At 49.9% G+C, this 69,816-nt stretch overlaps 4 protein-coding genes across 5 annotated transcripts in view; 2 read left to right on the forward strand and 2 right to left on the reverse strand.

The window, feature by feature from the left end:
* PMF1 (polyamine modulated factor 1) overlaps positions 1–2,006 on the forward strand; it is a 5,557-nt gene extending 3,551 nt beyond the window's left edge. The window contains exons 4-5 of the mRNA XM_024203435.2: positions 54–249; positions 1,231–2,006. Of these exons, the coding sequence (XP_024059203.1) occupies positions 54–249; positions 1,231–1,284 (250 nt within the window). The 3' untranslated portion in view covers positions 1,285–2,006. The remainder of the gene's footprint in view (positions 1–53; positions 250–1,230) is intronic.
* A 4,011-nt stretch (positions 2,007–6,017) lies between these two features.
* Positions 6,018–9,033, forward strand: BGLAP (bone gamma-carboxyglutamate protein). Its single transcript, XM_024203436.2, has 4 exons — positions 6,018–6,591; positions 7,128–7,172; positions 7,535–7,601; positions 8,593–9,033. Exons 1-4 carry the CDS (start codon positions 6,384–6,386, stop codon positions 8,720–8,722), a joined length of 450 nt encoding a protein of 149 aa, XP_024059204.1. The 5' UTR covers positions 6,018–6,383; the 3' UTR covers positions 8,723–9,033.
* Positions 9,034–16,917: 7,884 nt separating this feature from the next.
* On the reverse strand, positions 16,918–36,722 carry PAQR6 (progestin and adipoQ receptor family member 6). The gene is made up of 8 exons (XM_026656278.2): positions 36,637–36,722; positions 29,865–30,064; positions 27,846–27,973; positions 25,505–25,710; positions 23,599–23,725; positions 20,010–20,106; positions 17,924–18,068; positions 16,918–17,248 (listed from the first exon to the last, which is right to left on the reverse strand). The coding sequence occupies exons 2-8, from the start codon at positions 29,913–29,915 to the stop codon at positions 16,977–16,979; spliced, it is 1,026 nt and encodes a 341-aa protein (XP_026512063.1). The 5' UTR covers positions 29,916–30,064; positions 36,637–36,722; the 3' UTR covers positions 16,918–16,976.
* Positions 36,723–42,795: 6,073 nt separating this feature from the next.
* The window catches only part of SMG5 (SMG5 nonsense mediated mRNA decay factor), a 42,792-nt gene continuing 15,771 nt past the window's right edge, over positions 42,796–69,816 (reverse strand). Inside the window, exons 10-22 of one of the 2 annotated variants that reach the window (XM_024203451.3) lie at positions 68,662–68,870; positions 67,572–67,709; positions 64,001–64,711; positions 57,875–58,044; positions 57,055–57,130; positions 56,406–56,581; positions 55,093–55,251; positions 53,942–54,001; positions 52,826–52,985; positions 51,382–51,472; positions 50,259–50,333; positions 49,541–49,679; positions 42,796–47,989 (exon numbers count right to left, since the gene is read on the reverse strand). In XM_024203451.3, coding sequence (XP_024059219.1) covers positions 47,906–47,989; positions 49,541–49,679; positions 50,259–50,333; positions 51,382–51,472; positions 52,826–52,985; positions 53,942–54,001; positions 55,093–55,251; positions 56,406–56,581; positions 57,055–57,130; positions 57,875–58,044; positions 64,001–64,711; positions 67,572–67,709; positions 68,662–68,870 — 2,248 coding nt within the window. In that variant the 3' untranslated portion in view covers positions 42,796–47,905. Of the gene's footprint in view, positions 47,990–49,540; positions 49,680–50,258; positions 50,334–51,381; positions 51,473–52,825; positions 52,986–53,941; positions 54,002–55,092; positions 55,252–56,405; positions 56,582–57,054; positions 57,131–57,874; positions 58,045–64,000; positions 64,712–67,571; positions 67,710–68,661; positions 68,871–69,816 lie in introns of those variants that run through there. The other variant, XM_024203452.1, reaches the window with a different exon arrangement.

Genomic DNA, 69,816 nt, shown 5'->3' on the forward strand with positions numbered 1-69,816 from the left:
CATGCAAAGGCGGTGCATCCTAGTCCTCACAACAACATCCCTGTCACTTCCAGGCGTCCCAGTGGAATCCCGGAGGAAGATCTTCATAGCGCCATGGTGCCGTACCTCCTGAAGCACCAGACGTACCTGCGTAGAGCCCTGAAAGAAAAGGAAGAGGAGAACAGGAAGCTGGCAGAGGCTGTATTGGCCGGACGGGAGAGAATCTCAGAGATGCAGCAGCAGATACAAAATCGCAAGCAAGCATGGCAGGTAAAATCTCCATTCCAGCCAGCCCCCGAATCAAGGAAACTGAGCGAGAGTGTCCCAGTCTCCCCAGTTAGAAGAGACAGTGGCTGCACCGGGATGGAAAGTTCCAAGAATGCAAGTTCCAAACTGCAACCGAACGGCACTCAACTGCAGAATTTGCTTATGTGCACAAATCCCGAGGCCCCAATCTAGCTTCATTGTGTTGCATCGGTTGCTGCTCTGATTAATTGCATATCAGCTAATTGCATAATGCTGTTAATTGCCTACATCCCACAGTGAAGTCCCAATGTATAATCACGCCTCTTCCATGGAGAGTCAGGAAACCCATGAGATTTTGCTTATTCATGTAACTTTTTTCACAGCTGCTAGGACCTGCAGAAAGAGGGGAAGATGAGGCTGTCCCTGTAATGGCAAGAAGAACGTGGAAAACATCGTCTAGTGTCACATCCAGCTGTTCAGACCCCTAAGGCCCGACTTTTCACCAGGGCTGCCTTTGCACCTGCTCTTAGAACCACATTTTCCAAAGAGCTGCTCCAATGGATGTTGAGCTCTTTGGAAATCTGGCCCTTCGTGTCTTAGTGGAAGCAGCTGGAGGCTGAGCATTTAAAACAAATTTGGCCCTTATCTAGATACCTAAATGGATGCTGAACTCTCTGGAAAAGTCGGCCCTGAATGCATAACTTTGCTCGTGTGCCTTTGCGGTGGGGTGGGGGTTAGTCCTGCATCTGTGCTCATAAGCAGAGTGTTTTGCCTCGGGCGGTGTTCGTATATGTGCAGTTCCTTCCCTTATGGGGCCTTGTTCCTAGATCAATGCGTCTGAACAATGCATGAGCTGTATTCTGCACGTGCTGTCAACGGTGTTGCACTGTCCTGTCTCCAAGTGTGGAAATGATGCTCCTTTTTGCGTCAGTGCTGCATTTATTTCCTGAACAGTGGGGTTTGTGGAGGAGAAAGACTTCACCATTTTTTTTTTCTTCTATCCAGGCAATTAGTAAAGAACAGAGAGAACTAATCCTGACGTTCCAGGAGCCTGAATGAGGAGGCCGGGGAAGATTTTGCAGAAGTTTCATGTATGGGGTTTATGTTCATCGGTGAAGCCCTGCAGATCTTTTCAGAAGTGGGATTCTCTGTGCATTTACATAAATATCCACTCAAATTGCGCTGAAAACTTGACTTGTCAAGAGCTTTTGTGTTCATTTGTCAGACAACTGTTTACAACACCTTGTGAAGATCGCACATTCTGAAACAGTCATGGGACATAATTGATCAAAATTTGTTGAAATGAGCGACTGCACCAGGGTTTTAGGAAAATCACCAGTAACCCCCGATTCCCAACTAAGCTCAGCAGGAAGGAAGATCTCACACAGGTTTTGAAAGCTATAGCAGATCTGTGCATTCATGCTGCGTTCTTTTAAAAGCTTTACCAAACTTACATTTCCAAATTTAAATGAATGTCGAATTTTTAATACTGATCACTCTTATAACCACTCGTGGGATTTCAGGAGTGTAATAGAGCCAATCATAGGTACCTTATGCAGCAAGTAACACACAGCTACATTTGAAGGAAAGAAACAAATACCAAAACTTCAGCTCATGGGATTTCTGCCAGCGGAACAGTCTGTAGATATCAAGGCAAGTGACCATCTAAAGCAGTGAGAGAGATGTTGCACCCCCACAGTGTATGAATAACTTGTACATAGTTACTTGGAATGGTGTTTTGACATAATAAAACTTGTTTTTATAATCTTAGCACTTACTTTTTTTTTTTAAACAGGTGCCTTCTAGCAAGAAAAATAAACACGTACTTAGTAATAGCTGCTCCAACCCATTATTATGTGGTTCATTTCTATCTGTTGTCTTCTTTACAGAAATTTAACAGGAATGTTTTGCCAAAACAAACACTCAAGGTACGCTGGGAGTTTTGTCTTCCAAGAGCCTAGATGCAAAAGGCCTGATTCGCTGTTGCGCTGTAGTCATTTATACCTGTGCCGTTGGGTGGGAAATGCACCATTCTGACTTAGTGCAGGGTGGGCGTAAAACACGAAGCCTTATGAACATGCATCTGATGAAGTGGGTTTTAGCCCCCGAAAGCTAATGCCCAATTAAATTTTAGTCTCTACGGTGCCACAAGGACTCCTCGTTCTTTTTGCCCCCCATTAGCTAGGGAAACAGCAGCACATCAGTAAAAGGGGACTTGCCCCAGATTGCACAGGGTTAGCAGAGTGTGAGTAAAATCCAGCTGTGCTGGTGCCCAGTGCCTGCTTGAACCATGGTACTCAAGCTAACAATGAGGTTTAAAACACAGGACTGGGATTCAGGAGATCTGAACTCAGGTTGGGGCTTTGCTACATAGCTCCTGTGTGACTGGGGGCAAGTCACTAAGATGCTTTTTTAAATGTTACCCTGTGTCTAACTCCCATTGGTTTCTGTGGGCGTTAGGAGCCTAAATACCTTTCAGGATCTGGACTCTGCCCTAATTCTCCGTCCATAAAATGGGGAGAATGATCTGCCTTCTCTCTTTAGACTGGGAGCTCTTCGGGGCAGGGCTTGTCTCCCTGTGTGACTGTACAGTGGGATCCAGATGCTGGTTGGGACCCCTACAGGCGAATAACGTTCAGAGTAGGTTTGTGACTGATTTCCTAGGCGAGTTCCGGCAGACGTCAGGCCTGCTAGTATCTGTGGGTTACAGCCCGACCTAGCAAAGCCTTTTCCTTCCTGATGTTTCTGGGGACTTGAGAATTGACACTTCTAACTAAAAGCCACTATTGAAATGATATGCACAAAGGGCAGCTGATCCCTGTGCAGCACCCAACTATTAATGCTGAAAACAGAGGCAATGGATTTACTGTCCCCAAATGTCAGTTCCTGGAGAGGCGAGTCACAGCCTTGGAGACTGACCAAAGGAGGTATATTTTTCTTCTCCTGTAAACAAAGCTTGCCTTGCTGCATTATAATCTAAATAAACTGGGCCTGCAAACCCCTCGTTCTTGGCTTGGACTTTGCGCACTTGGCCCAAGTGATCTGTGGTTTATGGCTTTGTTTGACAGCCTCTGGCTGCCTTAAGCTGCCCACAGCATCTTTCTCCTACCCCAAATTCTAGGGTCCTCTTCCAGCCAAAGTGAGGTTTGGCAGTGGTTCGGATCTGGAAGTGGAACGTTGGCCCGAGGGGTGCTGGCGATTCAAAACAAACTGCTTTCTATTCCAAACCAGCCATGAACTCAAAGCCCGCTCGCTGCAAACGTGCACAGGCTGAGGGGGTGGGTACTTGGGTTTAAACAGCCCTGCACGTTAACTCCAGAGGGGATCAATTAGGAGGCTGATCAGCAAAGCGTTCCTGCTTACTGCAGAACATCACTCTGATTAAGGTCTAAAACGTGCCCAGCCATCTCGCTCCATGCCAGGCCCATCAACAAAAAGCTTAAAAGTAGAACACGTCAGCTAAGCCCTGTGTCCTAACATGGCCCTGAGAACATCATCCCAGCCTGCCCTTCTCTGCAGGGATATGTCCCCCACTGCGGGCCTGGGAGGTTGCAGGCTACTGCTTCTCCCATAATCCTTTGTGCCCCTTTCCACCCCACGCCTTCCCCTTCCTTGTCCACATGTCCCAAGCACATTCCACGTGTCTTCCGTGCTGCTCACTAGAAACCCGCCTTCCCCCCAAACACCCCCCCCCCCGGAGTGAGAAGAGATCAGCTAAATGCAGGGGGGTTGAATTCAAAGGGGGCAGAGATGGGGGAGGGCAAAAGATACAAGGAGAGCAAGACAGAAGTGGACACTGACTGGATGCTCCCCCCCGCACACACATTTTGAGACAATGTTCAGGGAGCTGGTGGGTGCTGGCACCCTGGGCCTCTGCCTGGTGCGTCATGAGTGAGAGTGAGGCACGCAGCCCCATGGCCCCGGAGCGCCTCTTGATCACCTTCTCCGGGGTCTAGAACAGGCCCTGCTGGCCATTGACAGGCAGTGGGCACTGGAGCGAAAGGTGCTGGGTTAGTGGCTGTGGGAACCAGAGTGCTCCGTCTGCAGAAGAAGTGCAGCAGGGCAAGCTCCCCCCAGACCCACGTGCTCCAACCTTGCCTACCTGGGCTAAGCAGGTCTCCCTGGGGCCTCCAGTCCTGGGCCTGGCCACCGAGGCCAGTCTGTGCCAATTGCAACTCTAGTGCAGGGGGCTAGTTCCGTCCCTTGCGGCTGATCCTCAGCCTCGCTGCTAGGGGCACCATGGCCCCTGCCTGGTGAACGTGGCATACAGCAGCTTGCCCGCTTTTGCGTAGCTTCCTTGAAAGGGCTCGACCAGTGTCTGGGGTGAGCGAGGGTTGATCGGCACCGCGCTGTTTCCTCTCCAGGGTTTGGAGGCCATCCCGGGGCTGGAGCTCAGGAAATGAGCTTAAATGACAGGATGCACCGGGGAAGGAATGGGCACCAAATTGCAAGGCAAAAAAATTACATCTTAAGAGCCCTGGACACGCACGAAGAGGAAACCCCCGATGGGCCGTGGCAGAAAACATCCGCAGCTCAGCAGCAATTACAGGCCGCAAGCGCGTCACCTAGCGGGTCTCTGCTGCCAAGCCTGCCCCAATCGCTCCAGGTCAGCGCTGCCTCGCGTTCAGTGGGGATGCGCCCGATTCTCACCTGTGAACGAGGGAGAGGGGACACAGACGCGTTTGCCTAAGGTCAGCTGCTGTACGGAAATGGAGCTGCTAAGCCGGGGCTACGTGTGCGTCTGGACTCAGTCCCTCTCCGGCCGTACAAGCAGCTGACGGAAACCAGGCTATTTAGAGAAAATGCTGCGGCTCGCGTCTGGCTCCCCATTGAGCCAGGCCCTGCTTCCAGAGCAGTGGGCGAGGGAGCGGCAGAGGTGGGGAAACTGAGGCAGGGGAACATGCTATGGCCAATGTCACCTGAACAAGCCAGACCCCAGTTCGCTGGTATCCCAGCCCAATATTTTCTCTCTCTCGCTCTCACGACAGAAATCCTGAGACTGGCTTAAAAACGAATCTACTTGAGGTCCTTTTCTTTTTTGCCTTCAACGTTTTGAAGGCAGCACTCATGGGCACAGCAAGAGTTAGTATCACGGTGCCAAGAAACTGCTTGTATGGCAGGCTGTGCTTGGCACGTAACTAGGTGACGCCAGGCGCTGGCCCTTTAAGACAACTCCAAATAGCGTGAGCTTGGTGATAAAAACATCTCAGCAATTGGCAGCACTGCATTACCTTCGTTATAGCTGCATGGGCTGCGCTCAGGCCCCTGGATGAAGAGCCCGAGCGAGGGGACAGTTGTTTGCTCCCAATAATCTGTGCCAGTGCTTGGGTTTCCTGGCGGCGAGGCCTCTGTGCAGCCCGCTGTCCGGATGCTCGGTGAGCAGTGACACAGCAGTGCAAGCCCTGGCATCTCTGCAAAGAGAGCTTTTCGCCGAGCTGTTGGTTGGACCACTCAGTTAAGTAGTTGTTAATAGAAGACACAGGCCTCACGCTTCAGCTGCAGTGAGCAGAGAGCGTGCGGGGTGGGAAAGGTGGCACCAAACCATCTCCCTCCTCCCCAGCTCTTGGCTTGGAGCTGAACAAATCCCCCCGTGTAGCTTAGAGCGCCCTCGGGGCTGCTCCAAGTCATGGGTGCTCAGTGAGGGGGGCTCACAAAGAGCAAGCAACTGGGCCTGGTCCCCCTGCTGGGGTCTCAAGGTGGAAATGGTTGAGAACCAATCACACCAGCTGGGGACTGTGGCGTTCTGCCCCTCATGAACCTCCCCCGACCCCGCCATCCTGCCTCTGATGCAGCCCCTATGCTGGGGTGACCAGAGGGAGGGCGAAGAATCTCATCATTATGACAGGATCCTAATGCCCCCCCCCCAGCTCCAAACACCCTTGAGCTTTAGGCCGGTTGGGAGCTAGCTCCGAGCATCACAGCTCCAGCCCATCTCTGCCTTTGACAATGCTCCCGAGCCCCTCCCTGGTTCTTCCCCTGCAGCCCACACGGGCCCCCGTTGGCCCTGAGAACGCAGGGTTGTTTTCCACCCCAGGGGTGCCTGAAACCACAATTGCCATCTGGGTTTGGCAGCCTCGCGCCCAGACGGATGGGCTCCAAATAGATCTGGCAGCAGGGCCAGGCCCCTCCCCGCCTGTGGTCGAAGCCGGAGGGGCGGGATGAGGGGGGATGTGGCCCTTTACCCAGACAGACCAGGGCTAGCAGCAGGGTATAAATGGCGGCCTGTGAGCCACGGGCTACAACAGGCATCAGCGGAGCATCCTACAAGAGCTAGACAAGAGCGACCAGAGAAACCAGCTGCCGCCATGAAGACCCTCACCCTGGTGACTTTGCTGGCACTGGCGACCCTGTGCCTGTGCCGTGGAGGTAAGACGGGGACCGGAGGCTGCTAGATGCATTAACCAGGCGCTTTCTACCCACAGGCTGCTACGCTGCTGCTTCCCCCTGTGACTGATGTTATTGGAGCTGCTTAAAATCTCAGCCCTCCCATTCCCTGGCACAGGAGCACACGTAGGATATTGGGGCTGGGGGCATGCTAGCATCTCATTCGCTGTGTAACGACAGAGCAAATCACTTTGCTGCCCTCTGCCTCAGTTTCCCCATTTGTGCCAGGGGAATAACTAGGCTGCTCTAGCAGGCTGGGGGGCATTCATGTCTGTCAGGGACTTGGCGAGATTTGCTTCCAGGTGCAATAGATTCGCAAAGCGTCATGCATGGGGTCACTAGCAAGAGGCCCACTCCAGACCCGGCAGCTGTTTGGCATTTCCTCGCCACTGAGCTCTGTTACCTTTAGACCACCCCGCGGTAGCCGCCCAGCTCTACACAGCCCCAGCAGGAGACGGGCAGCTCACGGGTGAAGGGGGCGTCTCGTTTCTGACCCCGTCTCTCTTGGTGCCTTGCAGGCTCGGATCATTCCAACAGCGCTAATGACTCGCCCAGCTCTGAAGGTGAGGCCCGGCCCTGGGTGCGATCCAGCTTTGCTGCCTGGCGTTCGGGGAGCCTTCACGGACGCCCTGGCCCCTGTTCTAAACGCAAGATCCCTGCTCTAGTCAGTGTGCACATGGTTTAGAGCAGGGGGCTGGGAGTCAGGACTCCTGGGTTCCTTTCCCAGCTCAGGGAGGGGAGCGGGGTCCAGTGGTTAGAGTGGGGGGGGAGAGAGTGCTATTTCTGGCCCTAGGATAGCCAGGATGGAAGATTTGCCCCGTTCCACCTAAGCCGTGCAGGGCAGCTACAGGGCAGTCCCGTTACGGCACCGCTGGGCCTTCCGGAGCAATTCTCCTCACGCCTCCTTTATTTCCTGCCCTTGCAGCATTCGTCTCCAAACAGGACAGCGCCGAGGTGGTGAGGAGACACAAACGGAACTACGTCTACAGCAGGTAAAGCCCACGGGCGTGTGCTCAACCCCCAGCCCGCTGCTGGCGCTGGGGTCCCCTTCCCAAGGCAGCAGGAGGGCAGGGGGGTGTTGACAGGCTCAGCCTAGCTGCAGTTCTCACCAGGCCCCTGTTACCATAGGAACCCTACAGTCGTTCACTGATTCATCCTCCCTGGTGCACCCGGCCCCTCCTGTTTTCGGTGTCGGCCCCTACGGCTGAAATACGTCGCTCGAATCTGCGGGGCTGGCTGGGAGGGGTGGCCTGTGAGACTCCCAACACCCCTGGATCCATCCCCAGCCTCAAAGGGCTCAAGGCATCTCACTCCCTACTCAGGAGCTGGGCCTAAGTGACTTGCCCATGGTCACGCGGGGAGTCTGTAGCAGAGCAGAGACCTGAACCCCTCTCTCCTAAGGGCCAGGCTCGCGCGCTAACCACTGGGCCAGCCTTCCTGTACCTGGGGCTTGACTGTTATCAGCCAAAGCCCCTCTGGAGGCGACAGCAGCCCACCCAGCGCTCTGGGGCACAGATCTACTGTCACCACGGGCTCCTGGTGTATAGTTAATACAATAAATCAGACGACAGCCCTGGCCGCTTTTTGGACATAAAAAATTCCAGGCTGTTTTTCTGGCAGGGCCCAGGAGCCCTGCCCGCATCCTGGTAACACCCAGGCATCGCCCATGAGAACGGGATCAGTGAATTCCTCACTCCCTGCCCTAAAGTGTGGCCTAGCGTTGCTGCTGCTTCCACCCCAGAGGTGGCTGCATGTCAGCCCCGGAGAACTCAATCCCGTGCACCATTCCCGAGGGCTCTTTGGGCTGTTTAACAGCCCCCAGCAACGGCGCCCAGGATTAAAAGCGGCCACGTTCCACCCCAGAGGTGGGTGCAGTCCCAAGGCAGGCGCACTGATCCTTGCATGTAGGCGGATTATACGCCGGCCCCCTAAAGCACTTGGAGAACGTTCTATCACTCATCAACCCACCTTGTTCACACGCAGGTTCTACGATCTCATCCACGACCCTCTCGAGGGCAAGCGGGAGATCTGTGAGCTCAACCCCGACTGCGACGAGTTGGCTGACCACATTGGCTTCCAGGAGGCTTACAGAAGATACTATGGGCCGATTTAGAGCTTCCTGGCCCAGAGATCCACCCAAGTCCATCACAGCCCCAGGGAGAGAGAAAGAGGAATTGATGCCCAAGAAGCACAGCAGGGAGCAGAAGGATCGTCTGCCCCAGGCTGATTTTTGTAACCGTGTGTTAAACGTACAAGCTTTATGTTCCCTAAGCTGCCAGGCCAGCCCTGCTCCTTGTACTGAGCCCGGAGCGCTTGCGCTTGTATCTATAATGCCGTCCTGGCTGTTTCCAGCGTGTTGTGCTGTTTTTATGCTATGGAATGTTTCTTTAATGAGGTCTGAGAAAATAAACGTGAGGAACGGTGCCGCTGTCTCATTTATTGGGCTGAACGAAGAGAAGAGGGACGGCACATTGGGGTGCTAGGGTGGGACTTGGGAGCCAGGCGTTCAATTGCCAGCTCTGTGCGACCCCTTCGTGCCTCAGTTTCCCCATCTTTAAAATGAGGACCACAATACTGCTCTACCTCACAGTGCTAAAACTGCTCGAGTGAGGTACTCATGCTCTGGGAAGGGAGCCAATCTGTACCTTAGCTAGCTTTCCTTTTTAACCTACGCGGTAGTGCCTGGGACCCTGATCGGTACAAGGCCCTGGCTGAACACCCAACAAAAAGACCATCCCGGCCCTGAACCCGTTAGAAGCTAAGCGCGATCTCCAAAGCAGAAACGGGGACCTGCCTCTGGGCTAGGGTGACCAGACAGCAAGTGTGAAAAATCGGGACCAGGGTGGGGGGTAAGAGGAGCCTATATAAGAAAAAGACCCAAAAATCAGGACTGTCCCTATAAAATCGGGACATCTGGTCACCCTACTCTGGGCTCAGAGACCTCAGCTAGAGCAGCCGGGCTAATGGGAAAACAGCCCTAGCAAGGCAGTGGCCGTGGCCGGCTATTCCATAGATAAGAAGTTGAAGCTTAACTTCACAGAGTTGCTGGCTCGTGTCCCCTCCTGCTCCTTACTCTCCCCCCCACACCTTTGCTTCTTTGGTTTGGGCACAGCGGTGAGTCTAGCCCGCCGCCCCCCAGCTCCCTGCAGGGTTCTAGGTTCCAGCCTCCCAGCTTCTTCCGAGGGTGGAGCTCAGTGTGTGTCACTGACCCTGATAGGGTGACCAGACAGCACGTGTGAAAAATCGGGACGAGGGGTGGGGGGGTAATAGGAGCCTATATAAGAAAAAGACCCCAAAATCGGGACCTGTCCCTATAAAATCAGGACATCTGATCACCCTAGACCCTGATGGATTCAACCTCCTGGCTTCCCCGGAGAGTCCGGTAGGGCAAGGCTTGTCCCCTTTCAAAACCTGGGAAAGCAACCTGCAGCAGAGGTGGTCCCAGAACTCGGGGCGTCCTGATTCCCAGCCCTTCCTGCTCCGATCAGTGAACCGCGCTCCCTGGCAGAGCCAGGAATCAAACCCAGGAGGCCCAGCTTCCAGTCCCTCTTCTTGAATGCTCCAGCTTAGGTGAGAGGAATGAAAGGAATGTAATAGAAGTCACCGCTGCTTTCAAGGCACTGCTGGCTGGGGAAAGGAGACAGAAATCACAGCTTCTAAGCAAAGGTTTGTGGTATTCGAGGGAATTGGCTGGCCCTTCCTCTTTGAGGCAAGCAGCCAGGCTCCTCTCCCGAGCGCTGACCCCTCAGAGAGGGAAAATAACACAGAACAAACCAGTTTTTGTTCCAAAGTTTATTCCAGGTTTGATTTAAAGCTGTTTATGCCATACACACGCACGTTGTTAAAAACCAACCCCCCCCCACCGGAGCGGACACAGCGCAGTCGACCCAAGGGGCTGTCCCGGACGGACGGACACAGAGACAGGCAGGTTTGCTGCCTGCCCAACGGCGGTAATATTAATAATCCATCTCAGCAGCAGCTCTCAACCCACTAATTGACAAAGGAGGGCAGCGGCCAACTTCCAACGTGTCCCCTCGAGTGGGGTGGAAATTCACGCAACCATATCGCCCAGTAAGTGCACTCAAACCTCGTTGAAAGATAGAAATGGAGAAGCCGCAAATCAATCCATTCAGGCCTAGAACCGGGGGGGGGGGGGGGGGGGCCCCCCCACACTACACCCCCCCCCCGATTTCCTCGGGAGACTGTTCCACAGCGCAGAGGAATTGGGTTGGATCCCTTTAAATAGCGTGTGGGCTTTCTAATTCAGAAGCCAACAGCAGCAGCGTAGGTAGGCCTGGCATGTTTGCATAGAGACAGTGATCCTGGTTGTGTGTTCCTGGGGGTTTAAACATAACCTTATGTAGAGAACAAAGAAACAAACCGGCGTCCCAGGAAGGCCCGTGTGAGGGCTTGCAACCTATTTAAAGGGACGCCACCCTATTCCCAGACACTACACCCAGTGGTCACTGTCAAAGCTGGTCTGGATATTTACATATCTGGGTCTGATCACGTCGGCCAGCTTCTGTCCTCTGCTCCAGGCCTTTCATTCAGGGTTAGTTGCATACGTTACGCCCAGAAAGCACACGGAGTATAAATATAAGTTAAATCAATGGGAGTGCGTATTTCCTAGATGCTGGCTCAAATCTTTCCCTTCCAAAGACGGGTTTCGATTCGGGGGTCCTTCCCCAAATCAATAGGCCAGGACTAACACCCCCCACCATCGCTACCTACAATAAATAGGGAGAAAAATACAGAATGCACTGGGATCTAGTGAGTTCTCACTTTCAGCACGTTAGAAAACAGCAAGGAAGTTGCTTTAGGAAACACAGACTCAACCCTGCAAAATGCAGGAGGACGGAGAAGACGACAGCTCCGGGGTGTCTAATACCCAGCCCTTATAAAGTGCTTTCCATCCATTGGTCTCAAAGCCCTTTATAAAATAGGCTGACAGCTATTATCACCATTTTATCAATGGGGAAACTGAGGCACAAGCGGGACTGCCTTCTCTTGGGTCACGCGCCGAGCCACATAAAGAGCCCAGCTCTCCTGATTCCCCATCCACAGCGTTATCGCCTAGGCCACACTGCCAAGAGATTCTCCAGTCTGGAGTTTAAAGCAGAACCTCTGGCGAGATCCCGTCGAACGCAGAGCGACCTCAGAGAGGAGCCGTTCACTCTACTCCACAGAAAAACATCCCTCCAGCCCCGATCCCGGCTAGGGGTGAATAATCCTTAGCTACGGGGGCTTCAGAGATTCACAGGATCGGGACCTCTACACAGAGGCATAACTACACCTGGGACTAGGAGCTTCACATATCCATGCACGGCCCCGCGCTTGGGCCATTCCTTCGGTACAGGCACAGAGCAATGCAGCCTCATGCCCGCAGCGAGTCAGCAACAGCACCGTCAAGGGACTAGAACAGGAGACTCCTGACCCCAGCCCAAATCTCCTGCTCCGACCACTAGATCTCATTCTCACTGGAACGACAACCTCCTGCCGGACAGACAGACAGACCGACCGACGCACGCCCACAGTATTCCAGATCTAACCCCCAGATAACCACGTCCCTGAATTCAGGCGGGGGGGGGGGGATGACAGCCAGCTGGTCAGATTGATTCGACACCATGAAGGCTGCTCTGGTGCCGACCTGCAGGGCAGCTAAATCGAGGCCTCCTCTGTGAGAAATAACCGAGGAGCGGCAGAGCTCACGGTGCAGATCCTTGTGTGCTGCAGTTGGCAGGATTCTAGCTACAGAGAAAGACGGGGGGAAAAGCTAATCTGACAAGCAAGTGCGCGTCTTGGGATCCATTCTACACATGGCTGAATACCAGGAGCATAGCAGAATCGCAGGCAGCCCCTTGCAGCACACAATGCTGTAAATCTACCCCACTACACCGGCTTCGTGCTGCGTTCCAGGTTCTCCCGAGGAACTCAGGATAACCAGAGCGGGGCCTGGGTTCTTTAAGAGGCAAAGGTGAATTGTTACAGCAGTAGATAACGCCGGGGCGCCAAACTACAACAGGTGCCCCATTCTCAGCTGGTGTTCGTCAGCAGATGTCAATGGAGCAATGCTAGTTAACGCCAGCTGAGGACTTCGCCCAGCCTCTGGGTAAACGGAGGCCGATCTAGGACAGAAGGCACCAGGCTTCTCAAAACATAGCCTGGATCGCAGGGGTGGGGGGACGACACTCACTGCCTGTCACTGAAACAGACAATCACCCATCGCTCCTAGGAGAATACAGGCTGACAGGGCCGGCTCTGGCTTTTTTGCCGCCCCAGGCAAAAAAGCCTCCGGCCGTCCCCCCCCCTCCTCCCATGGTGGGGGGGGGGCGGCCGGAGCCCCGGGGGGAGGGAGGCGAGCCCCGCTCCGCTTTCCCCCCCGGCGGCCAGAGCGCCGGGGGCAGGGCGGCGAGCCCCGGCCAGAGCGCCAGGGGCAGGGCGGTGAGCCCCAGCGGGGGCTCGGCTCTCCCCCCGGCGGCCGGAGCGCCGCGCCGCCCCCCTCCAGGTGCCGCCCCAAGCACCAGCTTGGTTGCCTGGTGCCTGGAGCCGGCCCTGCAGGCCGAGATGCTGCAGCGAGGGGCGAACCTGATACGGGTATGAGGCCTGGGCTACAAGACCAGACAGAGGTCAGATCTAGTGAAAACGGTGTGGCAATGGGTCAGTAATTGCAGGGGAGCCTTGCGAAAATTATTAGTGTGAAAAAAGGCAACCACAACCAAGCCAAGGAGGGGAAGGAACAAGACAGTACAGACACTCTGCCACTAGGTGGGTGCCTGAGACCCAGGGTGTCTGCCTCCGTCTTCTGTACCGGGCGTCAGGGCTAAGCCATTTGGGCTGATCCGGTCCAGCAGCTGGGACACACACACACACACACACACACGCACGCACGCACACACGCACCCACACACACCCTGCTAGCTGAAGAGCCAAGATCAGTTGCTGGGCCCTTTAGAGGCAGCACGGAGGGAGGCAACGAACCAAATTCAAGACCTATTCGAAGCAGCTGAAATCGCCAGTGATTTCGGCACAAGACCCTAGTCTAGTGCAGAGAATGGGGGTGCGGGAAACACCGACAGGTGCCTCCTCAAAGGGGGGAACAGAGTCCGGGAGAGTCCCCAAAGAAGCCAAGCCCTCGGGGGTTTGTTCTCTTTGCTTAACGAGGTCTTCCCACCTGCCTTTTTAATTAGCCTTTGATATTAGCGCCTGCAAACAGAAGGACATAAGCACCATGCAAGGGTGTTAAAGCATCTTAAGATTTGATTCTATGTTGCGCCCCTCCCCCTCCTCCTGCCGTCCCTTGCACTAGTGAAAAACTGCCACCGTTCTGATCCGGGAGCGTCTCACACTCGTGCGAGGGCCGGGAGAGGTGTGGAAAATAATCAGGCCTCAAATTTGGCTACTGTATTCGCTGCCTCGACTAGCCCCTCCTCAGCACCTACTGGGAACCACTTCAAACTACTCCTCTTGCTGGCCTGGCTACGCCACCCTTCTGCCAGCCTAGGGCCGATTCCTAGCACCCTGTCAGCTCTGCACCCCTCAGGAATAACTGTCACCCCGAGCCCAGGCTGGGTCATTCACTTTTTACCAACTCAAACCTCAACATCTCCCCCCTTTACCTCTCCGGATGATTTGGCCTTGTCGCGAAGGCCCTATAAAAACACACCGTAACCCCTCCAGAGTATCTCAGCTACGTCCCTCCGGGCTGATGGCGGTTGAGGACTCTCCAGGACAAGTTCCCCCACTGCTGGGCCGGGCTTGGCAGGGTTGGCTTCATGCAGCGCTCTCGCCACAAAGCTGATGTCTCAGAGCGCACGGATTTCCCCGGGGCGGATTCTGAGTGCTGTTCGCCCCTCCAGGGGCAGGCGGGGATGGCTGCGTTGCAGGTGGAGGTGAGTCGCAGCACAGGGTAGACAGAGTCGCGCTAGCTCGGTTCCAGCTAACCTCTGTCCACCCGGGCTGCGCAATCACAGCGCCCAGCTTGCCGCGTAGACACCCTCAGGGAGGGATCTGGAGGCAGATTTTGGCCAGGGCGTAAAGCTCAGCGAAGAGTCAATGCGACAGGAGAGCGGAAATGAGAAACGTGCCGCAGCGCAAACCCTCTACCAGCATCACCTGTGAGGGGACAATGGACTTCTCCTTGGACGGGTCACTGAGCGAGATCGAGAGAGAGAGTTTATACTCAGAGCTGGAAGGAAATTTTAAAATACACCGTAAACCACGTCACACACACACACACACACACACACACACACACACACCACCCCACAAAAATACACCGTAAACAACACACACACAAATTCACTGTAACCACCCAACCAAAATACACCGTAAACCCCCCCCACACACCACAAAAATACACCGTAAACACCACACAAATACACCGTAACCATCCCACAAAAATACACCATAACCCACACATGCGCGCGCACAGACACGCAGACACACATACATCACCCCACAAAAATACACCGTAAACCACACAACCAGACACACACAAAAATACACCTGAAACCACGCACACGCACACACACAAAAATATACCGTAACCCACACACACACCACCCCACAAAAATACACCGTAAACCACACAAACACAAACACACCATAAACCACATGCACACCCCACAAAAATACACAGTAAACCACACACACACACACAAATACACCGTAAACCACACACACAAATACACTGGAAACCACAACACCCATTCTCTCAGCCAGATGCAGGTTTAACATAATCTAGATTTGAATCCAGCCTGCTCCCCCACCAAAACTAGCCCTGTTGCAAAAGACAAATCTTCGCCACATTCCCCCTGCCCCAGCCTGGTTTTCATGTCAGCCCCTCCTGACTAGGGCTGCCAACCCTCCAGGATTGCCCTGGACTCTCCAGGAATTAAAGATGAATCTTGCATTCAAGATCACGTCCTGTGAAGAACCCTCCCACCACCCCCGGACCACCCCCAGGGACACATCCCTGACAGCGCAGAAGAGCCCGAGGTCACCCGGGGTGGGAGGCACCCACCAGGCTTCTCCTGCCATCGGTTGGTAAAAAAAGGAACATGCGAGCGGACCGGATTCACCTCGGTCCATAGACCCGCCAAGCCCCTTGCCCACGGGGCCCTCTCCACGCCCGGCCCCCAGCTACGGAGCTGGGCGGTTTAGCTCAAGCGTCAGAGGCCCATGTGTGTGGCTCTGGGGGCTGGCGCCCCAGGGCATCAGCTGGCACGTTGGCATCAAGCTCTTCCCCTTGGGGATGCAGGACAGCGCAGGTGAGACATGAGCAGGCCGGCGGGACCGGCAGAGAGCTGATGCGGCTCTGTGGTTAGCAGGCGGAGCTACTGGGAGGTGGTGGTGGGCGGTTAGTGCCAGAGGCTTAGTTAGATAAACTCAGGGGAGCCCAAAACACAGGCCCAGGGCCAGTCTATGAAATTCACATCCCCAGTTGCCCCGGGAAAGAGGATGATTATCTGGACGTTGGGGTTGTAGCTGTGCCTGTCCCGCCCCAGCGACTGGTGTGAGCTTACGCAAACATCAGTGTCCTGGGCATGGGGGTTTCTAGCCGGTTAGGTGGGGCCCCTGCTTTGCCTCTCATTCGAGCATCTCCAAGGGCTTTGGGCAGGACGGACAAGTGGTATTAGCCTATTTACAGATGGGGAAACTGAGGCGCAGAGCAGGGAGTGACTTGTCCAGGGTCACACGCTGAGTCGGTGCAAGGGTTGGGAACTGACCCCGGAGTCCTGGCTGCCAAGCCTCTGCTCCATGCACTAGGACCAGGCTCCCTTCCAGACCTGGCAATAGAACCCAAGAGTCCTGCTAATGTGCCTCTCATCTTGTCTCTGGCCAGTAATGGAGTCAAGCTGCCCCATTCCAGTTTGGATTTCAAGCCATCCAGGGGCGAGAAGGGGACAGCATCAGCCCGGGGGTTCGGTTCAGGGGAAAACCCTGGATCATGCCCAGTTCCCAAAGCCAAACAGCCACAAGCGTCTCCGGAGGCCTCCTATCACCGGTGACACACCGGCGGCCCACGTCCGCGGCCTCACGGGAGGACGGCTGCAGTTACAGGGGGTCAGAGCAGGGGATCAGGAGTCAGGACGCCTGGGTTCTTCTCCCAGCTCTAGGGGAGTATGGGCTACTGGTGAGAGCTGGATCTAGGGCTGGAGGCTCAGCCCTAGGTTCGAGCACCCCCACTTCAGGGAGCGTTCGTCAGGGAACCTTGTGACAAAGGCACGGGACGGCCCCTCCCACACGGAGCCGTCCTGAGGTACGAGAGGTGGATCCCGCCAGGCACTGAGACACACGCGCTAGGGGCCCTTCTCCCTTCAGCCCCCAAGCCGCCCTCACCCGCTGTCTCTGGGGGCGGGCGGGCATCACTGCTCCTTGGGGCGGCCCGCCTCGGGCACGGTGCTCTGCAGGATGGAGGCGCCGCCCGGCCAGCGCAGCAGGGCCACAGTGAAACCCCCGATGATGAGCAGGTTCCCCAGCAGGGCCAGGCTGACGGTGCCGAAGGTGGCGGAGAAGGCGGGCGCCGGGGCCCGGGTGCTCAGCCAGGCCTGCCGCGAGCGCACGTCCGACAGGACGGCCTCCAGCTGGAAGTGGGTGCCCACCACTGCGCAGATGTGGAACAGCTGGTGGCTGTGCCCTGCCGAGAGATAAGTGTTGGGGGGAGGTTATCAGTCCCTGCTGTGGGTAACACTGGGGCAGGTGGGGTGGGGGAAGGGACCTGGCTGGTGGGAGGTGGGTGTGTGGGGGGTGCAGGAAGGGGCTGAGCTGATGGCGGGGGGTGAAAGGTTAGAAAGGGGCTGGTGGGTGGCTTGGACCTGGGCAAGGGGGGGATGGGAAGAGAGGGATGCCAAGAAAACACCCCTCCCCGCTTTCCCAGCTGGCCCCAGGCGCTAAAGGGCCTTTCTGCACCTGACCAGCCCCCACACCTCGACTCCCAGGGATTCACCCCCATAAGTGATGGGGAAGCTGATGGACAGAGTCACTCCAGATCTAGACATTGGAGCAGGAGGGTCCGGTGCTGGGCTCCTGAGCATGGCTGGGTCTGCGGCGTCCAGGGTAGCCAGGGCATGGTCAGGCACCTCACCCTCCATGTGGGGCAGGTCACAGGCCTCCTGGAATCCCCAGCGAGCAACCGGGGGCAGAACGGGGCGGGGGAGGGCGCCGAGGCCACAGGAGGGGTGAAGCCGTCACAGTGCGACACGCCCTGCTGGCCACGGTCGACTGGCCTCGCGACAGGGCGTCGAGACACACGGGCGTGGCTCCTACAAAGTGGGCTGGGGTCCAGGAGCCGGGTTCCCGCCCCCCCCCTTACCAATATAGTCAAAGCGCCCGGGCGCCAGGCGTTCCGGCAGGTGGGAGGCAAAGAGGAAGCCGGTGAGGAGGGCAAAGAATAGGTGGTAGAAGTAACCCGCGGTGGCATCGTTCCAGGTGCAGCCGTCCCCGAAGCAGAACAGAAGCTGCAGGGAAAACGGGGATGGGGTGGGAGAGAGGAGAAGTAGTTGTAGGGAAGACAAGTGAGGACTCCGGGGTTCTAACCTGGCTGTGGGAGTGTGCTCTAGTGGTTACATTGGGGGTCAGGACTCCTGGGTTCTATTCCTGGCTCCAGCCATGTGATCTAGGGCCATGCTCTAACCACTAGGACTCCTGGGTTCTATGCTCAGCTCTCCTGCTGACTCAGTTGAGCAAGTCACTTCCCTCCCCCACCTCAGTTTCCCCTTCTGTCAAAGCAGGACAGGAACACCGGCGTACCTCAGCGAGAAGCCATGAGGATGAATTAGTAATGTTTGCCTTCCTTTCTATCATTACATGTTGTCTATAGCTTGGGGCTGGCTAGAGGCCCCAGCAGCGATCGGGGCCAGGCATGGTACGTACCCACAGAAAGAGTTTGGAGTGTAATTAGTCGAGACAGGGAGGGGAAACTGAGGCACACAGAGGGGGGGAAATCAGCCAGCAGGTTTAGTAGCAGGGCTGGGAATAGAACCCAGCAATCCTGACTGCAAACCTCAAAGCTCTATCCATTAGACCACCCTGCCTACCTTACGGCACTAAGCATTTTCCCAAAGCAGGGCCTAACTCTTCAGGTTCCACTCCGGCAACTGCATTGCGCCAGGCAGAGCCCCGATCTGCCCCAGAAGCCAGCGTGGGTCAGCCTGGGAAATGCAGTACCCTGGGGTGGGTCATCAGATGTTCAGACACAACAAATCCTGAGTCTTGGCAGAGGGATTAGACTAGACCACCCTCGTGATCCCTTCTAACCCTACGGTTCTAGGATCAGCAGCAAGGATCAAACCTGGGACCTAGGGATGGAAAAGCACAAGCCTCTACCAACTGAGCTCAGAGACCCAGCCCCACTAGCCAGTGCGGTAGCAGGCCCAACACCTCAGTGGTCCAGCCCCACATTACCTACGTCTCCCCTACAAGCGCTACAGCTGTGCCCCTATAGTTTAGACATTTGCTACAGCCATAGAAGGGGTTTTCCCCCCATCATTGTAGTAAATCCACCCCCTGGAGTGGCAGTAGCTATCGACGGCAGAATTTTTCCAGCAGCCTAGCGGTGTCTGGGGTGGGGTGGGGTGGGTGCGTGTGTTCGTTCTGCCCGCTGAGCCCGCGCCCTCTGCAACACAGCCACTGCCTGCTAGCGCTGGGAGCAAATTCAAAGCCCGAGCGGTTCCTTTCTGGTAAGGTTGAGTCACATCCTGCATTGCTGAGGAAAACAAGCCAGGGAAGCGGTTATTGCTTGCATCGCCGGCCAGAACCCTGCAGGAGGCATTAAAGAGACACTCCCTTTTTAAAAACTGCTAATGTCTTCCATGGAAACGCCTTCTCCTGGGTTCCAACCACTCTCCTGAGTCCCACGCCTCGCTGGCTCTCCCACAGTCTCCCAGTGGGGACGGAGACAACATTTGCCACAGCAATTTGCAATGTGGGGGGCCCTCCCCCAACTCAAGACACCTCAAAGGGACTGAGCAGCAAACAGTGCTGAGCCCCCGCTCTCAGGAAGTCAGGACTCTTCCAGGTGTTTCACGGTGCACATCCAGAAGTCATGGTTATGGGGGGAGCGTCTAGAGGCCTCAGTTCTGGACTAGGACGCAGAACAACAAGACACCCTGCCCCCAAAGAGCAAACAAAGCAAATCTAGTCCCTTTGGGGAAAAAAATTGGCCTTAATCTCTCTGTACCTCAATTTGCCCATCTGTAAAATGGGGAGAAAAATGCTTCCTTTCTCCCACCCTTTGTCTATTTAGAGTGTCAGCTCTATGGGGTAGTGGCTTTGCAGCACCCACTGCAATGGGACCCAATCTTAGCTGAGGTCTCTAGGCACCACTGGTGTACAGTAATTTCCCTACCAAGCCTAGGGCAAGGGAGTCCCAACCCAAATGGCCCCTGAAATGGATTTACCCTATAAAACAGCGGGATATTGTCATAGACAAAGGGATACACAAAGGCCGTTGTCCGTAAAACCTTGCTCAGCCGGGGACACTCCAATTCCGGGAACCTGGGAATCACACAGGGAGAGATGTGGATTAAGAGCCGCACAGTCACTGAGGGCTGCCCACGAGCCTCACTAAATTCAGTTCTGGAATGGATGCGGAAACCAAACCAAATCTTCCCTCTTTTACCAGTGCCCCGGTTTATTAGCGCAGATTATTATAGCCATGATCACAAGTCGATTACTACAAATGAACCTTCACACACTGAAGCCAGGATTGATTTTTCAAAGGAGACGAGGGTCTTGTCTACACAGCCATTGACAATTGCAGAATAAGCTATTCTGTAACAGCTCCAATGCGGGCACTCGATTCCAGTATTCTGGAATAATTACTCTGATTTGGAAGTGCACTAATTATTCTGTAACAAAAGTGTCTCTTAGTCCATATTACTGTGTGGACACCAGATTATTCTGGAACGGCGAATACTGCCTAATAGTTTATTCTGCAATAGCTATTCTGATCAGGGTCCCAGACACCAAACTCCTTCCAACTGAGTGCCTAATTTCTTTAGAGTCACCTTTGAAAATCCAAGCCTGAATGATTAAGAGCAGAGAGCAGGATGAAATTCATGTTAGACTGAAATGTTAATTTACTGTTTGCAATTCACTGAGCTTGGAAAATGCACAGACTGGTCAGTTTAATTTTTTTTCTTCCTAGTGAATTTCACACTAAAATGCATTTGCAAGCCAGGCAAGGGAATTTTTGTTTCTAGTCAATTTCCCTTTCAAGATCTCATGCACAAGAAGGCAACTGGGGAATTTGGTTGGCGATATCTAGGGGAATATTTAACACCACTCTTCAGGTTTTGTAAAAATTTGATAGTTTTTTTTGTTTTGTTTTGTTTTGTTTTGTTTTTAAACACAAAAAAGCTAACGAAGGGAGTCCAAGACAACGTGACAGCATCCCATTCATTGTGATTAGTATGATCCCAACCAAATCCAGCATGTTGCTTGATTTCCTCTCCCCCTCCCACGCCCGGAAGTGTGTGGCGTTTGATTACAATTGAAGTCTGCACTGAGAATGCTGTGAAAATAAAAGTCACGATTGTTGCCACGTCCAGCTGCCTTCTTGCATAACAGCACTTGGACACCATTCCTGGTCATTTCTGTTTCAAGTGATGGTGGAAAATATGCTTGCAAAAAAAAAATTGCCATTCTATTTTAGAAAGTTACAATGTCAAAACTCCTCTCTCAGCAGATCTGTGGGTAGGCAGTGTTGTCTCTGCTGACTTCAGTGGCAAAAATAAACCTATGCTGATTTGTATGGCCCTGTACAGCACCATCTGGATTTCATTCCTCTTCCTGCAGCAGCAGGTTTGCTTACTAGTTCCAATCCGCTGTATAAACCCAGGGAAGACAATAGGACTGCATACGGGTTCCTGATGGCACAACATGGGCCTGAAAGATGTTTGTTCTTAGTGACAATGTATGAAACGGAGAAGCAGCAGCTAAGAACCAACTTGTTCTCACCAGCGAATAAAAAGAGATTTGATCTGGAGTAACCGAGAGGCAAGAAACCACACAGGACCATTCGTACAAAGGCACATTTCAGACTAGAACCTCCCCTTGAAATTAAAAACGGTTCCTTTCCCAGCTTCGGGACTGAGGCCCAATGACCTGGAGGGAGCAGCAGCTGTTCTCGTCAATTTCAAGAGCAGACCAGCATCAAGGAAAGATTAAGGAGAGGGCTGGAAGTGGGAGCAACCTGGGAAAGCAGGAGATCTTAGACCTACAGTAATTAACACCACTTCCCTCCAACTGCATAGAACAGGAGATACCCCGACCCGCTTGTTGCGCTGTTTTTACTTGGAAGACTGTCATGGCCCAGAAATGTAACCAAAACTGATTTATTTCCACATCCTCTGAGCTGTTTAGTTCCTGGCGGGTGGCACTTCTGGGGCCACTAGAGCTGAACGAAAGAAGAACACTTTGCATCTCTCCCTGCTGCTTTCTATCTGTGGATCTCAATGTGCTTGACACATCCTTCTCGTCAACGTTTTCAGAAGTTGCCACTGTCTGGGTGCCCGGTTGGGGCTGTATTTTCAGACAGCTCCCACGGATGCCAGCTGGGGTTTGGGCTGCCCAGAGATTCTGCAAATGAAGCCCCCTTTGGGTTTCTGAAACCAGTTGCCACTTTTTGAAAATCTTGGACATTCAATTCTCACCACACCCCCCTAGGGTATGTAGAATTATTTATCCATCCAGGGTATGTCTACACTGCATTGTGAACCCACATCGGTGAGACAGCTTCGTGGACTGTTTCCAAGCCCACGTCTGAGCGTCCACACTGCAGTGGAAACCCAGGTTTACAATTGCTGGACCAAGGTCTCACAGCCATGCTAACACGTCCACACTGCACTACGCCGACCTGCGGTTTGAGCTGCATCCACACTGCAAAAATGACAGGGCTTGGACCCGAGTCAGTGGGACTTTCTCTGATCCACCCCCAGAGCAGGGTCTGAGGACCTGAGTCCTTGCTGAGCCGAGTCAGATTGATGTGTGTGTGGATGGAAGGGGGGCTAGGGCTCAAACCTGAGTCAGCCCCCAGGCTTAGCGTGCAGTTTAGACAGACCCATGACTGGGGGATGGGGGAGGCTGAGGTATAGGGAATGGAAGTGATCACAAGGTCCAGCAGTGAGACAGTAGCTCAGTAGGGAATAGAACCCAGGAGTCCAGGCCAGACGCCCTATCCGCTGCTCTCGCCACTAGATGCCAATTCTCATGCTACCTGGGTACTGGCTCCCTTTAAGGACTGAATGGTTATTACTCTACAAAGGGATTTGTTTGATCAGCGTTTGAAATGAAGGCGCCTGCTTCCAACAGAACAGATGATACAACAGGCGATTCTACCCTCTGCCTGAAGCAACACGAGTGAAATCAGCCAGGGCCGGAGAACCAGCAACCAGTCTCAGAGTGGATGACCTGACGAAGAGCCGTGCGCAAGCTTGAAAGAGTCTCTCTCTCGCCAACAGAAGTTGGGCCAATAAAATATATTACTTGGCCCGCCCTGTCTGTCAGCGGACAGAACCAGACATTTCAGACAGGTGCAAGAATAATTATGGACTAACCTGCCCACCACAGGGGATGTTTCCCAGCCCCTTGTCAGCTAGAGGTTGGCTTATGACCTGAAAGATTGAAACCCCACGTCCACTGTTTTTATCCTATGTAATGTAACCATAGATTGTTCTCTTGGCTTCAGTGGCATCTTGTGGCAAGGAGTTCCACAGGCCAACGCGGCACTGCATTCAAAACAACTTGTGAAATTATGCACGAGTCTCACTCAATGCAGCCCCTGCTGAAATCAACAAGGGTTGTATGGGTGTTAAGCGTGGAATAATTTGCCTCACAAGCTAATAGGACAGATCTGCTGACTGGCTGGGGTGTTAGTGTATTATGCATAAAGAAACAGATGCAAGGAGGATTTGCAGAGCAGAGCAATGGAGAACGCCCTGATATTTTGCATAATATGTTCTTGGTACTGCATAGATCCTTACATACCGGGAGTAACAAGACAGACTGGTGCAGATAAATGAATTAAAAGCAGCCATTGGTACAAAGTAATGGTGTAAAGTGCTGTTAACCCAACGGTCTGGCATCGCATAGGCTCCATATGTGAAAGCACAGCCTATAACACAAACACACTACATTATGGGATGGCATTGATAAAGACTCCAGCTCACATTCCGCTAGTCCAGGGGTGGCCAACCCGGGGCTCCGGAGCCACATGCGGCTCTTCAGAAGTTAATATGCGGCTCCTTGTCTAGGCACCGACTCCGGGGCTGGAGCTACAGGCGCCAACTTTCCAATGTGCTGGGGGGTGCTCACTGCTCAACCCCTGGCTCTGCCCCCACTCCACCCCTTCCCGCCCCCTCCCCTGAGCCTGCCGTGCCCTCACTCCCCCCACCCCCAGCCTCCTGCAGGCCACGAACAGGTGATTGGGAGGTGCGGGGAAGGCGCTAATCGGTGGGGCTGCCGGTGGGTGGGAGGCGCTGGGAGCAGCGGGGGAGCTGATGGGGGGCTGCTGACGTATTACTGTGGCTCTTTGGCAATGTACATTGGTAAATTCTGGCTCCTTCTCAGGCTCAGGTTGGCCACCCCTGTGCTAGTCGCTTAGCGGCAGGGAAACCAACGAACTTTATGAAACCACCTTTGGGAGCTTAATAGAGCTGGGTGGAGATTTTCAACTGAAACATCTTTTTTTTTGGCAACCACAACAAAAAGTGGATTCAGTGACACCAAAAATGCCAGTTTGGTCACCTTGTTTCAGTTGGAACAAGATGCCAACGAACAATCAAAGTTCCATTTTGACGTTTTCGGAAACGAACCGTTTCAATTTGCTTATTTCACTTTCATTTTTAGGTGGTTGTTTTTTTAAACACATTAAAAAACATGCTCAAAAAAACAGAACAAAATGCTCCATTGAATTAAATGCTTCATTCAACCCCAAATGGAATGATTTGGATTTTCTGATTCACTGGGCGTTCCAGTTTTAATTTAATGTTTCTTCCAGAATTGCCAGTGAATCAAAAAACTGACTTCAGGGTGTTGGCAAAATCTAGTCCAGAGAGAACTCACTCCCCAAACTGAAATTGATCAATTGTTCAGGGGGAAACGAGAGAGGCTTTAGGGCAGTACAACACGGAGAAGTCGGATTTCAGAGGGGTAGCCGTGTTAGTCTGTATCAGCAAAAACAACGAGGAGTCCTTGTGCACCTTAGAAGTTAATCTAATCTGATTGATGACGTGGGTTTTAGCCCACGAAAGCTTATGCTCAAATAAATTTGTTAGTCTCTAAGGTGCCACAAGGACTCCTCGTTCTGAGAAGTCAGACTGGCTCTGGCAGATCAACCTGGGGAGCAGATTCCAGAGCCGAGGGGGCTGCATTTAAGCGCAAAGGAGCCTGGAAGGGTAGCCGGCTGGCTGGGCGTACAACCGAAGAGAGGAGAGTCTGTATTTCTCACCGTGGTGAGATTTCCTAATCAGAGACAGATCTCCCATGGGTGTAACTTGGTGTCACTTGAAGTCAACGGGGCTGTGCTGATTAGGGTGACCGGATGTCCCGATTTTAGGGTCTTTTTCTTATATAGGCTCCTATTACCCCCCACCCCCATCCCGATTTTTCACATTTGCTGTCTGGTCACCCTAGTGCTGGTTTACAGCAGCCAAGGATGTAGCCTGGGGAGCTGCCGGGCTGACCCAGAAGGAGAAGCGTACTCCCAAAGGCTGGGCTATTCAACAGAGCTGCACCTGACCCAGGACCGTGGATCCAACTGGCGAGGGCATCCGGATTCCAGAGCTGAATTCTGTGGCTCGAGCCCCTCCCTAGATACAAGCCCAGAGACCCTTTGGCCTCGTCTTTAACTCGCTGCCACTGGCCGCTTGCCACATGGCAGCTTTGGACTTACCCAGGCTGTAGAGGCTGAGGGCTCCATAGTCAAAGAAGTAGCAGATGTGGCGGGCGTGGGCGGACATGGTGCTGAAGGTGTGGGCACAGCTGGAGGTGAAGGGGTACAGGCAGACCAGCAACATGTAGACAAGGAAAGGCCAGTTGTAGGCGTCTCTGCAGAAATCCAGGGAGGAGGAGAGCCCCAGGAACCGCCACACGAAATACCTGAGAGGTCCATGGGCACAAATGGGGATGGTGCATCACAGGGACGATAGCTCCCCCCAGACCTTAATGAGCTCTGGCCAACTTCCCACACCCTCTGAGCTTAGGGAGCCGGGAACCAGACCTCTGGAGTTTCTAGATCAAGCTCCGCAGCATTGTCATGTCAGTTCCCACATGGTGAAACTGAGGCAGAAATGAAGAGAACAGAACATAACTCAGGATTCCCGACTCCCCGTACCCTCTGCTCTAGTCACTAGGCCCTTGTGCCTTTGAAGAGCTGGGAATGGAACCCAGGAGTCCTGACTCCTGCTCTACTCACTAGACATCACTCCTTCAAGGGATGTCTACACAGCACCTAAACACCCACGGCTGGCCCATGTCAGCTGACTCGGACTCGTGGGGCGGGACTGTTTGATTGCAATGTTCGCTTCCAGGCTCAGGCAGAAAGCCGGGCTCCAGGACCCTGTGGGGCGGGAGGGTCCAAGACCCCGGGCTCCAGCCCAAGCACTGCAATGAAACAACCCTGTGTAGATCCGTGGTTCCCAAACATTAACAGCCCGTGAACCCCTTTCACGAAAATATCAAATCTCACAAACCCCCTCCTAAAAATGAATATTTCCAGGGATTTTTTCCCTTACCTGAGCATAAATGATAGAAGCAGTGATCTTGGAAATAATTCGGGTTTTTTATGACACGCTTATTACACACTATTTATCATTACATTACATTATTAATTTTATTACATTACGAAAACGGCACCACTCTTCCAAGATTCCACTTCTGTAGCTCGTGTCACTTCGATTAAGCCTCCTACATGTTTCATCCAGGAGAACCAGCCGTGAAACAGCAGGAAGGTATTTAAGAAGCCAACTCAAATAAAGAGTTTCTCCCACAAGCATTCGGGTCTTGAGCAGTCCAGGCAAACAACACAGCACTACAACAAAGCTTAAACTTGTTCTGCCAGGAAGTCATGGTCACGGGGCTCGGGCTGCCGGCCCCCACGGGGGTTGGGGTCCCTAGTAGGGTGACCAGATGTCCCGATTTTATAGGGACAGTCCTGATTTTTGGGTCTTTTTCTTATATAGGCTCTTATTACCCCCCACCCCCTGTCCCGATTTTTCACACTTGCTGTCTGGTCACCCTAGGGACGGCTCTGTCCGCTATTACAGAATTTTTTCTGAGAACCCCCTGATACATTTTGCGAACCCCCAAGGCTTCACGAACCCCAGTTTGGGAACCACTGGTGTAGACCAATCCCCACGACCGTGAGTCGGCTGGCACGGGCCAGCCAGGGGGTTTCCTTCACTGTGTAGACACACCCTCAGAGGCCAAAGGATGGAACCCCGGAATAACGACTCCCAGTTCCCTGGTCTGGCGACTAGACCACCCTGCTTCCATTGCTGGGACGGATTCCTTGAAGAGTTAACAGCTGCGTGGGGACCCAGCTGTCGTTTCTTCATATTGACTATTGGGCAAAGCCTGAACTGGACTCTATGACCCAGGAGGACCCTCTCAGTCCTGTCTCCTATGTAATAATGTGCAAGATTGGCACCCCTCCACCAAGGCCCATGCCACAGCAGCGAAGGGCAGGTGGTAGAGCTGGGGGGCAACATAGTTTTTCCGCCCCCATGAAAGTTCAAGAGAGCAAAGAAATTTCCCATTCAGAAATGGGCCGAAAAGTTAAAAAAAAAAAGTTTCAAAAAGGTTTGGTTCGGGTCAATGCTTTCGAGGATTTTCCCGTGGGTTATTTTGATTGGCGGTGGTTTTCTTACTTTAATTGGCTTTACAGCTCTAAACAAAGAGCCACTTTGATCTGGAAAACGCCCAATTTTTCATTTCGAAGAGGCTGAAACGAAACATTCCAGCAGGTCTCCAAAAAAAAAAAAGGGGGGGGGGGGGGGGGGGGGGAGGTTGAGTTAAAAAAAATCCATTGAAACCTCCCGTTTCCCCCACGAAGAGTTTCAACCCATCGGCATTTTCCGACAGAGACGTGTTTAGCTGAAAGATTCCCACATTCTCACAGCTATCTCCATTGAGTGAGTCCGTGCCCCCAGGAAGCCACGCTCCCAGGCAGGACGGGCATCGCCCCGCGGCTGAGGAGTCACGCTTCATGTGGTGCAGCCCAGCCAGTCACTTACCAGGTCGGGAGGAAGTGGGTCCAGATATTGACAGTCTCGTTGGTCATTTGGAAGGAGCTCAGGATGCAGTCCAAGGCAGAGCTCTTTGGATGGCGGTAGCCGGATATGATGCCATCCTCCCAGAAGATCTGCCCGGGGAGAAAAGCCACGTCGGGTCAGAGGGAACCACAAGGAGGCGTTATTTCATCCCTTAGTGAAATCCACATTGGGACATCCCTATACAGTATCTCCAAATGCTTTCCACAGGAGGTCAGTATCAACAGCCCCATTGTACAGATGGGGAAACTGAGGCACAGAATGGAGCAGTGACTTGCCTAAGGTCGCCCAGTGGCAGAGCTGGGAAGAGAACCCAGGTCTCCCACCCCCCAGGGCAGAGTCCTATCTGCTGCCCCCCACAGCATAGGGGTTTTGTCTCTGAACCAGGAGCAGAATCAGGGCCCCTCTCTTTCATTGGGGGATTTTCCATGGGGGCTTCTGTGCTGGGAGTTGCACGGAGCTGCCTTTGGAAGAGAGAAGCAGGGCCACCCATGATGCAACAATCCGTCCTGGAATCACCGCCGCGTGGGAGAGGCAGGGCTGGGAGTCCGGGAACAGAGCCTGCCTTATGCTCACTGTTCAGAAAGTTCAGCCGGGGCCAGGGGACCTGACCCGCCACCCACCCAGCCTGTCCTCACCACTCGGAGTCATTTCACTCACTGCATGTTATGCTGGGGGAGTGTTGACCTCATCTCAAAGACCGGAGGCCAGATCCTCGACTGGTGTAAATCAGGGTCTACGCTGACACCAGCTGGAGATCTGGCCCAGTGACGCCAATGGAGTGACACCCATTTACACCAGCTACGTGGGATCTGGCCCCATTGGCTCCAATGGATCTGGGCAGATTTATGCCCCACTGGGGATAAGATCCTGACTACGGAGGACACAATGAATCAGAACAAGCAGACTAATAGGAGAAAGACGGCAAAATGCCACACTGTTCAAATCAGCAATTTACTAAGTGTGCGCGTGGGTGTGTTAGAAGGGGGGGTGGGTCCTGCTGAATAGGGATGGGGGGGGGTAACGATTGTCCTCCCCTAAAGAGATTTTATTATTTGTCTCACGGTAGCACCCCAGAGCCCTCATCATGAACCAGGACCCCATGGTGCTAGGCGCTGTACAAACAGAACAATAAATCGGTCCCTACCCATGGTACCACCACATCACACAACAGCCTTCTCCTTCCAATATACTAAGCCTCAGGAAGTTAACATGGGCTTTGTAAAGCCTTTGCCACCGGTTGCCTCCCAGGTCTGTCTCTTTCATTGACCTTGTACACCTGATTCTCCCAGGTCTATCCCAACAGGACTGTGGTGATTTCAGTGGCATGACTCCTCATGTACCCCTGCTCTAACTCCATGGGGGTCCCTCCTCTCCATTTATACCCCGGCTGGGGAGAGGCAAACGAGGCCCTGTGTGTGCTGAATTGTTTTCCATCCTAGATAGAAGCAATTGCTTCTTTCTCCAGGTGAATCTTGTTTTGTCTACTGCTCCCATAACTGATCCCTTTAGTACAGCATGTGCGTGTCCTCTCTGGTATTTGCAACTTGGCCCCCTTTGGTAGCGCGTGAATTTCATTTAACGTGCCTTCCCCGTACCACCTATAAAGATGCTAAATAAAACCAGAACTAACCCTGGTCCCTGCACCCCATCCCCACTCACTTCATCTCCCCGCTCCTAATTCAACAGATCGCTTGATATATCAGTACACTCCATATTGTATGCACCAATTACATGGAGCCTCCCAAAGGTCTGTGTTGTAATATAGGGTTCACTTGCAATATATTATTTAGCCACTAGATGGCTCCGTATGCGGTAGAGAGCACCCGGAGGGGAAATGCGGTTGCCTGGTCAACAAAGGAGACAAAGCTGGGACTCGTTCTGTGTGGAAGGTTGCCTGTTTGGATCTAGTTCCTGCTTAGAGACAGACTGGAATTGCAGAGATCAAGACACGTGATCGAGGTGAAGTGGGGCAATACTCACACGAGGTACTTGGTGAACCCTGAATATCTGAGGCAACTTTATCGTCAGCATTTTAGGTCAGAGGAGGGGGGGAAATAAATATTAAAGGTGCAGGTGGCTCGGCCTTCAGGAGAGCAGCAATGAACCCCTCAGAGCCTCTAACTCTCCTATGCGGCTTCGCTCTTCTCTAGCCCCTTGCTAGAGGGTCGAACATTGGTGTCCTGGAAAGACATTGCAAATAAAGGGGGAGAGAAAGCAAAATAATTATCATTGCACAGCAACACAGAGGGAATATACAGTCAGCTTGCACCGGGAATGGTGGACTAGGGCTCAGCACGTCCCAGGTACTCTCCAAACAGAGAAGCAGCAGCATCCCCGGCCCAGAAGAGTCCGGAAGATCTCACAAGCAGGGAAGAACGCTCGCTGCCTGGAAGCTGTGATCGCTTGGATTCCGCAGCATTGCCAAGTGTTCCAAAAATCACGAGTCGGGTGCGCCAAAGTCATTAGATTGGCTTAGCAACGTCGTGAGATTTAATGGGGGGAAAAAATCACAGATTGTTTGATTTGCCAACTGGTTTCCGAGCATTCGCGGTGCTCTCGTGTCGTGATTTTAAGCTCTTTTTTTAGCGCCCTGGCCACTTCCAGGGATTCTCACAACATTTTTGGGGGCCTCAGAGTGTGGCCACCAACTCTTGCTGGTGGCCGCTCTGACAAACCCGTCTCTTTGTCCCTTCAGCGAGAGCCCAACCCGGTAGGTCCAGAGCTTGTGTCCCAGGCTCTCCGTGCCCCAGCTGGGCTGGAGCAGGGGAGCGCCCCGGTGACCAAACCCCACAGCTGCCTCCACTGACAAGAGCCGCCTCTGGCGCTACACACACAGGCCCCATGCGTCCCCAGAGGGGCTGCCCAGAGCCCCTGAGGAGGCTGCGTAGTGCAGGACGCCGATCCCTGCTGGCAACCCCAATCTCTGCCCAGGCTTTGGAGGCTGTCGTGGCAGCAAAAAAAAATCTGCTGGGGGCCGCGTTTGAGAAACGCTGCACTAGACCGTGCCACATCTGTGAAAGGAACCAGGACTAGAAGGGAACATCTGCATCTCGTCTCCTTTTCTCCAGTTACTCATATTGATGGCAGGTGTTTGAACTAAGAAGGGAGCCGGGGTTGAGACTAGAACCCAAAACCCCTGCTCTCAGTTTTGGCAATGTGGTCCAATGGTTAGAGCAAACGGCTGGGAGCCAGGGCTCATTGACTCTGGGAAGCAGCGTGGTGACGTTGCGCAGTCTATATGGTTTTATAAAAATATGGTAATGAGTGAATATAATGTAACTGGAATATGCTTCATGTATCATTACAAAGCTTATAATCTACTGAGTGTGATCATCCTATTTGTATAAATGTACCACTCTTGTATCTGGGACTAGAAATAGGAAATACAACTCTGAGGGCCTATTGTAATTATGCAAAGCGTGGGCCATTAATGGTGGTTTGGAAGCTTAATGGCTCCCATCAACCAGGACAATTGACTGGGGCTCTGTTTGCAGTCAGGCCTTGCTGTGAGTCAGGCTGGGAGGAATGAAGGCTTGGGGGTCTTACAGCGTCATGTGATCATGTCACCTGAACTGGAATCCATCTTTAACCTGGTGCTTTTCCAGTGAGGGGGATGGAAACCCAGAGAGAGACAAAGGATTCCCGCCTTATGCAAAAGATATATAAAGGGGTGGAACAGAACAAAGGGGAGTAGGGTGACCAGATGTCCCGATTTTATAGGGACAGTCCCGATTTTTGGGTCTTTTTCTTATATAGGATCCTATTACCCCCCACCCCCTGTCCCAATTTTTCACACTTGCTGTCTGGTCACCCTAAAGGGGAGGCGCCATCATGAAGAATCCCCTAGCTACCACCGGAGCTGGAACAAGAGCTGTGCCAGGGGAAAGAATTGTGCCCAGGCCTGGAAGGTGTCCAGTCTGAGGAAAAAACGTACTGAAGCATCTCTGAGGGTGAGATTATCTGTATTCAGTTTGATTAGACATAGATTTGCACATTTTATTTTATTTTGCTTGGTGACTTACTTTGTTCTGTCTGTTACTACTTGGAACCACTTAAATCCTACTTTCTGTATTTAATAAAATCACTTTTTTCCTTATTAACTCAGAGTATGTATTAATACCTGGGGAAACAAACAACTGTGCATATCTCTCTATCAGTGTTATAGAGGGCGAACAATTTATGAGTTTCCCCTGTATAAGCTTTATACAAGGTAAAACGGATTTATTTGGGTTTAGACCCCATTGGGAGTTGGGCATCTGAGTGTGAAAGACAAGCACACGTCTGTGAGCTGTTTTTAGGTAAACCTGCAGTTTTGTGGCAAGTAATTCAGACCCTGGGTCTGTGTTGGAGCAGACGGGAGTGTCTGGCTCAGCAAGACAGGGTGCTGGAGTCCTGAGCTGGCAGGGAAAGCAGGAACAGAGGTAGTCTTGGCACATCAGGTGGCAGCTCCCAGGGGGTTTCTGTGATCCAACCCGTCACAAGCGTTTCCTAGTGGTTAGAGCAGCAGACTGGGTGCAAGGCTTCAGGGGCTCTATTCCCAGCTCTCTTGTGGACTCACTGCACAGCCTTGGACAGGTCACTGAGGTGTTGCTCTGTTCATGTTGCAAGGCCTGAGTGAGGAACGGAAGTTTTAGGCGCCTAAGTCCCATTCACTTTCAATGAGACTTCAGCTCCTCACCCCGTTAGGCCGTGCGACGTGAGCAGAACAATGCCTAAATACCTTTAAAAAAACATCCGGGCCTCATCCCCATCCATAAAACAGGGGTGATTCTCATTGGTATTGCATTAGCACTTAGCAGCCCTACTCACGGACCAGGACTAGGTGCTGTACAGACCCAGAACACAGACAGCCCCTGCCTCAAAGGCTGTACAATCAAAGGACCAAACAAGAGACCGGTCACGCAGAGAGGATGAGCATCATTCCGACTTTTGCCAGCCTGGTCCACTTAGGCTGCAGACCTTTTGGGGGCAAGGACTGTCTCGCTCCGTGTTGTCTGTGCAGCACCTGACACGATGGAGCCTTGAGCTCAGCTGGGTGCTCCAGGTCATCACAGATCACAAATGGCCTTGGGAAAGACCTAGCATAATTTTGCCACAGATTTCACCATCCTCCAGACCCGTGACGATAAAGGGAGCCTCCAAAAATCGACCGATGTTAGAAACCAACGTTGCCTTGTTTGGCTCGAGTTCCCCCGACTCCCCTAAGGGGAGCACGGCCCTATCCTGCCAAAAGAACAGCAGCAAAAAAATCAACTCCCCCTCCCCACCCCTTTGCTAGAAATCAAGCCTCCTTTGTCAGTTTCACACAAGGCTTCCATTGAATGCCAGCCATCCGCATCACGTGACTCCCAAAGGGTCAGGAGGGAGCAGCAGAAGCCAAGGTGAAAGTTAGTTGCATAAGGTTTGAACAGAGGGAGAAAGTCAGAAAGAGCCAATCTGCCGGAACAGCTGCACCGAACAAGATAATCCGCGTCAGATTTCCCCTCTCCTCCTCCTCCCCTGAACTGGGGCTCCAAATCGAGACACCCACCAGCTGCAACGGGGTTCAGAAAGATCAGGCTCTGGGTCAGCCCCTTGCTGTTTGCTCCGCAGTCAATGCTTTGTCCAAGACGACAAGCAGATCTCCTTGTCCCCGACTCCGAGCGTACCAGCCTGTATCTATCGCTGCTGCACCTCTAGCCTCTCCTGGACATGGCTGTATGTCACTCTGAACAGCGTTAGCCAACCGAGAATCATCATACCCTTGGAGGGGAGGAGGAGAGGGAGAGCGGAGCCAGATTTGAAAGGTTTAACCTCTTGAAGATTTTCTTTGATTATTATTTTGGTCAACCTAGCGCCTAAGAGCCCTAGTCAGGACCTCATGGTGCAAGGGGCTGTACAAACACAGACCAAAAAAAAAGACAGTCCCTGCCCCAGAGACCTTCCGATCTAAGTCAGAAAGACAAAGAGACAACAGATGGAGTCGGACGGGGGAGTACAAGGCGAAAGTGATCGGCCCACCAAGGCGTAACCGTTGCCAGGTTTCCTGTAGGCATCCCAGCCAAGGAGAGTTTTCACATTCCAAGTTTAGAGTCATCCAATCAGAAACCTCATCTTCCCTAGGGTCAGACTGGCCCTGCTCAGGTGCCCGGTGAGAAGGGAGAAAAGGGAAAGGAATCTTTGAACCCAATTCCTTTGGGCAGGGGGCCCATCCAGCTCCCTCTCAGTCTTTGACTGGGCCCCTCCCACGCCACATACTCACAACAGCCTCCTGGCTCACCTCCTTCCCTACCTGGGGTTGGGCTGCGGGGGAAAAGACCCTTCGATGACGGTGACGCACACAGATGCTGTGGCGATGAGGGCCAGAGAAGAACCCAAAAGAGACAGCAGCGGGGGCCAGTGGGTAGAGCACTGGGGCTGGGAGTGAGGAGAGCTCCCGCTCAACTGATGATGGAGCTTTGGGAAAGTCCCTTCCCTTAGATCGCCCTTTTGTTAAACAGGTAACGAGCCCCATCTCCCAGGGGGCGGGGCGGCATGATTCACTAGTGTTCGAAAACAGCTCCAAGGTTCTTGGCTGGAGGTGGAAAGGCAAGTTCTGGCAAGCATCAGACAAACCCTGCGATGCGGAGGAGTAAGATGCTTGTGAGAAGTGCGATACGCTGCCTATGTAGGTAATTATGACTCCCGCCGCTGAAGGAACTAACAGAGCGCCTCATAGTCTTAATCAGTTTATTCTCACAAACAGCTGTATCAGTCCCATTTTACAGATGGGGGAAACTGAGGAAGAGAAAGATTAAGGCCCAGAACCTAAAAGGTAAACCTGAATACCTTCGAGGATCTGGGCCTAACTGACTTGCCTGAGGTCACATGAGGAGCCAGGAATCGAACAGAGATTTCTTATCTATGTGTCGTAGGGTTTTATACTGCTGCCCATCACCATAGCCTCTGGGCACCTTCCATATAAAATCAGTATCGTATAAAGTGCGTAGCGGACTTTATGGAGCCTCTGGCACTTCCTCCTTCCGGGTAAAACCCGGAGCTCCAATCCAGTGCTGCACCCCAAGACCACCCTTCCTACCATCAGCACCTGAATGAGGGGCATAATCCCCATTGCAGAGGGGCAAATGGAGGCACCGAATCTGCATGATAGCAGACCCTAACCTACCTCCCATTCGCCAGACAGGCAGGGCTGGGGTTTTAGGAGGAAAGAAGCCATGGGATCGATTTTAAAATGCATTGGGAAATGAAGCCTTATAAAGAGGCCTCTCTGCAGCAGACGCTGCTAAGCACTCAGCGACTTTCCGTATTCAAAGCACTCTACAGTCATCAGCGAATAAAGTCTCACCCCTGCCAGGCAATAAGACTGCCTAGCGCTCACCCAGAATAGTGCTTTATCAGCCAAGCGCTTCGCAGCCATCACCCCGCTAAAACCTCCCCGGGTCTGAGGGGAGCCGTGGGGCCTCCATTTTACAGATGAGGAAACGGAGGTACAGAGAGGGGACACCGCATGCCACTGGCAGAGCTAGGAAGAGAACCCGGGAGTCCTGACTCAGAGTCCCCTAAAGCCCCAGTATCCGTCATTAATCATCCTGGGTCAGACCCACCGCTGAGGTGGAGGGCTGGGAGTGCTGCAAAGGAGGGCCCAGGGATAGGGGTGCTAGCCTGGTACCGAGGATGCCTGGGTTCGATTCCCTGCTCCGCCACAGACTCCTTATGTGACCTTGGGCAAGTCACTTAGTCCCGGTGCCTCAGCTCCTGTCATAGCACACCCTTGCCATGGGCACCCCCTTGTTCCTGGACACAGCATTGCAGGGGACTTTGCTTCTAGCGCCCCTGCTCACTGCTTCCTTGGCCCCAACGGTGTCCTGACTCTCCCAGGGTCTGGCCCTCCAGCCAGCTCACTGAAAAGTTCAATCCCCTTCTGGGGTAACAAAAGGTCCAAGTAAATCTCTAAACTAGCAGCTCCTGTCCCCCACTCTTGAACGTCCCTGCGGCGTATCTCCTATGCTGCTACCTCCAGGCAGGTTTCCCCTCCACGGGCCCCCTTTCTAGGGACACTGGCAGCTTCCCTCCGGGATCTCCCTGCTCCTTTCGGGGCCCCTCCAGAGGAGTCCAGCTGGCTCCATATGGGTCTCTTTCCGGCTGGCTTCTCCAGCCTCTTCTCTCCTGGGCCTCCTCCTTGACTGAGTTCACGGCTCTGTTTAAGGAGCCCTCTCTGATTCCACTCCCCCCGCCCCTAGACACAGGTGGGGTCAGTCGTTATAATTAAAGTCTCCTTCACATCCAGCTAGGATCACTCAGGAGGCTGAGGGACAGCTGCTAGCTCACAGCCCGGCTGGCCTTAATGGTCCAGCCGGCCTGTACAAGGGGGATCGTAGCACTGCCCTACCGCTCAAGAGGGCTGTGAGGATAAATCGATTCAAGACCGTGAGGCTCTCGGCTACTAAGTAACGGGGACCAGATAAGTACTGTAGCTAGATTGACTACAATGTAACTATGCCAGTTTACACCAGCGAGGATCTGGTCCCGTTCCACAGATGGGGAAACTGAGGCACGGTGGGGGGGGGGGGGGGAAGAGAGCAAATCAGAAACAGAACCCAGGAGTCCTGCCTCCCTGTCCTCCAACGTCCCATTTGGAGACTATCCCCAAGCAGGCGGGTAGCTCCCTTCTCACAGTGTATTAACAGGGAAAGGGGAAGGAAAGAAAAAAAATGCCAGCTGGTGACCACCCTACAGATAATGGTAAAGCCAGAGAGCAGAAGAAATGCCAAACCTGGTCCGGAGATGGTAGACGGGGGATCCCCCAGCCGTTGCTACCGCTTCATGGTATCTGCCTGGAGCGCCGAGCGCGCTGCATCGGAAGGGGCCCTCCTAACTATTCCACTGGTGTGTTTTTTCTCTCTTTTTTTAGCCACATTCCTTGGCAGAGCACATGGAAAGCAGCCAAGGGCTCCCTCCCATGACAGCTCCAGCCTATTGGTGGAGGGGGAAGAAAAGGCCTCTTTGAGAGGCTGGGATCAGGAGACAACAGAGTTGATAAAAAGGAGCTTTTGTACTGGAAATATCCCATTATTCCCCCCCCCCCACCCTTACATTTTAGTCTTAAAACATCCACCGCATAGACTGCAAAGCCATCGGGCGCCCTCCCTTCTTGGGAGGCCTCCCCCAGCTAAAAGCGTTAGCCTCCAGCGTATAAACTCACAATCCCTAGTGTCTGCCCGGGGCATTCCATACCCTACTTCTGGGCTCCCTCCCATCCAGCGGACAGGGACCCCGCAGGGCACAGTTCACCAGCGGGGCATTATTGTAAAGACTTTCGCCCCCAGCTGTGCACATGCAGCTCAGAACCTCGCCGCATGATATTGGGGGGGGGGGGGGAAGACAAACCAGAAAAACAGGAGCCGTTTCTCGCCATCACAGAATCCAGAGTGTCCTTTGGCGACATCATCATGGTCAGATATTCCATAACACTTGCCCTAAAGGATTTCTGGAGTGCTTTGCAAACAGGGCTGTGACATTAATCATAATGCTCTCAATGCTTATCTTGGGCTCCCCCCGTTTATAAAGGGTTAATATACAATTAATAGACCTTACCCGAATGCTTCAGACAGGAGTACGGCCCAGATCCTCACCGTATTTAGGCTCCTAACTTCCACTGATTTCAGGGGAAGCCTAAATATCTTGGGTCACCATTAAACCAAGCTGGCATGGCTGAGATCAAGTTGAAGAAGGGTAGAGGTGGCGTTTAAGTGGGGAGGATGCTGCAGTGATCTGTTAGGGCCCAGGTGTAGATCACGCCCTTCATCATTAGCTAGAAGAAAGTCACCTGCAGAAAGATTCAAGTTCAGAGGTGGCTGCAAATTGGGAGGAGCCGTATGCCCAAGCGAGGACAAAGAAATAATACAGAAAGACCTAAAATACAATTATTAGTGACTTTCACTTGGACTGACCAGGGCTTCTCTACAAAGTGAGTTATTGCACAGCCAGCCAGGGCGTGAATCTAGAGTGCACCAGCTCGCCACGCAGTAACGGCCGGCGCGGTCGCTGCTACTGTGCAGTGAATGTCCCTGAGCGCAGCGTGGCATATGCCTGCTTGAGAAATGCAACATGCTAAGCTGCACTCTAGGACTCCAGCAGCGTCCGCAGGGGAAGTTACTGTGTGGCAAGCTGGGGCGCGCTACAGAATCACCTGCTGGCTTCCCGTGCATTATCCTGCCATGTAGATACATCTTTCGGCTCCACAGTCGCTGCTGTAAACAAGACACTTGTCACTTGTGAAAATTTCCCCCCAGTCCCTGATTCAGCAAAGCACTTGTTTAACATTAAGCGTACATGCAAGTTCCTCCCTATTCACCAATGCATTTAGGAGTATTTCTCATGCCCCACTAATTGGTCTGTTTGATCCATAACGGATAACACACCCTATGTTCCCTTTTGGTGGGAGCATGGGGATTAGAATGGCAGTACAGGAACCAGACAAGAACAGCTGAGAACAAGAAAAGTTGCACTCCTGTGTTTAGTTGCAAACCATGCTCGACAAGGAGCTGTCAAAAGAAAGGGACGGTTTTACAGGTCTGGGTTTAAAATATGGCACTAGTGTTTGCCGGAAGGTGCCCAGGACTCGAAGGCAGATAGCGGGAGAAACTGTAGAGGATGCTGAAGAGAATTGCAAGGATGATCCAATGTCTGGAAAACCTGCCTTACGCTGAGAGACTTGGCTAGACTGAGCTCCTTTATGTTCTCGAAGAGGAGGCGAAGAAGTGACTTGAACATGGTCTAGAAGTACCTCCACATAGGGACAAGATACCAGATCAGAGAGGGCTCTTTAGCAAAAAGGTACCACAAGAGCCAATGGCCAGCAACTAAAGCTAGAAACAGTCAAAGGGTGCCAGTTGTTTAGCTGTGAGTGTAATTAACCATTAGAAGTTTCCCAAGAGATGTGCGTGGATTCTCCATCACTTGGGGAGGCTTTCTCTACAGCGAGAGCCGCTCTAGCTCCCCCACAAGATACGGGCTGGAGGGAGGAATCATTAGATGCCACGCTCTGGGCGATGTTACATAGGAGCTCAGACTAGATTGTTCACAATGGTCCTTTCTGGTCTTAAACATCCATGAACTTCAACCACGACCTGCATTTTTGAGAGCGCCGCAGAACTAGTGGCGGGTTAATTTCCTTCGGCTCAGAGCATCTGAGCCGCATCTTGCCACCCATTCAAGCAGAGGGCAGCCATCGGGTGGATTAGCATTCAGGCTCTTGCACCTCAGGAATTGAAGCCAAAAGGAGGCTGGCTTTTAAAACCAAACCCTCTCCACCCTGATCCTTTGGGCTAGAATGAATCTCCATAAAGCCAATCATGGGAGGCCATATGAGGCATTTCAAACAGGCCTCATGTAACGTTAAGCATGTGTTATCAGGAGGCTCCAGTTCCTTCTTTAATCCACCTAAGAGGTACAGCACGGGTCGAGCTAAGAATCATGTTAAATGTATCCATGAAGGATCCTCAAATCCAATTGATTATTTATATTAAAGTAGAGCCAATTGTCCCATTGTGCTAGGGGCTGTACAGACATAGACCCTGCCTGGAAGAGCTTACAGTTTAAATAGCCCAGGCAAATGAAGGCTGAGAGGGGAAACCGAGGCGCAGAGGGAAAGTGATTTGTCCAAGGACACGCAGCAGGTCAGTGGCAGAGCTGGGAACCCAGGTCTCCTGACTCACTGGCTGATGGGATGCTCTATCCACTGGACCACGCTGCTATCCTCTGTCAAACTCTCCTCGACACCAACACTCAATAAGAGTTTGGCATCCGGCGTGCCAAGACTGCTGTTTCTATAAATCATCCTCATCTCAGGGCCATGCGTACCCCCACACACACATGGTCGTCTCTTGCCCTGCAAGCTCTTTGGGGGCAGGGACTGGTTTTGTGATGGGCATACAACTCCTAGCACAGGGAGCCCTCCCCCTCCATTTGGGCTTCGAGGTATAACCGCTATACAAATAATAAATAGCCATGCAGGTTTCAGAAGAGAGCGTACCACGAGAGAGTGGCAGAACCAAGGACAGAAACCCAGGAGGCCCAGTGCCCTGGTAAACACGACGATCAGATCAAGAAACACTGCAGGTGAGCTAGCTAGGACTGTAAGGCTTTTCCGAGAGAGAGCAGTGAAATCCTAAATCCACTGATCTCAATGGGCCAGACTCAAGATGTCCCATAAAAATATGGCTTCCCCTCTCCCACCTTCCCACGAGCACAGACACGAGGCGCTCCGATACTATGGTCGTGAGTACCGGAGAAGAACCTATTCGGAACAGAATTCTCGCTGGAGCGATGTAATAAGCCCATGGCATCGGAAGGGACCCCTGACCCAAATATCACCAGCCAAGTTACTCCAGGGAGACGGGCGGGAAGGCAGCCATCCAGGGCACAGCAAACAAAACCCCCTATTGTTGCTTTGCAGCAGGATCTGGGTCAGTCGAACAGGGGCTCGCTATCCGTAGGGAACTAAAGCCTTGGTGCTGAGTGGAGGATGTTTCCCCAGAAGCTGCGTATTAATGGGGCAGTTGGTGTATCTGGAGCGCCAGCCTTTGACCCGGTTAATAATACCTGGCCTTGTCTCAGTGCGATTGGTCCAAACCAACACACAGACATTTTAAAACTCGGAGGATGCAGGAGCTGTCCCCGATTGCCCCCTTTTTGTGCGGCTCTTGGCACAGCCATTTAGAAACAGGGCACGTTTCGTTTCTCTTTGAGAAGCTGCATTGTTCTGGAAGGAAATGGAGGGCCTGGTTCTCCTTTGCACCAAGGCCCCTTTACACTACTGGCAGCATAAAGCAGCCTTAAAGGAAGTGTAATCGACATCTGTGCCCACTTCAGCGGCCCCTGCCAGAGCCTTGTAAAGGGGCCTTAGTGGGAACGAGAAGCAGGCCCTAAGGCAGCCATGGAAGATTGTTAAAAACCGAGGCCAAGATTTTCCAGTGTCTTGTGATTTCGACACACACCTTAAAGAAGTTGGGTTATCAGAAGCTGAACGCTCAGCTTCTTTCTGAAAACCAGGCCCCCTTCCAGATGGGTCAAGCTCTCTCTGTCGGCCCCATCCTGCTGCAGGTCTGTCGAATAGCCTGGGGGAACTGGATTTTTATTACTCTTACAGCTGTAATAGTGCATAGACACCCCAACTGAGAGCAGGGCCCCAGTGTGTCAGCCGCTGCCCAGGCACGGTGAGAAAGAACCTCTGTCCTGCTCTAACTAGACTAAGCAAAGGCAGTATCATTATCTCCATTTCACAGATGGGGAAACCGAGGCAGAGAGATATGGATGGGCTTATTGAAGGAAAGAGATCCCAGCCAGTCTGTGGCAGACTTGGGAACAGAGCCCACCATGCCAACTCCCAGCAACGTGCTTTAACCACAAATTCAAGTTTGGCTAAAGCTGACAACGGTTGCCCTCCTAAAAGACACAACCGCAGGTCAGCTCTGAATCCCGCGGTCTCAGGGCTTGGGACGAAGGCGGCGACCCATGGTGGAAAGGCTACGTTCCAGATGCGCTATAACATACGTAGGCACAGCGCAAAGAAACTTGAGCAGAGATCCAGTCTCCCAGGGCAGAATTGATCCCCTCTGCCCCCCAGCTATCAAGTCACAAGTCCAGACCAGCCTTAAAAAAAAATGCCAGCGATGGTGTTCTAGCCCCCTCCCTGGGAGCACTATGGCTCAGTGTCTTCTCAACCTTTTCAGGTTGGCTCTGAATCGAGTGGGAGCTGCTGGGGTGGCAGACTAGTGACAATTTGACCAAGTGGAAGTGACCCTCCCCCATGACCCCCCTTAGGGTCATGCACTGATTGGAGAAATATGGTCTAACAGATCTCACTGTAGGGCAGTGAAAAGTTTGAGTGACTGAGTTGAGAGTCATTTTTTCCTTTTGCCACTCTGGAACTTTTTTGAAGTTGGGAGAACTTTTGCAAACGTTAGAGGAGGGGGGGAAAAGTGACACACACAAACCTGGATATTATTCTTTTTAGTGTAGTTAGTGTAAAAAAAAGGGGGGGGGGCAAAAAAAATTGAGAATTCTTCAGTTTTCAAAAAATTGAGATGAAAAAAATCAAGTTGAAATGAAACATTCCCTTAGAAAAATTCAGTCAAAAATATTTAGCCACAAAAAAATATTCGTTTGACAAAGCCCCATTCTTTGTCAACAATTTGCAACTAGCTTTCTTCCGAGCGCATTCAGGTGCTACTTACAATAAAGCTCATGTCTAGTGTATGTCGGAGACCAAAGCTCCCATTTGGTACAGTTGAAGTGTTCCATTATTATAGGAGATTGGGGCTAGGCACTGTTCAAAGAGAGAGACAGTCCCTTGTTCCCCAAAGACCCTTCACAATCTAAACAACTGTGTAAGCCCCAATCAATGGGGATTTCACAGTGGCCAAGAATGAGGTATTCGGCCTTCCAGTTCTAGGTTGCTGGTTTGCACCAGTAATGACTCAAAAACTTGGCGCTATCCCTCGTTTTGCTTCGGGAAGGCAGCACAAGCTTTTCACGCTGTTGCATCTGTTCTGCGGCTCCAGGACTTGAGTCCCAGGGCTGCGTGTCTGGTAACTTTCACAAGCATTTAGTTCACCAGCTAACGCAAAGACAGCAGACTCAGGAGAAAGAGGGTTGCTCAGTCTCACCGGAGAGAGCAAAATGGCTCATGACATGCCAGGAGCCAATCTAATGAAAGGCAATTTCCTGCCTAGGCAGAATTTGTGCTACCAACTCCCATCTGCGTCTCTGAAGTCAGTGTGAAAATGACATTTAAAAGTAGTTTGAGAAATGTCCAATTTAGCCTGGCATGCACAGATCTACAAGAAAGGTGCTGTTCTGCGTGCCAGGGACAGACTCAATGGATCATAAACAGTAAGGGGGAGAAATAATGAACGGAGCAATCAGGAGGTACAAACATCTTGTACTTTATTAAGCCAGTCAATGTGTTCCAACCACGGTCAGACGCATGCCATGAAATCAGAGGTCAAAAGGCCCTATGCCCCACATCCTCTTTGAGTTTATATTATCAGACAACTGACAAGTGTGTGGCGCGGTTCCCCTAGGACACACATCGCCTGGACTGTAAACCCACAGTGTGTCCACTCCTCCCTGGTTAATCACCATTGAACTGTGAATCCACAGGCTAGGGGTCATTTGTGCTATAAAATATCTGGAGGGTGAGCGTTAGCCTCCTTTGACTCCAACCCAGCAACCATCCTCTCAACATCCGTTCTAATGTTTGCAGAAGCAGAGGAAGGATTGGGTTATGGGAAAGCCATACCCATGGTCATTCCCCTTCTTATCCCGACAGACCTCTGATTTCATCATCAGCTGGCGTCCCACTGTATTCCCCCGCCCCCGTTAAACAGCTCCCTTGAAAAGCGGAGTCGTTTCAAACGGCATTCAAACAAATCGTGTGACCAGAGTGGGGGAACAGCTTAAAAGAAGAGTTGTTTGGCACAGCCTACCCATACAGTACAGTGTCCAACACACACCGAACAGCGGTTTTCACCCATAGCTACACATATAGACTGCTGCTGGCAAAACAAACATGCCACCCGCATGAGAAATCAAGGACGCCGTTAGCCCCCAGAAACCAACAGTCTCTGTGAATGAAGTTGTCACGCTGAAGCTTCTGGGAATCCAACTCGGTGGAGGGGAAAAAAGAAAAACAAAGCCCAGAAACACACACAACGATTAAATTAAAAACAATGTTTTAACCCCATAAAGCACTTTTTTTGTTTTCCTTTTTACCAGCATAGCGGGTGTTATGACGCTTGAGCTAACATTTCTTCCCCCCAAGGGCTAGTTTGGACGTGGTCTAAGAAGGTTTTTGGTAGCTACTGAGATAGCACCATTTGCGTTAGCAGAGGAAGAAGAGCTGACTTCGCAAGGCTCGAATGTTGCACTAGGATAGCATGGAAGGTCAGTTTGCAGCTACATCTCAAGGTGGCGCTATTGCACGCTGTGGTAGACTCCCGTAAGACCCAAACCACAGCATTAAGAAGCTACGGGCACTAGTGCCGTGGGCCACGATACATCAACTCTCAGTCCCCCACTGGCCATTTAGTGATCTAGCCTCGGAGAAATACTTGGCATTAGCAACATCCGTTGATGATTAAAAGTGGCCATCTCTGTTTGAAGTCTAGACTGGGATTTGAGATTCCTGGACCAAGTCCCCGGCTGGGCTACGTCAGCACAGTTCCAATTCTGCATTTAATCCTGGCTCCGTATTTTTGACAGACCTGTGCCAACTTATTAGTTAGGAATATTGGCCCATCGTGAGTTGCAGGATCGGGCCTTTAAAGCATCCTCCCCTGCACCTCTCCTGAAAAGAATCAAGCAGGGCCTCCAATTAAAGCCCAATGTTAGAAAATGTTTTATAAGAGGAAACTATGTGCCATCTTCCCTGGTGCCTTGATCTATGGCTGTGCTATTCCACACAGACTCAGACACTATTTTGCGTCCCTTTTCCAGTTTAGATTAAATCCGGCAAGGGCACAGAAAAGGCGTTGCTTGCATTTAATCACGGTTGCATGGCCACACGTTTTTGGAGGGTGAACGCATGCCTGGGGATCTTCAAGATGCATCTTTGAAAACTGACCACCCCTGCCTGAAGCTTCCTATCTCAGCAGAAAGAAGGTTGAAGATGTGTATGGAGACAGCAAAGGGGTGACATGTTGGTCTCCTCTGTTAAGGGGCTATCAACACTCCTCCTGACGGAGGATAGCCAAGGGCCTTTCCCATCCTCCTTAATGACCACAACACTCGTGATATGACCAAAAGTATCCTTTAGAAAGGCAGTGCATCAAGACAGGGATGTTTATAAAATACAGACGCACTCTCCCCCCTTAACAAAAAAACAAACAAAAAAAGCATGCCTTGATTTCTCTTTCTGGACACAAGAAGAGGGATCGCTTTTTAGCTCAGCAACGTTTATTGCTACAAAATAAATTTGAGGTTAAAAAACACCTTCAAAAAAAAAATTTAAAGATGTCTTGCATGTCCCACTGCAACTGTCAAAACAGCCCCCACCAACTGCCTGCTCGAACAGTCGCTCCGTTTCAAAAGACGAGCAGCTGTGGCATCTTCTGTGCCAAGGCGTCACCTCTTCCCTAGCATCATCCTCACTTAATGGTCACATTTGTGCAGTGCTGGGTAGCTGCTCCGCACCCCCACTCTATCCATGATCTCTGCGTCACAAAGCTTGGCTCTAGGATTCCAGTCCCAATTTTGGGTTGCACTGTTGCCTTGGAAATCATAACTAACTGCAATGCCAGTGTGATCTGTTTGGGAGGGACTGGTTTTCAGTTTCTGCTTCACTTGCACTGCTCTTCCCCCCTCAGTCTCATCCGTGGCCATTGGAATACGCTACATCTGAACAGCTCCCATCCTAGGCTTTGGACATTAATTGCAGTAGAACGATTCCCATTTCTTTACAAAACCAAAACAGCATGTCTCAGACTACACCCCCAAAAGGGAGGGAAAAAAAAATATTTCCTAGAACTAGAGATGTAATCAGCTGTGACAAAGCTTCATTTAGTGCAGATCTTGCTTCCGCTACAACTCACTCATTGCTGTGGGTTCCAGTTTGCGTCCTACCAAGAGGAGCCGGACAGAACACCCAAGTCCGAGAGAAGTCTGATCCACCAGACAGAATTCAAGATAACCTAGACTTGTGGGTCAGCAGGGAGCGTAATTCAGTGCACTGGTCAGCGTCATGTCAAAAAAAGGGATAGAACTGCAGAGGGTGAATCGGTTCACCTTCAATGCTACACTGCTCTGGCTCGTACAACTCAGGTAGGAGGGTTCTGATGGAGACATCATACACAGGGTAGGTCTTTTTTACTTTTTGCATCTCCATTAAATAAAAGCACGAGCTAAACAAAAACAGACCTAAGAAAAGAAAAGAGCGGAGTACGTGTGGGAAAGGACAAATGCCATGCACTAAACTCCACCCGGGGATATGCCACCGCTGACATCTGTTTGTAAACACAGGAAGCCCGCAGAATCAGGTGAAAGCCCCCATTCAGCATTTTTGCTTAAGCTGTCTTCTTGGCATGGCCTAGTGAAGCACCACAAGTTTCAGGTGAAGCCATGAAGAGAAAATCAATTAGTAACCCTGACCCCCTATGCCCTCCTCTGCTTTCCAAAGGAATAAAATCACCTTTAAAGCACACTGGCTTTCCAAGGCCTTTCATCTGAGCAACCAGGCTGCTGGCTGCAAAATGAGCTAAGCTGTGAGGTGGATGAATCCTGTGGGATTCATACTGGTCTGAACCCCAAATGGGACATTTTGCAATTCTGGTACGATTTGTTATGCTGGGAAATCTGCAGGTATTGCAAATTTTTTTTTTTTTTTTTAATGGTCCATTCATAGTACACCATTAATAACCAGTTATAGCAGCTTCCTGTCAGGCCAAATTAAAACAGCCTGACAGAGACCAGTGGGTTAAACTCATTACTTGCATAGTTGCTGCTGGTTCAAGTGGATGGGGACATCTGGTCTTAGAGTACAATGACACAGCTCAACCGAGATGGAACTTGTACCCGGTGCTTAGTGATCTTTATAGCAATGTGCTTTTCATTTACAGGTATCCGTGTTACCAGAAGTCAGCTGGAGGATGCGTCGAGATGGTGCAGGAGAGAGGTTTGTAAATTTGCCTCGCAGGAAACAAAGGGAGCTTAAGTCCAGCATCTGCACAGCTACTGTCTTCCTTTCCTTTATGGATGCCGCTGTACTGACTGAAAGGCATAGAACAGTCCATGGGCCAGTTCCGGATGACACTGACTTGCAGTGGCCACTGCATTTCCCCCTCCTGCTCCTAGGGACTACATAAGCTCTGCAAACCTCTCTTGTTTTAAACAGAAGAAGCGGAGTCCGAGAGCAACTGAAGAGACAGTTGATGAGCTTATGAAAATCCTCTGCGCCCCCTCCTCTCCCAAAACCCCCCCCGCAAAATAAGGAAGAGGAATTAGGGACCCTTTGGAGATGTTTTCAGGCCCGATTTGTCTCTTGAGTCTCCGCGGGCTCAAGCCAAATCAACAACCCTTGCCACTGTCTAAGCATCCAATGCAGCTCCATTCTGACGACCAGCAACTAGCCTGGATTGCATTCACCTTTCCTCTCCCCTGCACAAAGACCTAACACTGGAAGCGGGGGTCGTTTCGGAGGAGGAAAGAATCCTTTCCTCCTGTGCTCTCAAACAGCCCAAGCTAGACCTATCATGGCTCACAAAACATGCAACAAGTACAAAAGCAAGGAATGCACACCAAACTCCTAGCGGGATAGGGAAGGTTTCCGGCTGGTGCTTCTCTCTACAGGCAATAATCACTTTGCACTCCCCCCCCCAGTATGGAAAGGGGAGGAGAGGAATAAATAAATTTGTTCCTAAATTTTTTTTTTTTTTTTGCTTTTCTGTTTAAAAATAGCATCATCATTTCCTTTTTCTCTTTAATTCTTTAACATGTGAAGAGGATCCAGAACCCCAAAGGAACTCCACTTTTTTTTTTTTAATATATATATGCTAAGAATTAAAAGAAAGAAGATGGAAAAATTAATTAAAAAGGTGTTCATGTTCCTATCACCAGATTCCCAACAAAGAGCACTCTTTGGATCTTTGTCCCCAGCCCCGGAGGCTAGCCCCTTTTGTTGTTCCATTTTCACTGCTGTGGTTTCGGCTTGTTTCAATAAAGTACATACGAGGAGCTGCCTGACGATTGGGGACGACCGGGCAGGCTTTGGGGGGATGAACGACTGCCCGTCTCTCGCCCATCCCTGCCGACCGGGAGAAGGGGAGATCTCTTCTCGGCCTTGCTGAGGTGTCTCTCTTCTCAGAGCAGTTGGCGCTGTTGGAGATGTACAGTCGTCGGTTCAGGGTGTGGGTTGTGGGTGTTTTGTGTGCGTGCCGGAACTTCTTCCGTGTCAAGTCTCGCCTGTGTTTTGTTTCCTTCGTTCAGACACTGCGCGTTCTGAGAGGGGGAGAGAAAGGTACACCGACCCGATGCCCTTCTGACCATCAGCCCATCTCCTTCCACTGCTTGTAGAACTCCAGAACATTTTTTATTTCTACACTGGCACTGGCCGCTGCCTGGATAGCAGACTGGAGACAAAAACAAGACAATCACACTAGGTTATTTTTCCTGCATTGCCAAGACTGCAGACTGGATGATACGATTGATCTAGGCACTTACATGACCACCCATCACCATGGTATGGCATTCGCCTCAAGACCCTTGTGAGATAGAGAAGTGTTATCCTTGGGGGAACTGAGTCCCAGAGTGATTAAATGACTCACTCTAAGGGCTTGTCTACACTACCTGCCGGATCGGCAGGCAGCGATTGATCCAGCGGGGGTCGATTTATTGCATCTAGTATAGATGCGATAAATCGACCACTGAGCGCTCTCCTGTCGACTCCGGTACTCCACCAGAACAAGGAGCGCAAGCAGAGTTGACGGGAGAGCGTCAGTTGTCGACTTACCACAGTGAAGACACCGTGGTAAATGGATCGAAGTACGTCGACTTCAGTTACGCTATTCACGTAGCTGACGTTGCGTATCTTAGACCGACCCCTCACGGTTGTGTAGACAAGCCCTAAGTTCCACATGGAACATGTGGCAAAGCCAGGAAACGAACCCAGGTCTCCTGAGGCCCAGTCCAGGGCCTTCACCACAAGATCAACCTCCCCTCTCAGTTTAACAGCTCTTTTCCTTCCCTACCTCCGAGGGCAGGAGAATTTTTATTTAATTAGGTAGTTCAGGGTTAGATTTTTATTTTTCCTTGACTCCGTGTATGTGGGGCAGGGGAAGACATCAGTAAAATATCATGGAATGTTGGGAGGGAAAAAGCCCACTGGTCTCCCAACGTTCTCTATCGCCCAACCAGCGCAGCAGAGGCTCCAGAACTCTGTCCACCAAATTTCAATCTCCTAGGGAAAGGGGCTTTTTGACTGAGCTCAAAGTTGGGAAACATTTCCTGACAAACGTCTCAAATTCTCTGTCATTTTTTTCCCTCTCATTACATGAAATTCCGCCCCTTTGGCCCACACTGAACAATTCCTGTACACAACACGGAACTATGTTTTTAGAAGTTTTGCTGTTTTCCATCCTCAAGAGCACAAGATCAGTGCCAAGAGAGGAGCCTGGAAAAGGGGCACACTTTATTCCTTCTACAGGAAGCCACAGCTCTTCCAAAGGGGGCAAAGCTAAACAGAGGCGGAGATTTTCAAAGCAGACAAGGGGATTTAGACGTACAATTGACATTGAAATTGTTGGGAGTTGGGCATCTAGGCAGCTTTGAAAATCTCAGCAAAAGTGCCTGTGTAGAACCAAAACGTCTGATTTGTATTCACCCTAGGGCCCCTTTACGCTGCTCTGACATCATAAAGGGGCCTTAAAATGGTGTAAGTATCAGTTATGCCCATTCCAAAGACCCCTTTACACTACCAGCGTAGCGTAAAGGTGCCCTAGTGCAAACGAAAACAAGGGCCACAATTTATAACTCAGGCTTGTGAAATAAAGTCCACTTACTAGCCCAGGCAGGAAATACACTTGCAGGAAGGATGCTGATGAAAGGGTGATTTTTCCTCACCTGGGGTCACGAAGGATTTTGTCAGCTGTTGTAACCCAGTTACCTTATTCCGAGACACTGACCTGCATGGGTGCAGAGAATTTGCTTGGATCATCCGGCTGAAAGCCAGTTATGATGGTAACCATCCCCGTGGTGTCATCCTCTCCGTTCCCTTGGGACACGGTTAGCTGTTTGCAGCTGTCCAATATTTTATAGAGGTTCCTGTAATAAAAATCAAATCACTATTTGTGTCTGTGCAAACAGAGACTGATTTCACTTATCCACAAAAGTATAAGTACATACAGCTTCATCCTAACAGTGTACAGTCTCTCAACCCCATTATTTGTATTGAAGTAGCACTGAGAGGCCCCAACGGAGATCATGGCCCCATAGTGAGAGAAAGTCGCAGCCCCATCTGGTTTATAATCTAAATAGACGAGACAGACAAAGGACAGGAGGGAAACTGAGGAAGAGACAAGGGAAGTGATTTGCCCATTGTGACCCCGCAGTCTAGTGGCACAGATGAGGCTAGAACCCGGAGTCCTGAGTCCCACTGGGACTAGTTGCATGAATATGGGTTGCCAGATTTGAGCCTCCTCCTCCTCCAGTGGATAAGACACAGGACCTCACAGCCCCTTTGTTTTGCAGGGTTTTATAACAATCTAAAGAATAGGATCAAATCTAGCAACCCAAATTTATGTAACTAGTCCCAGAGGTGGCACCTCATCCCCAAATCCACCTGGCATGCATGTAATGAAAAAGTAAGACAACTCCAAAGGTTGTGCTAAGCTGCAACCTTACCAGGCATCTAAATCCTGTCTCTTCAGTTTATGCCTCTCAAAGTTTTTCCCAACATCTTTCTGGCAACGAATGTACCTGAGGAAAGAGCAGATTTACTGAGTCCACACGGAGGTTACTAAAAGGGAAAACGTCAATATTTTAAAGCAAAGGAAGTGAATGATTCTAAGTATGCTGGTTTCCTTGGTACTGCTGGATGTTTACCAAAAGCAGGTGCTGCCCAGTCACCCCGATTGCTTAGGTCCCATGTGAAGTTCCTCATAGCTTTCTCTAGTCTCAACTAACCTAAATAATTTGATGTTCCTTCAAATGTAGATACCTCAATGTTTGCCCATCACCAGATCACTGGCATGTAAAGCGCCATCAGCCCTAACACAGATTTCTGGGTCGTGACACCATTAACTTTCTGACATGTTACAAGTTGACCATTTATTCCTAATCTTTGTTTTCTGTTTCTCAGCCAATTTGTAATCCATAACAGTACTTTGCGTCACCTCCTGAGTCCTTAGTAGCCTCTTGTGAGAAACTTTGTCAAAGACTTTCTAAAGATCAAATAGATTATAACACGCAGTTTTCCTTTATCCATGGTGTTGACTCAATGCATACTAGTAGACTGGAGAGGAACAATTTCCAGCATCACCTCATGCCTTTTTTAAAGATAAGACCAGACAGTGGCAAATATCAGACCGCTGGTATAAAACCTGATTTTAAGGAAAGTTTGCATATTCTGTTAGCCACTCAGCCACTTCATTCTCAAGGGAATTGGATTACATTCTATGTGCTTGAAATTCTGTTGAAAAAAACCATCCTCCAATTCCGGTCCTAAAATGCTGTGCACCAATACGCAGCTGCATCATCCCACACCAGAAGTGGCTGCACTTTATCAGTAAGTAAAGTGGTCCCTACAGGTATACAGAGATTGTCAAACAGTAGAGTGTTGAACCGCATTAAACCACTGTGTTGCCAGTGCCTTCTTCGTACGGTCCTGGTGTATGTTTAACTGTACCCATTCCCCATTCTGTTTTTATTCTGTGTTCAATCTGTACAAACACCATTTATTTGAAGGACTTTTTCTTCGTAAGAAACAGAGACATTTATTTTAAAACCAAGGGGAAAGGGTATTTACCTGTTTCCCTTTTTAAATTCTGCCTCTAAATACCGGATGCTGTCACGAGCGCCTGCGTTCTCCTTTTTCAGGAAGTCTAAACCATCAATCACTAATAAAAAACAGAAGTGAGAAAGTTGGTTTGTTGGTGCCTTTGCGGGTTAATCCTACACGTGGCGTGAACTCTAGGAGCTGTGGAATTGACTCTGGCAGATGGCAATAACTTTATGCTACTGCTAAACACAAACTAATCAGCTGCTGACCTGGACCTTTCTCCAATGATTAACTGATGAACTATGTTAGACTCCAGACTGAGCTACAAAAAAAATGGCCAAACAAGGACCTATGCAATGATTTCCAGCTGCTACTCCTGAGGCAAGGAGCCTTTCTAGTAAAACATAAATCTAATTAGCGCTGGGAGTAAGCACTCACGGCCCTTGGGAATAGGATCCTCTAGTCACAAAACAGGGCAGGTCAGGCTCCCCTACAATGTCCCAACATTGCTCTAACTCTGACCTGAAGAGGTCACCTTCTAGGGGTAAACAAGAAGATCAGTTTCCATGAAACATTCAGTCCTTGATCTCTGCTGAGAATGCAAACAAGGGTGCCAGTGAATGCCAGCTGTGGCCAGTGGTTTGAGATGTGGACATTGATTTATAAAGTGTGGTGAATATACATGGGGAACTATGCAAAACAGAGAGAGAATCCCTGCCCCAAAGAGCTTGCAATCTATAGGAAAACCAACATGGGACAGAAGTTCTGGTGCAGGGGAGGAAATCAATACAAGGAGGATTTATGGAAGAAATAGGATTTAAGGAGTGGGGTCTGAAGAAGGAGAGGGGTGTATGGCGGACAAGAACAGGCTGTTCTAAGTGCACAGGGTATTACGAAGTGATGCACAAAGTTCGGGGGGGGGGGAAGAGGGGTATGTAGCATTTATAGCTCTTTTCATCCTCAAAGCCCTTCACAAACATTAAGGGAATGGGAACTTGCCCACCACCTCATTTCACACAAGTCACTAAAACAGCCACCACAAATCAGGCAAGGCACATAGCAACGTGGACTGAATCTGAGGTAACTTGGTGGTCGTAAGACTGAATAGATTCCCCCAGCGCATCAGCTAAGCCAACCATTCTCCAAAGCTCTGCAACACAGGGGCTGCCTTTGCCTAAGCTTTCAGAGAGTCACTAACCTCCTTGCACATTTATACAAGAACACTGGACACATTTTGCAGGGGAAATCCAGACACTAGGGTTCCCTCTTCCTCTAACCTCCTGGAGGTTGCCGAGCTACTCACAAACCCTGGGCCCGATTTCCAACCGAGCTCAGCACCTGACACCACCTCCTGTTCTCAGCTGTGGGACATGGAGGCTTCTCCGTTGTTCTCAAAGAGCGTGGCACTCTTGAAAGCCCTTGGGCTTGAACCCCTTGAAAACCACACAAGCAAACAGGAGCCTCACTGTACCTGTTCGAGGGATGATGATGATGAACCTGCCGCTGGTAGCTAACTGCCGGATGATGCTGAGGTGCTGGCAGAGAGCTTGGGTGTCTGGGACAAGATAAGGAGACATGGCAGACTGAGCTTTGGGCTGTTGGAGACTCCCCTCCAGCTGAGAAACCTCCAGCTGAAACAGGATAGCAGCAATACCAGATTAGAAATTCATGCAGAAACAGAAAGACGGAAAGGGTGAGGGTCCTCCTGGCATGTGCAGCCCAGCCCCTCCACTTCCCCAATCGCATGGCATGAGCCCGCCTGATCCTGACAGATGTGTTCCCCGGGCCAGCGGATGGTGAAAGCTCTCCCATGGCTGGGGATAAATTCCCTCTCAGCCTCAAATCAGGGCTGTAAGACCTTCTGCATCTGAGCAAGAATCACCTCGGTTAAGTGTTCCTGCCTGTACTGAGACATCTTTGGTGCCTGAGAAGACTAACTTTACTTGTAACTCCATTCATGCGGAGTCTACACAAACTCCATACACCTATGAATATTTCCATGAGCCAGACCTTTTATTCCTTTCTTGACAAAAACAAGCTGTTCAAAGAGTCTCCCTCTCTTTACAGAGAGGATATACAACATCTGGTATACCTTTATGGAGTCCCCCAAATCTGTACTCACAGGGGCACATAATGGTAATGATAATACTGTGTGTTTATAGAGTGCCTTACATCTAAATATCCCAAATGTCTTAACAAGGGCCCTATTTCCAGAGGGGTAAACTGTGACAGAATCGGAGATCTTAGCTAAGGTCACAGAGCAATTCAGGAGCAGGGCTGGAAATAGGACCCAGGTGTCCTGACTGTTAGTACCCACGCTCCAAGCACAATGCCTCAATCAGACAGTATTGTTTTAAGAGGCAGATCTCTACGGTTTTTATTACACTAGGTCAAAATAGAGGGGCTGACCCATTTGGGTTGTTTGGTTTGTTTTTGAATGAGATGTGAATAACTATGGCCCAGAAAATGCTTTTTCCAGGAGTGTACCGAATAGAAGATTTGCAGGGCCAGGTTCACTCATGCTCCTGGAAATGTAACTCTAAGTTAACAGACGCTGGTGGTTTAGTTGAGGGCTGGGATCTCATACCTGCAGTCGGAGCTGAGCCATGTCTCTCATTAACCTGTTCCGACGAGCTTCCTCCGCAGCCTAGTCGTAAAAATAGAGTTAAAAATAAAATGAGCAGGAAAAGTGTGGGCTAGTGATTAGCATGTACTTCCAGAAAGGTACTGAGAAAAGGGGAACAAAACTCAAGGGACTGGGAAAGGGAGAGAAACTCTTCGCCTCCAGGTCACCAGCTTGAATCCAACCCAAGTCAACCAGGACAGTTGTTACCATCTGATGGTGGCTTGTATGAAATGAGCGAGTACAAAAGTCACCGTCGTGATTGGCACACCTTGTCGGCTGTCTCAGCAGATGGGAGAGGAACAATGGATTCCCATCACTCTCTAGGGAGGGCAGAGGCAAATTTTGGTGGGGCAGTATGGAAAAATAGCTTGGGTCTGCCAATTTTTGGACTGGGTCTGCTCTGTACAGCAAACTTTGGTCCTCCAGGGCTGCAAATCTGGGATGGAGTTTTTCCCATGCACAAAGACTAACTAATAATGATTTGCAGGAGGTGGGGCGGCTCTCTAGAGCCAATTCCCTGCATTAAACTGGGTGACAATGCTTGTGGCACATTCATTAGCATGCCAGATTATCTGTGACTTTTCATTCAGAACTCGGTGGGGCAGATTATCCTCTTACGAAACAGCAAGACTCAACAGGAACAGACTTTTATCCCTAGATGCACTTTGCTCCTGGCAAGCAGCTTTCCCAAGAGGAATGTAGCCAACCTCTCCTCTCACTAGGCACCGAAAGTGTGTCAATTATGAGCCATTACCAAGCTTGTTAAGGAACACAATGCCAGGCAGAGGAGCCAATGGCAACATTAGCCTGGGATGCCAGCATGTCACAGATCAGAGCTTTAGCCCTCTGAGGGCGGCCGCGGCAGCGCTGTGACGTGGGCAGTGTAGTCACATTTTATTGCTGGAGGAGAGCTCTCCCGGCAATAAAAAATAACCACCCCAAACGAGCGGTGGTAGCTTGATCGCCGGGAGCTGTGAGCGCTGTCTATACCGGTGCTTTTCACCGCTAAAACTTTTGTCGCTCAGGGGGGTGTTTTTTCACACCCCTGAATGACTAACGTTTTAGTGCTGACAGTGGTAGTGTAGACACAGCCTAAGACTCTTCCAACTCACCATGCGGAACTGGGCCTGGGCCTGATGCAACAAGTTGTCCTGCTCAGACTGAGCGATGCTAATGAAGATCCCGACCTCCGAATTAAACTGCAGGATACTGCCTTGCAAGTGGGTGATGAAGTGGCCAAAGCTGCGGACGCAGCAAATACGAATCACGGACTGCAAGGAACGAGACGGTTTGACATGAGATGTACCACACCCCCCTGGCGGCAGCCTGCGCTAGCTGAGAAGCTGGAATCTAAACTTTTAGAAAAAGGTGGAAATGACTAAAAATATATATACAAAGTGAAAAATTCTGTGACTGTTTCTGAAGATGCAGGACATGATAATTCTTTGGAGAAAATAAACGGGGTCAGGGGTTCAGGGAAGTCAGCCAAGAGCGCTTTGAAATGTTTACAGTCAGGGTTTTCGAACAGAGAACAACGACCTCTGGCTGTTCAAAGCAACCTGTGCTGGTCAGTTCTCTGTCGTTGGCTCCAGTGTTGGAACCTGAGGAGTCGTCTCTCTGAAGAGGGGTGACATAACTAACAGGACAGCTAAGCGGGCTTTGGTAAAAGGAGGGACTGTACTCGGCTTTGGATTGTTGTATCTTGTCTCAGAGTTTCCCCACAGAGCACCAAAAGCGTAAGGAGACATCCAGGAATTCATCCTCAGCTGGAATCTTACATTTTTAAAAACGTAGCTCCCAGATCAAAGGCCATAACATTCCTTTAAAAATCAGTTAGCAAAGGTGGACAAATGTTAATGTGCTCTAAGTCATCAGGTAGTTCAGAGATCACCGTAGCAAAATTAGATGGACCACTACTCTCCTGTCTCTCCCCCCTAAACGTCTCATCGTCCCCTATGCAGTAATGATGGTCTTAGCCCTTTTTACTCTGCGGCTAGACTGACAATTAAAGCCATTCTGGGCATGAGTATGGCACAATGCCAATTCTTCTGCCCCTGCCAGTTGTCGTCACTGACACAGGGCTATAGGAGACAGCCTGCAGACTGTTCAAGATTCATTCTAGATGGGGCACAGATATCAACTGATTTATCCAGACAAGGAGGGCGAGGGGTTAAGCATAGCAAAGAAACCAATAGGAAGCAGTTCTGTGTTGCTTTGATGGGGAAGGGAAGTTTCTGGACACTGCCTGGGCGACGGAGCTAGAAGCAATGTGAATCACCCTGAGGTTCACAAAGTGATTTCAGTTTGGGACACACTCTCTCCCACTAGAAAACTAGACTCTCATCCCGTGTTGCCAGGACATGGAAAAGTTTCTATCAAGACAAATTTAGCTGGTACCAAGAATCCAGGGCTCGCCTATCCTCACCTCCTCCACCGCTGAGAGTATGGGTCTGTCCTGCTCAAAGTTAAACCTCTTGTGTGCATTTTTCAGAGGGGGCAGGTTACGGAGCGCCACGTCTTCTGGAAGCAGCAAACTGGTGCTCAAGTCTGGAAGCTCACAGCCAATCAGTAAGTCCTTGACCTCGTTACCAAGAGCCAGCCCTAGATTGTTGGGGGGGAAATACAGTAAGATGTGAGTGATCATCACTGATGCCAGGACAGCAGGGGTCAGAAGCCTTATGCTGTGCTTTATGTTCTTCAGAGCTCAAGCATTTTGGTCATATGGGAATGTCTACAGAATGCTACCAGTTTCCATTAAGGTTTGAGCCAGTCAACCAAGTACACTGTGTTAGTACAATTTGACTCCATCCACACTAGCTAACCAAACCATGGGAGGTAACTAGCTTAAATCATGATTCAACACAACACAGGCTAATGTAGACAAGGCCTTACTCATATTCCATCATCCTTGTAAACTAAGTCACATTAGTTACTCTCACCTTGCAGGATAATGAGCTATAAGCACCACTGATAACTAGGCTTGAAAAATAAGGAGTTGAATCTGTGCAGGGAGTATTATTGTTTGTTTGGAGGGCAAGGGGAGAACAATGATAAGGGATGGGCTCCAACGGTACCTGGTTCCTGCAGTTCTCCAGCAGACGGCAGAAGGTTCAGAAGCACGGATAATCTGTTCCATAGACTCTGGGAGCTCTGAAAAGAAAAAAAGAAGGCTGCAAAATATATCAAGTCATGCAAATCTTCAAGTCAAGATAGATGCAAATAATTATGAGGATACTTTGCACTTTGATAGCACCGTCCAGAGACTTCAAAGCACGTTGCAAATAATTAAGCCTCAACATCCTGTGATGTAGAGATTAGTTTAATTTGACAGACGGGGAAACCAAGGTAGAGAGGCAAGGGTGACCGCTACGTCCACCCTCTCATTTTTTTGGCAAGTTGTTGAAACAGACAGAAGACTCAACAGCAACCATGATAGATGAATCCCCGTGTCTAGATGTGGGTTTGTTTCATTCTCACAGCTTCTAGGTCAGGGCTATTTAATAAACCTAAATTCCCTGTTCCCCCATCACCAAAATGTATTTGTAGGGTAGAACCTAACAATAAAATAGTTATAACAGTGAGAGGAAGTAATTTGATTATGAATAATACATTTCATCCCAAGAGATCCCAAAGTGCTTTACAAACTTAACACACTGATTTGCAAACCATGCACAGAGATCACTACCCCAGTCACTGAGAGGCTGTTATATCTGTGGTGCAACATGGGATCTGTTTAACAATACACATTAACGTCACAACAATAATTTATGCCAGGAAGGGACAAACAATGTATCCACCTGAATCTACAGGGAGGCTTGTCACAATATAATCACCCAAGCTGGCACTTAGGAGACGCTGTCATTAACAGTGTACATTTAAACAAAACCCCCACACCTGGGCACACATGATGATGAGGTCAGTGTTGGTTCTCAACCAGTCCAGGAACACCTTGACAGTCGGAAGCAGGCCCTCATTGGTTATGATCTCTAGTTTCTCTTGGAGGGATCTCTCGTTCCTACAGGATTTGTTACTGGTGATGCTCTCTTCAGAGTCGGACAAGTCATCTGAAACGACAAAGAAAAGAGCAAAGATACCGTGCGTTAAACACCAAGTGGAGACCTGGTAAGAAACCATGTTGGTATTTGCACAGCGAGTCACCATTGGAGCGGGAAGGAAAAGATGCTTCAAAATTCCCTACTTCATCCACACACATCCACAACATTGGTGTAACTATCCCTTGGAAGGCAGCAGGCTCATCATGCTGACCGGTACAGTCTCACTGTTTCCTTGTACTCTCCTGTCTGTCTGTATGCCTCTCCATCTGTTCTCTCTTCTCTTACACTTACATTGCTCCTTGGGGCAGGCTCCGTCTTTTGTTCTACAGATGTACAGCCCCTACCACTAGGGGGTCCTGGTCCATATCTAGATCTCTAGGCATTACAGTAATACAAATAATAAAGTATCAGGGGGTAGCCGTGTTAGTCTGTATCTACAAAAACAACACCTTAAAGACTAACAGATTTATTTGGGCATAAGCTTTCGTGGGTAAAAACCTCACTTCTTCAGATGCAAGATAATAAAGTAATAATAAACTAGTGGCTAGAACAGCTGACACCCCTAGGAGCGATTCCCAACTTCCCCATATTTGCTGTGTTATCCTAAGCAAGTTAGTGACCCTCTGACCCTCCCTGCCTACCCTTTCCTCAGTGCGGACAAGAATGCTTCTTTATTCCACCTGCATCAAGTGCCGTGATATCCTTATAAAAGTGCAAAGTTGTAGATTAGTCAGGGGAAGGCCTGTCTCTTCCTCTGTCTGGTACAACATTGCACATGCTGTCCGTGTCTGTGCGCTGCAGGAGTGCTTTGCAAACTGGACTCAGTTCTACTATCTCAGTCAAAGTCCACCTCTTTTGGAACCGACGCTCATTCAGTTGAACCCTGTTATATACAATGACCCTCTCCACCCAGTACACGTAGCTGTTTTCAGCACAGTTATTTAACACTTCCTGCTTTATAAGTTCCATTTATGCTGCACGAATACTGGTCCTGGTCTAATGAATGAGCAACCCAATCATTCCACAGCTAACAGCGAATTTACAAACCGAGACCCACTTTTAGAGACAAACCCACCACACTTAAGGTTACATGGCAAAAGCCAGGAATGAATGGCCGTGTAGGGGTGGGGGGAGTTTTGTATCCCCATAGAAAGACAGTTGTACTATCAATAGACATTAACATCTAGTTAGAACTTGCCCAACAGAGGTACCGGAAGGAAATGAAAACTAGACAGGCAGGGAACCAACGTAAAGAACAAGATCCATCCCTCTAGAGTTCAGCAAACCCTCTAAAGCCACTCTGGTCCTGCTAAAGATCTCCCTCAGTTGCGAATCTCATTCAGTTATCACTTGATCTAGCATACAAAATACACCTCCTCCTCTACAACAAGACCCTACATTCCTCATTTCCTTACCCTTAATCAGGCCCCTACAAAACTGTACAGGTCTCCCTTCGGTTGGCAGAACAGTGCTGATACAGCTGCATAAAAGCTAGCAGAATGAAGATTCCTGCAGCTGCACCATGGAAACCAAGAAAAACCAGGAACAGCAGTAAGCCACCCCCAAGTTTAAGAAGAGATTCAGAAGCAACTGTTTGGGTCAGTACTAGCTACAGCTGGGTACCTCAGATGGACCAAGGCTGTTTAACTGCTTGACGCTCATCAGTACTTAAAGATCCATAATATTCTGCAATTCTATAGTTCCTCATATGCAAGGATCTCAAAGTTATTTGGAGGCTCTTTTACTCACAGAAGGAGACGGAGCAGCGGAGGTGAGATTAGAACCCATGTCTCTCAACTTCCAATCCCTCATTCTAACCACTAGACAAACATGACTGCTTATTAATACAGCAATAATCTTTCCATCAACCCATCGATATCAGCAGCTAGTGACCAATAAATCCAGGGTTGTGAGTTCAATCCTTGAGGGGGCCATTTAGGGATCTGGGGCAAAAATCTGTCTGGGGATTGGTCCTGCTTTGAGCAGCAGGTTGGACTAGATGACCTCCTGAGGTCCCTTCCAACCCTGATATTCTATGAATTCCTTAGGCATCCAACCCTGGCGTAGTCAGAAGCCACATAGCATTCTTCAGCATTGTCTGGAAGGCACAATCAGTCAGGAGGGGTTTGTCCTTATACATGTGCACAACTGAGCCAGAGAAGTTCAAAGCAAGACAGCACACAGGTTAATTCAACCTTGCAGTTGAGAATTTAGATGTACAAATGTCATGACATTCAAAACATTCCCACAGCAGCATCAGCTGTGTGCCCCCACCGCACACAGAAAGCAAAACTTCAACAGAATAATTCTTCACTTTTCCTAACCGCACTGCATTTCCTTTCAAACTGACAAAGTGTTGCGGAGTGCTGTTAAATGGTTACCTTGTTTCACACCAGCAGTGGTTGCAATATCTCTATATACAGTGCTTGTGAAGTACTTTGGGATCTCTGGTATGAACAGCAGCACTATAAGAATGCAATACAAAATACTAACAAAACCTATGTGGAGTGAGGGAATAGGGTTACAATCACGGGTAGAACCAAAGCTTTGGAATTTCCTGACCTATAGGACGTTTAAATTTTCAATCAGAATGTTGCATCAAACCCATCCCCAATCATTCTCTGTATTGATTGTGAATACAATTAGGGAGAGAAAAATATAAGTGCTTTATAACAGGTTACAGAGTGTATAATTCTAAAGAAGAAATGTCTGATAAGGGCCTGTAACTCCCACCCTGACTAGCCCCACTTCAGAGACCTCCCCCTCCCTCCCCCCAATCAGGAAGAACTCCCTCTGAAATGGATTAATGCCAGTCTGAGGGGAGGTCTACACTTCAGGGCTAAGTCGACCTCGTGAATAACATAGCTGGAGTCGATTCACATTAGGTCGACTTCTTGCGGTGTCTACACCGCACTGAGTCGAGAGGAGAAACTCTCCCGTTGAACTTACCTTATGTTTCTCATTCCGGTGGAGTACTGAAGTCCATGGGAGAGCAATCGGCGGTTGATTTAGCGAGTCTTCACTAGACCTGCTAAATCGACCCCTGGTGGATTGATCGCTGCATATTGGTTGCCCTTCCGCCCCCCTGGAAGTGGAGACAAGCCCTGAGGCTCTGTCTAGACTAGGATGTAATGGTGTGGCATTAGCTCATGTTAGCTAGCTTGGTCTATCCCTTTCTAAATCTCCAGATTTAGCATGCTAGAGTACAACTTTGTCTTTCCTTGACTAGAGTTTTAGAAGGTCTTAGTTAGCTCAAGCTAGCTAACATGATCTCACACTACACCTTTACATCCTAGCCTAGGCAAAGCCTGAGTCCTTGTCAGAGTTGCATGCCCATGGAAACTAGATTTGAGCATGATGCAAAATGCTTCCTTGCTCCCCGATATAAGGGAAGCTGGAAGGAGTGACTAACAAACAAGACCAGACTGGCTCAAGTGGTTTATCTGAAATACAAATAATGCACTTGTGTTATATCATCTCTTTTTCTAGCTGTTCTCTCCCAGAGCATTACTTTGATTGAATAATACAGGTCACTGAATAGCTTTAAGAAATCTGCAGTGCCATCTACTGTGCATCTAAAGTTAGAATCTGACCCTACAAACCTAAAGACTGATGTGATGTTATGATTGAGAGTGTATAGAAATTGCCCCTAACTCCACATCTCTGCTCCTTGCATGTCATTCAGTCAAATCTGCTGACTTTTACGGATACAAACCAGTTTTTACTTCTGTGGACGCTGCAGAGCTCATCCAGCCAGGACAGCTAGAGGAGAGTCACATGGATTCTGTTTAGAGTCACCAGAAAATTGCCAGTCACAGAATTTTTATGATTTAATAAGCAGTAAAACAGCCAAAATTTCAAATTCAGCTAGACTCTGCAGCACTAGCAATTGAACAGACCTTTAGCTTTGTGAGTGGAATTAATTTCATCGGGAAGCATTAACAAAACACAGAACCCAAAACTAATTTTATAGACATGCTGATGACTTTGTATCGGCATTTAAACATTAATGGCCCATTTCTCCCTTACCCTACACCTCGGGCAGTCATTTACCCTAATCCACTATGAAACACCTGCAAATCGGAATAGTAGCATTTTGTACATACTTTGCACTGGTGTAAAATGACTACACCAGGGGTCGGCAACCTTTCAGAAGTGCTGTGCCGAGTCTTCATTTATTCACTCTCATTTAAGGTTTCATGTGCCAGTCATACATTTTAACGTTTTCAGAAGGTCTCTTTCTGTAAGTCTATAATATAGAACTAAACTATTGTTGTATGTAAGGTAAATAAAGTTTTTAAAATGTTTATGAAGCTTCATTTAAAATTAAATTAAAATGCAGAGCCCCCTGGACCAGTGGCCAAGACCCGGGCAGTGTGAGTGCCACCGAAAATGAGCTCGCGTGCCGCCTTCGACACGCGTGCCGCCTTCGACACGCGTGCCATAGGTTGCCTACCCCTGGACTACACCATGCAGGGCAACAGAGAAAAATGGTGCTAAGTCTGCTTTTCACAGTACCACAGAAGTCAGAGATGAGAAAGACCCAGTCAATCAGAACTGTGAACAGGTTATAACAGCATTTCCCAAAGTTTTGAAAGCTGAGGCCCCTTTTAAGAAAATGAAACTGACCTCAACTCTTTGGCTACCCTGCAATGCCTGGTCCACACTACAAAATTATGCTGGCATACTTACGTCATCTAGGAGTGTGAAAAAATTCACAGCCCCTAGCCAATATCTGCCAGCAAAACCCCCATGCAGAAGCAACTATACTGACAGAAGAGTGCTTCTATTAGCTTAGTTTGGGGAGGTGGTGTAGCTATGCCAGCAGAAGAACTCCTACCGGCTTAGGCTGCATACTAGGGAACTATGCCAGCACAGGCTCTGTCGTGTAGCTATAGCCTTCATTTATACATCATCTCCACCCTGCAATCCAATCCTCTGCACCCCAAACTTTAGGAAATGCTGGTATAGATCTTCATAACATGACCTTTCCTCTCCTTTCTTACATGCTTTGAAGAGCAGCAAAGTGTTTAAATGTCAACACTGTTCACTCTCATTGGCATGTAAATCAGCACTCACTGACATGAATAGGGCCGTTCAGACCACAGAGATACTATTTCAGACTCTCTGAAAACTCAGGCAGACATCTCTGTACGAGTTACATCTGCTTCACATTTTGAAGGTTTTCTTCACAACCATCACAGCTAGAGACTTTAAAAATAAAAGCTGACATTTTCGAGAACTAAGTTCCACTGATACCTCCTCAGTTAGTCCTTTGCATCCCACAGGGGAATACAGCCCACACTTTGGGAAACACAGAGACTTATGTCCCTCTGTATTAATAAATAAAGCCCCTAAACACCCAGTTGGAAATATTATTGTGCCTACTGCACAGAAGCTTACAAACAATCTCAAATTAGTTCAATAAGTAAAGTTAGCTCACTAAACTGTTCTGTGTTAACTTTTAGCTTTTATTACATCACAGAGAAATACTATACAACTCTGTCCTGATGCACTGCCCTCTCCTTTTACGGTAACGTATGGAACTGGCCTTCCATGCATTAAGGGTGAAATTCATTCCTATGCAAACTGCCAGCCTATCCACCACTTAAGTCCCACTCCGGTCAAAACAGGGCTCCAGGGGACTTCAGTGTATCATGCTGACCAATAATGTCTCATTGTTCTCGCCCTATATCCACCTGTTGTCTCTTTTCTTACATTTAGATTGTAAGTTTCTTGGGGCAGGGACCATCTTGGGTCTGTACAGCACCAAGTACAACAGGGTCTCGGTCCACGACTGGGGCTCCCAGGTGCCACGGTAGTGCACAATAATGCACTATAGTGTTGCACAGGGATGGATTTCACTCCTCGAGAAGACGGCTATTGCTCAATCATTTTCTACCCAGGTCTGTGTATTCTTCCATGCCAGTAAAGATATCATTTGTAATCAAGTATCCATCCTTACCTTGTTCAGGGAAGCCGGGCTTCTCCACATCCCCGTTGACACAAGGCTTGCTGTCCACTACCTCCTTCAAGGCAGCTGGTTCATGAGTTGGTTTCAAGAGGACGTTGCTGAAAGTGGGGGCCAAGCGAAAGCAGCGTTTGGTCTGGAACAGCTGTGTGGACATGGCCTGGAGGTTACTGGCTATGCTAGCTTCATTAGTGCCCATGGACCCTGGCCCATTGACTGCAGCATCTGAATTCTCAGTCTTGGAGACACTTAGGCTTTTAGAGTCCACCAGCCCGCTCCCCTCCATGCAGTTTTTTAAGGCCTCCTTGGACCCATTTTTCATGCTTTTGGTTCGGCCGCCTCCCTCCTCCCCTGGCTCGTCCTCCATATCCTCCAGGTCGGAACGGGATTCCTGGCTGTTCATGTCTGAGTCTGTCTCCACATCAAAGGCCGTCTCCACCTCCTCGTCGCTTTTCTCCGAGCCGCTATCCGAGCCATCGCTGCCCTTAGTGAAGTCCTGGCTGGAGTCGGAGTCGAAGCCCTCGCTCAGGTCACTCTCATCGACCTTCTGGGGATGGCGCCGGCGGCGCAAGCAGGAGAGGCGAGAGTATTTCTTGCTCTTCTTGCTGTCCTTCTTCCTCTGCTCATCACTGGGCCGGTGATTGGCTAAGTCAGCATCTGCTTCCTTCTCAACGGAGTTCAAGGGCTCCCGGGTCTCTTGGTCATCTGCAAAAGACACCCGAAACAAAAACACTTGGAACAGTTTGACGGACAACCCAACCAAGTGGCCAGTCCCAAGTCAGGGGAAGCGTCAGTGTCTCACTTCTATAGCACTTTTCATCAGAGGATGTTTCAAGGCACCCTTGGGAGATAATTCCACTTTACAAATGAGTCAACGTAAGCACTAACAAGTGAAGCGATGGGAACCCCACACCCCGACCAAGCCCCAGTCACACAGAAACATACAAGTTTTTTTTAATTACGGACAATTCCTTTACCTCCTAATGGCATTTACTAATCCCCAGATCCATTCAGTAGCCAGCAGCAGAAGTTTATCCTAGCAAATACAGGGTGGAAACCTGTATGACACTGGTTTAAATCCTGCCCAAGTCCTACCTAGCCAAGTGAAAGCCATTTCCATTTGACGGCTGGTAGATGGGCAGCTAGTGTGAAATGAATGAACAGATCTCGATCCAGTTTCTAGTTATGGAATCCATATTATACAACCCACAATCAACACCCTTTTGAGAGTAATTTCAGCAGAAAGACTAAGGAAAGAATGGGCCTTAGACATGGAGTCTGTCCAGGACAAGACTGGAGTACACAGGGAGAAGTCTAAAGAAGCTTAAATTCATATTGTCTGAGCTGCATCTGATCAGTCATTATATGGCTTCAGTCTTCAGGACTGCCACGCCAGTACAAAATTCATTTAAATACAAAACCACTTTCTCCCCAGCCCAACTCTCCAATGGAAGAGCCCACACAGTTAACTAGAGAAAATTTTACTTCTTAATGGTCCTTTAGCAAGAAAAGAATACACACCTTTTATTAGAAGCACTAAACAAATTCACTGACTGATAAAAAAATGCAATCTTCTACCAAGAATTCAGTCATCTGACCAGAGGCTAATTCGTCTTGGTTGAGACGCATTTACAATAAAAATCTTGGTTTAAAAACAAGCCTGTATTTTACTTTCCAATTAAAACGTGTGGCATGCATTTCAGATTGCTGACAATATAGCAAAGGGGCAGGATACTTGCATGCATGCCAGAAGGTTTGAAATTAAAACCGAACTGCTACTCTCAGTAATCTTGGATTGAACTAATCCACCTTTCTTATTAGACCGATAGCGCTCAGTGTTTTAAGGTGCTTAACTCACCTTGTTTTATTTAAAACCAAGGCTGGGGGAGAATCTGCATCAACTATATAAAAACAATAGCTTATTAAACAACACTGCAGTGCAGTGGTATGTGGGAATTTTCTCAGAGGAGTAGTCAAGATACAGGTTGAAACATTTGACTAATTTTATAAGAAAGGAAGGAAGGAAGGAAAGAAAGCGGAAGTTAAATTCCTCTTCTGCAGAAATAAATGAGCTACACAAGCCTGCCATCATTCTAAAGATATACAGCTATTAACGTTCAGACTAGTCTGTACATTATTATGGATATGTTTGGTGTGTTCAGTGGAACTGTTTAAGGCAAGTGATTAAGACCCCAGCACGACAACATTTAATTAAATTAACCTCAGCCTATAAATAGCGAGTTAAGTTATTCCCATCTTTAAATTAGTGGTCATTACGTCATCCCAATTATCTCTGGCCACATACTGGAGAGTCCTGTTTAATGTGAATCTTCAAGGACATTACTTGGGTCAAAGAAAAATCTGAATTTCCATTTTTCTAAAGATAGTGATTGGGCAGAATTTACGAAGGGGCGGGACTTCAGCTTTCCCCAAAGCTGAATTGACTTGAAAGAAAATAAAAAGCCTGATCCAATAGGCAACCTTGGAGACCAAAGACCTCTTGTTTATCCTACAATAATAGAAATGTAGGGCTGAAAGGGACCTTGAGAAGTCATCAAGTCTAGCCTCATGCACTGAAGCAGGACCAAGTAAACCTGGAATGTCTCTAAGTTTGTCCCACCTGTTCTTTAAAACCTCTAATGATGGGGATTCCACAACCTCCCTATTCCAATGCTTAATTATCCATATAGTTAGGAAGTTTTCCCTAATCTCTAACCTAAATCTCCCTTGGTGCAGATTAAGCCAATTACTTCTTGCCCTACTTTCAGTGGACATGGAGAAGAGATACTGAAGAAGAATGAGCTGGAGAGAGATACAGAATGACTGTTCCAGACAACAGGGAAGGCGCCTCTTGCATGAACTGTAAGATCATGAAATGGACAGAGGAGAGGCGTGCTAGATGAGCAGAGGACGCAGGATTGGAAGGGGCCTGCTGGGTTGTCCAGTCCAGTCCCCTTCTATAGCAGGCAACCTCGGCATATAAGCCCATTCATAAACTTATCAGAGGAGGCAGCAAAAACGGCACAGACGAGATGCATGAGTTCAGCTGGAGCAAAGCCAATGGAGAGTTTTAAAAGCCACACAGGACTCATTTGACCTAGATCCTGAAATGAATGAAGAGCAAGTGGTAATACAAGACAGGGCGGACCCGCACTTTGGTCACATCTGTGAAACTGAAGTCGTTGCTCAACAATTTAGCAAACGCCTCCAGTCTGACTGTGTCCCCCACCACCTCCCCATGGGCTGCCTCTGAACCCGGAGGGTTTTCCCTATTTTTCACAGAGCAAGCATCCCTCTGATAGCTTCCTATGAAAGCATAGCCATTCCAGAACAGGGTACTGTAGAGTAAGAGAGGGGACTTCCTTTCCCTCGAGACTCAGCATACGACTTGTGCCTAGTGCTTCCCGCCTGGCAATGAAGAATCAAAGCGTTTCAAACTCAGCTCTGCAAACCTATAGCTGTGCACTGCACTAGAAAGCTCATACTGAATACACTCAAGAAAGGGGCGTGGCGGCCACATACAGGGAAGTCGCTAACACAGCACTCACCATCTCCCTCCCCTTACCTGTGCCATCGCTCTGGAAGGCTGGAACTGGATTCTCCCCTTCTTCCAGTTCTGCCTGCAGGCGAATATTGACGTGGTTTATCAGATGAGAAAAGAGGGCCAGCGTGAAAGCAATGGCGGCACTGTACTGCTTTGAACCTGCAACAAGACAGCACAGAGGTGACGTGAATAGACTACCCCACTTCTGCAGCAAAATGGATGTCAAATAAGATACGTTTAAGATTTACTGTCTAATTGCATGGGACACAGCCATCTTGACAAGTGGCATCAATAGCCAGCGGTTACCACTTCCTGAAAAAACTTCAATCCCTAAATCAGCCCAAGGTGACATTACTGGTATTGCACCTCTCACCTTAATGATAGGAAATAATAGTTTTTTATGCAGATCTTCCTATTATAGTGAAAACAGTGGTGGGAAGCAGGATAACTGTCTGGTGTCTGAAGGATGCAAACACCAAGAAGGGAGAGAAGTCGCACACTCTCAACAATTCCTCTTCCTTCTTGGTGTTGACATCCTTCCAATACCAGATAGTTATCCTTCATCTACACTTTCCCAAAGGAACTGGTGGAAGCATCATTAATTAGGACATGTCACACTGAATTGGACACTAGAAAATACACTGCAGGGAGCAATCCTGACCTGGTCCAGGAGACAGATTTAGATGCAACGTAATAAGTCTTCTCCATCACTAACAACTAACAAATTTCAAGTTAGATTATAGGAGTTACCCAGTTTTAAATTAACCTGAGTAAAGTGGGTCCCCTTATTCCAGTGGTCCCCAAACTTTTTCCATCATGGCTCCCCTTACCCATAATGGAATCTGTCCAAGCCCTCTGGGGGGCTGGGAGCCAGGAGCCGGAGCGGAGCTGGGGGCAGAATGGCACTCTCTCCCTGCCCGCCATGGGGGCTGGCTCAGGTCCTGCACCCCACAGTTTGGGGACCACTGCCTTATTCTATGGAAGGTCAGTGTCCAGAATGGACGGGTCATCTTGTTCAGCATTTATGTTCTTCAAGGCTGTCCTCCTCTCACAGCACTACAATTCAATGAGTCGCGTCACTACCAGTGTTCGTTGTCAATGCACTGATTACCTGCCCTTTTGAGGCTGTGGACGCTCATTAGGCAGATGATCACCATGCGGAAGATGAGCAGGTCGGGAAGGAAGGAATATCCACTCTCATATTCCTCTTCGTCTTCGCTCGCTGAGCTCAGATTAGGAGGAGAAGGCAGGTAGAACAAGCAAAGGTTGAAATCCTCCAGCACCGACTGGCAAAGAGATGTTAGCTCAGAGTCCACAGAGCTTAACGTGGGGGGAAAAACAAATTGATTTACTCTTCAAATGCCCTGCAGCAAGTTAAGTCTCAAGCTCCTGGCAACCAGAATGTTCATGTGGATACTGAACGAAAACTGGTGCAAACTCAGTCATCACTTAAGTCATTTAGAACAAGATAGGACAAGGCACTGGAGAATATACTGAAGGGAACAATCATGCACAGGCAGAGGGGGAAAGACTAGATAATCTGAGCAATCTGTCCCATTCCTACAGAGTGTAAACTAAAGTGATACAGTAAACAGCTATCGAAGTGTCTCCTATACTGCCAGGATGGATCACTAGAGAATGAAGCGAGGGGCTCAACTCCTCACTCTTGGGCTAAGGGTGCTGCCGCCATAGCTGGCCCAGGCAGCAAGAAACCAGCCCCAATTGACCTTTCATCCCATGTAGTAATGGCCAGGATATTAAGCAGTAAACCAGCTAATTCTTCATTGATTAGATTAACGTACTGACCTAATCAGCTATGGAAAGCCAGCAGTTTTTTACAAATCTGGAGCTCAATCTGAGGCTGAAAAACGATCCTTTACACTCCTATAACTCTTTTAACCTAAGGATCTCAAAGCACTTTAGAATAAGACACAAAAATTCCCCATGAGATGGATAAATATAAATAACCACTGGGTGACTTTCTTCCCACAGGGGTATGCCTGGGTCAGGAGGCACTATATGGCAATACACATCAATATATACAGTACCCTTCATTATTAAGAAGAGTGAACATTTCAGAATCAGGTTTCAGAGTAGCAGCCGTGTTAGTCTGTATCCGCAAAAATAACAGGAGTACTTGTGGCACCTTAGAGACTAACAAATTTATTAGTCTCTAAGGTGCCACAAGTACTCCTGTTATTATTTCAGAATCAGTTATTTCTACTGTGTAATTAACACATTACACTGTAACAGCCTCAATCGAGGG

This window comes from Terrapene carolina, unplaced genomic scaffold (assembly GCF_002925995.2).
Source record: "Terrapene carolina triunguis isolate 2854851 unplaced genomic scaffold, T_m_triunguis-2.0 Scaffold227, whole genome shotgun sequence".
NCBI lineage: Eukaryota > Metazoa > Chordata > Testudines > Emydidae > Terrapene > Terrapene triunguis.

Excerpts from the sequence above, each read along its gene's own strand:
- BGLAP (XM_024203436.2), top strand. The coding sequence starts at position 6,384 with ATGAGGGGGGATGTGGCCCTTTACCCAGACAGACCAGGGCTAGCAGCA. Across the intron at positions 7,173-7,534 it reads TGACTCGCCCAGCTCTGAAG|CATTCGTCTCCAAACAGGAC; the intron begins GTGAGGCCCGGC and ends CTGCCCTTGCAG. Across the intron at positions 7,602-8,592 it reads CGGAACTACGTCTACAGCAG|GTTCTACGATCTCATCCACG; the intron begins GTAAAGCCCACG and ends GTTCACACGCAG.
- PAQR6 (XM_026656278.2), bottom strand. The coding sequence starts at position 29,915 with ATGCTGACGATAAAGTTGCCTCAGATATTCAGGGTTCACCAAGTACCT. Across the intron at positions 27,974-29,864 it reads GGGTTCACCAAGTACCTCGT|ATCTTCTGGGAGGATGGCAT; the intron begins GTGAGTATTGCC and ends CTCCCCGGGCAG. Across the intron at positions 18,069-20,009 it reads ATATCCCGCTGTTTTATAGG|CTTCTGTTCTGCTTCGGGGA; the intron begins GTAAATCCATTT and ends TTTTCCCTGCAG.